A 72,089-nucleotide genomic window follows, 5' to 3' on the forward strand; every position below is an offset into this window, starting at 1 on the left:
ATCCGCTGATAAGCTTGAGACATGTTTGTACACTACACAGCCTGCTTATCTGTGGCTGCTTTCACTCAGGTCTTTGTTAGTAAGGATGTGGCCCGGCACTTTGGCTTTACCTCAGCGGCTGCTGCATTGAATGGTTTCTATGGCCGTCTGAGAAAAGGGTGAGTCGGTGGTTTAAAACCTCCACTAGATGTCATTAGCGATCCAAAAATTCTTGCCGTGTCTATTCCTAATCACTGCTTAAATATGTGTTCTTTTGAAATATTAGCTTCTTCCGTGTGTCTAGATGAGTTTGCTTGTGTGTCTAGAGCTACCCTCATTTGCGCCTGGGCGGAAAAGGGAGCGGATGCCATGGGTCCCGATGGTGTAATCATCCACTCAGATGCATTCCCGCCTGAGAAGCTTGTAGACACACTGGGAGCAGGAGATACGTTCAATGCTTCTGTGATCCATTCCCTTTCAAACGGTACGGATGTAGGTCTGATTCTGAAACACAAAGATGTGAGGGGTTGTTGTAAGTTGTGGCTATAAATTAAGGCGGTTCCTTTCTCTTTTCTGCAGGGGGCAGCCTACAGGATGCTCTCACATTTGGCTGCCAGATTGCAGGCAAAAAATGCGGCGTACACGGATATGATGGAATTTTACACTGAACATGGCGGAGAGGTGCACAGCTGGAATGTACAGACATGAAGCATGCTGATAAACCTAACTAGCGTTGTAATCCACTAGTTGTCGAGGCATGATGAGGTAGTGAAAAATGTTGCTTCACGGAGAAAAGAGTCATGTATAATCCAAGTCTAAATCGGGATGTTCGTCTGTATGTTAGAATGAATAAATTAATTGAAGAAAACAACTTACAGCTCTTCACTTTGGCTTAAACATGTGTAAAATTGCGATATCAGAAAGAAAATAAATTCAGTTTTATGATTATTTTGTACACTTACACTTATATTTGGAATAGTTTTTTTATAAATATATTTTTTTAAATAACTATTTTTTTTTAAACCCTTAAAAACTTAAACGTAAAACTTTAAAATAATATTGTTGCGTTTAATACATTAAATATTAATACTGTGACATTATTAGAATAAAAAACTTTTCTTTTTTAATACACTTTAAAGTGTAATAGATTTATTTTTGTCCCGGCAAAACTGAATTTTCAGCATTATTACTTCACTCTCATGGTCCTTCAGAAATCATTCTAATATGCAGGTTTGCTACTCTAGAAACATTTTTTTTATTATTATCAATGTTGAATACAGCGATAGACATTCTTTGCAAAGTTTGAGGTAAAAATGAATAGTGTTATTTATAAAGTATGCATTAAGTTGATCAAAAGTGACAGTGAAAACATTCACGAAAATTTCTATTTCAAATAAATGCAGTTCTTTTGAATTTTATGTTAAGTGCCCCATGCCATTTCCAATATAACCTTTCATGCATTGTGTAAAATAGCTGTATGTGAATGTAAATGATCTGAAAGTAAACAATCTGCAAAGTTGTAAATACGAAAGTGCACTGTAAACAAGTCCCTCTCTGAGACAGCTACATGTCACAGCCTAACACATTTGCATATCATTTGCAAATTTCGTTTGAGAATCACTGGAAAATGTGATGATTTTAAACACACCTTGCATGCATGTAGAACTATTATAGGAGACTCTCAAAACAATACTAGGAGCCTTAAAAATAGCACAATAGGGACACTTTAACTGTTAAACAACGAAAACTGCTTCTAACTATTTTTATTATTGGCACCAAATTAATATCTGTCAAATAATATTTCACAGTATTACGTTTGCACTGTACCTTTGATCAAATCATTGCAGCCTTGATGAACATATGAGAGACTTTTTACGAATACATTAGTCTAAACTTCTAACCTAAACCTGCATTGAAGAAAAAACATTGCGAGGATACTATCCAACGGGGCTTTAATAATACTTAGGAGTTATGAGGAGGAGTTCAGGGATATTGTTCCCTGATTGATACTGAAGTGTTGGCAAGCATCTCTGCAGCAGTAGGGAGCACAGGCCTGTGTGTTTGCACTGTATGCAGAGAAACAGAGACAGAGGAAGACCGCTGAATGTAAGTGAACAAAGATAAAAGACAAACAGGATACGTGACATTTTCCCACCCAATCCCATTTAGACACAGCTGGCCAGCACTACACGGATTCTTTTACCACACCCAATGTGCAATAATGACACCCAGTCTGACAATATCTGTCTGACATTTACTTTGGGGAAAATAATGCACATTTCTTTAAGCCTACGTATAAAAACATTTTTTTTTTGCATATAATGTAAAATGCACTCAAATTATCTCAAATTTATGGAAACACTGTATCAAATGGAAATACTGTATGAAGATTGGTTCTCACTATTCCAACTTTAAACATACATTCACCAGTGCACATTATTCCAAAGACAAATAGACTTCATAATGTTTCATCAAAATTTAAATGTAACTTACTGTACCTCAGAACCAACTTTCCTTTTCAGCCACAAACTTAATTACATAAACATGAATATGATCCGAGAAGACAAGGAAACCAATAGACAAAGAGCTATTTATTATCTAAAGATAAGTAGTAGTTGAAAGTTATGCATGACTCAGTCATTGCAGTAGTATACAATGGGCTTAAAAAAAGCTTGTCCTTTTGGATATGTTGAGAATCTTTCAAAAGGGATGGTGTCAGTCTCCACATCCTGATAAAAAAAAAAGCACCTCTAATGTGCATGCCAATGTTGTTTCCTTTCAAACCACTAAAATTTCGTGTTCAGCTCACCTCCATTTTGCACTTTGGAGATCCCTGATGTATGAAACAATGTTTCATTTTAATTACATTGACTATTTAGTTTAATTTGGAAATATGTTTTATTGCAAAAGTAAAAAGGGTTGGGACTGGCATTTCTTGCTGACTTCCTCAAAGAAAAAAAAAAGATGTTTGGCTTTCCCTAAGGACTATATTTAGAGTTCTTAAAATTGTAAAAACAATATTAAAAATACATGAAGTAACAGGGAAAAAAAAAAGAAAACTCCCACATTTCAGACAGAGGGCAGAAGGTTCACTTACCAACACTTTGTCTAGACACCAGTGACATGACAAGCAGAAGGCATTGTTCATCTTAAACTACATCCCCATATGACTATGGATGGACACCCAGAAATGTTTTTCTTTCCATTAAATCGCAAGCCAATCTCCAAACGACTTCTCTGGCTTGCGACGTGGAAAATTAAATGCATTGTGCACTCCTCTCTTTAATCACAGCGTTTCTGTGCACATGCCTCTAAAAATAATTTTTAAAAACAGAAAGGGCAGGTCTTTTCTATTTGAGAACATGCTTTCAATCACACGTTGCTTTGACAAATGAACCAGCAACTCCAGTATGAACTTTTTCCATGTTGAATAGAGAGATCGCAGACAGTGGCAAAACTTTCATCAATCACCGACAGGAATTCTGTTCAACAGGCTTACGGTTCTTGAGTACCAGAAAGCTTCTCATTGTGTTCCAGACAATGAACAGTATAGTCTGCTTAGTGTTTTAAACAATGGCAGTGCTAAATTAAATGGTATGTCTTCCAGTAATCCAATATACCTGACAAAACCCCATAAAACTAAGTTCAGCAGAGAGTAAAATGTGTAAAATTAAATATCTTTATTTGAAACACACGTGTTGCCAATGTACACATTCAAGGTAACAGGTTAAACCGTGAGAGGGAACTATAAAATCTTAGATCTGGTCTCTTTTACATGTAAATAGATGTTTTAATGCTCAAGTTGCTGCCGTAGCTTCCATTTTATGAGCTGGGGAATCTCTTTATAACTAAAAATAATAAATGAAACACAGCACATAAAAGATAGCAGCCTTAATTTTCAACATTCTTGACCAAATGAAGCCTGAAAATTTGTAGTGTTACACAGAGATCTTTTCTCTCAATGTGCTGTGAAATTGCACAAGCATGTTTTAAACAAGAAAAAGCAAAAGTCGCGTAGTTCAAAATTCTTTGGGCCACGTCGTACAGTAAACATTGAAGCGAGACCACACAGCGAGAAACGGTTGATGACGGACACCCTCTGAATCCTCAGCGTTGTTATTCTTCAAAGGCACTTTGTTGAACCACATTAAGGACAGACTCTGTTAGATAATAATCTCCATTGAGAGCTTAGGTTGGGAATATGAATATGGAGCGAAAATGCAATGGTCCTCCGTTACAGTAGAATTGATGTCTTTGTATATGATTCAACGGGATCACAAAATGCAGAATGATGTATGTACAAAAAGACCTTTTTTGTACGTAAGCTGCTGTGGAAACCGTGTGCCTGAGGAATGAAGATTTCATTGCAATCATCTCTTTTACAAAGGCAGCGTTTGCATGGAAAGCAGTGAGGTACATCACTGATTGTCAGGTTGGATAATATATCGAAAGCTTCCTGAAACCATTAACTACCAACCACATATTTAATTGGGTAAAGCGTCTTTGGCAAGGGTAGGATGTTACTCCTGGAAAACTTGGCACTTGCAATATAAAAAATAGAAAGAATCAAAATGAAGGCACATACTGTACTTTTAAAGATCATCCCTTGACTTCAAGCAAAAAAGGAGCACGGGATTTAAACATTCACAGCAAAAATATGAATTCCTTTTATCAAATCTCCCAAATTCCACACCCATCAGCCTAACCTATATAAACCTGACTGTGAGTCAAGCTCTTTGGCAGAAGAGTACTGTTCCGTGCAGTGGCATACATGGGAAGTCAAACAGACCTCATGGTCATCTTCGGTGCATGAGAGATTATTCATAACTCATGCCTGTGATTTATATAAAATGGAAATATCTCAATAAGAACATTGTCAACAACGGTCGCACAAACCTGCAGTAGTATTTGTTACAACACTTCTCCAAAATTCGGGTTAGGATTACATATCAAGGGCAACAGTTCCTCCAATTAAAACTATATTCTCTGTTCAAGGAGTTCATAGGAGGTCTAACAATATCCGTAGATTTGGAAACATTACCGAAGGAAAATCAATGCACGTGCATCGGCATCCCAGGTGGATAAGCGTCATTTAGAGTGTCTCTTTCTAGCCCTCTCGTTTGGCTGGTTTTCTGATTAGTCTCAGTGCTAATCAGACCACTACACATCCTCATATAGAAGCATACCACTGAAGATAGTTAAAGGCTCAACTGAATGGGCAAGTTTGCCCATAACCAGGTCTATGCAGACTGTGTCGCCCACTTGAAGGGGCAGGATAATGTTGAAGACTGCTAGAGAACCTGGTGTTGGTTTGGCCTCTGCCATGGGTTTGTTTTCCAACCCTTCCGGTTGGTAACCAGCTGAGTCCACCCGAGCCATGCCGTAGTTAGACCTGGATAGCACGGCTTCAATCTTCTCATTTTTGTGACCAGTCAGGATGGCGCTGAAGAAGTAGCGTCCATCTAGTGGTGCAGTAAAGATACCTGTATATAAGAGAAAACAAAGATGGATACAATTATCCATGACTCTATCTTTCCTCATTATTTTGGAAAGCAGAAATGCAAATAAGACTGTTTATAGTAAGTGCCAAGATTACCTGTTCGTGGATTATAATAGGCTCCTTCATTTACAAAGGTCTTATCAAAAATTATTGTTCCAGATGTAACCATTGGATTTGTGAGAGCTGCTGAGAAGGAAAGACGTGGTATGTTGGCATCTGCACCGGCCAAACCTGAAAAAAAAAATCACAACAGTTGATTTTTTAAACAAGCTATTTTTGGGGTTTATATTGTTGACATCACCCGTTCCTAACCCTAAATTCATCCCTATGTTCTAATATAGACATGCTTTACACAACCAGTTTTAGTTATCAGCTGCTGACCTTTGTCTCAACTACTGACCCAGTACTGCCAATAACATCTGAACACATGCCGCTACACTTAAGATAGAAAAATCTCATGCAAACAGACACTTTAAAAATAAGCTCAGTGTTTGACTAAGACATATTTGCTAAAAAAAATTAAAAGCAATTTAAATACATACCTCGCTCTCCTCTGAGACCTAAAATAGGGGAAATGCAAAGTGTGAGTCACTTTAAAACATGGGGCAAGTATTGTATTTTTTTATCCATGTAGCTCCAAAACCCACCATGAATACGTAAATAATGACAAAATATTTCTGGCTAAACATTTTACACTATTAGTTTAAGTAACATGACAAAATTAATGAATAAAAGCAAGGTGTCTCACCAGGAGGTCCTTTTGGCCCAGGTAATCCCGCAATACCTGGTGGTCCTTCATTACCTGGAGGTCCCTGTGGACCTGGCAGCCCACTCTCTCCTTGTGGACCTGGTGGTCCAGGTAAGCCTATAATCAGAATAGAAGTAAGTAAAAGAGTTTTCTTTTTTATATCCATCAAGGTTTTGCTAAGAACTATAGAAATCCTATAGAATTATGTGAATTTAAATGTAATGAGCACATCCTATGGGAAGTTAAATTGCAATTTGAAATGGAATGACAGTAAGAGAGTTTTGCTGAATTGAAATTCAAAGACATTTCCACACAAAATGGTGTACAAATTTGATATCCATTAACATGCAAGAGCTATATTAGTAATGGTTGCTGAACATTTGGAATATGTTCTTACAGGTTACAGTGTTAGTAAGTTAAAAACAAAATCTTTCACTTAAAGCACTTAAGCCAGACCTGTCAAGTCATTCTCAGTTAAGCTCTGGAACTCCTTGAGGATGTGGACCATTGAGGAATTGAGTCTCTTGATCTTGCCATGGATATCATCCAGATGTGTGTTCTGGAGGATCTCAATGAACCCGCTGTGTGAGATCACTGTGTTGTTTAGCCCACTGACACAGTTCCACAGGCTAGACACGTGTTTGTTCAGGCCTTCTTTGATCTTCTGGAGATTGTCTGAGACAGAGTCAAGCCGACCACAAACCACTTCGAGTTTAGAGAGCCTCTTATCCAGACCATCGCCAGTCCTCTTGCAGTCACCCATCTCGACCACAAAGTTGTTCCCAAAGCGGCGTACGTCTCGGTCAACATTGTCAAAACGAATCTTGCTATCCTCTATGTGCTCTGTCATTTCCTGCTGGATCTTGTCAATTTCAGAAATGATTTTGTCTTTGGTGTTTCCAAGGTCGGTGATAACACTGTCATGTTTCTGGACCACATGCTCCAGACCTTTCAGTGTGTCGTTAATGGAGCTGAATGTTAAGATAACTTCAGAGAGTTCTCCTTGAATTGACCTGAGGTCACCAGTATTACTACTGATGACACTGTGTCCATCCAGTGGTTTCTGTGGGTCATCCAGGTGACCTGTTCCTGATTCTGTTCCTGTAGGAGTATTCAGAGGGATCTTGCATTGACCACTGCATTTCTGTACTTCCTCTCTCAACTGATCCATCTCGTCCTGTAAATTGGAGCAAATGTCCACACAACCCGAGTCAATTTTACCTTTAATGTAATTCATTTCCCTCTGGCACCTGTCCATAGAATGGTTTGTGATGTTCTTGAGTTTCTTTAGGTCATCTTCCACTGTGCTACACACATTGCAGTTTTCAATTTCCATGACAATCCTGTTGAAGTGTTCCCCATTGTCTCCAGTCAGTGCTTTGATCTTGCGAACATCATGGCTGAGGTTAATGACCTTATCTTCAAGAGAATCACCAGACACAGAGAGATCCTTGAGTCGTGTGTCAAACCTCTTGATTTCATCTTCATTTGCAACGACTCGCCACTCCAAAGACTTCACCGTCTCACCAGGACTTGGACTACCACCAGCTGGACTAGACCCAGAACTTGAGCCTGAGCAACCAGAGCATTCACTTAACCTCCTGTCTATAAAGGATGTTGTATTCTCAAGCCGAGATAGGCGCTTATCAAGATCAAATACAGTTTCTTTAACAAGTCCAATATCAAGGTCCATGTCATTAATCCTATATTCCTGGTCAAGAATACGATTATTGAATTCATTGCGAAGATTTATGAGTTCCTGCTGGAAAGAGTCCCGTATGTTAGTCTCAATATAAGCACAGTTCTCCTCCGCCTTCTGGATAGTGTTGTTGAGCCGTCTCTCCAGGTCTTTTAGATTATCATTGAAAAATTCTTCTGGCATTATAGGAACTTGTCCTTGTCCACCTATTCCTCCAAAATTTCCACCACCTCCAGTTCTACTTAGTTCCCTGTTCAGACGATCCTGAAGCTTGTCATAGGCCTCTGATGTTGAACTTATCTTCCTGTCTATATCATTAAGTCGTCTACTGAGGTTTGTTACAGTGTCGCAGCAGCCTTGAGAACGGCTAATGTCTCGGCGTAAACCATCAAGAGTCTGGCGGTGACGCTGGTCCATGGCATTAATCTGCTTTTCCAGAGCCAAGATCCTCTCCCGATCTTGTTGCTGTTGCCGTCTCAAGTCTTCCACTCCAGATTGACAGGCAGAACAGGAAAGAGTCACTCGACGTTCAAGCTCTCTGAGGATTTCCTCCTTTAAGGTGTTGAACTTGCTTCCTTCTACTCCCCCAATTTCTAGATCATTGCCTCCACCCTTTCCATTCACAAGGTGGTTATTGATGCTGACTAGAGTCTTGTCGTGAGCTTGCGTACGGTTATCCAATTGATCAAGCTTGGTCTGAATGTTATGGATGGTCTCTTTCATTTCAGGCTGGGCTGCATCAGCTGGTGTTTTGCCACTATTAAAACCTGGTTTACGCATTTCCTCTTGGAATTTTTCATTCATGCCACGCAGAGTTGATTGCAGGTCAGTTAGGTCTTTGGTCAACTTCTGGATTTTGTCTTCCAGTTGTTTCATCTTGTCATTGTCACCTCTCCCTAGATCAAAGATCAAACACAATAGTAATTTTAAAAGGCTAGTTTTAATTCTGTGATTAATTACTCACCTTAATGTCATTTAAAACCTGTAAGACATTTTGTTCATCTTTGAAAGACAAATTAAGATATTTTTGATGAAATTGCAGAGCTTTCTGACCTTATATAGACATAAAACTACCATGTTTAGGACACAGAAATGTTGTAAAGACATTGTTAAAATAGTTCATATGACGCCAACCTACAACAATACACAAAGAAAACAAAAATAATGACCTTTTTTAACAATTTCTTCTCTTCTGTGTTTTTGTCAAGCATTCATGATAGTACCACGATGCACAAAGTGCACAAAAGTATTCTCATATCTTTATAAAATTATGGTTGAATCACTGATGTCACATAAACATTGATGTTTCTGGACCTTGAATATGGTAGTTCAGTTTCTTTCTATACAGGGTCAGACAACTCTCTGTGTTTTGACAGTGAATGGGTTTGGAATAACTTGATGGTGAGTAGGTACTGACACAACTGTACTCAGTAACTAATTAAAGATTTGCAATAGTTTGACAGACACAGAATTCACAGTGTTGTCAACTCTGACAATGGAAACATTGCTCCAGTTTCTATAAAGCCTCAGTTATATTTGGATATTTAACAGTGCTTTGCAGAAACTGCATATATGGAAGTATCACGAACATCAACAAGGCCAGATATTGTTAGACAACTGTGTAAGCAACTACAGCCAACAAAGACATCCAAATATAGCCTATGGGTTTTGGTATTCTCCAAAATGAAAAAATAATTAGATAACTTTTTGGTTAAAATTTTATTGAAAAGATCTGCAGCACAGTTTGATGATCATGAGAAAACAATGACTTACCATTCCCTCCGCTCTGTCCATGTCCGGTATTAGTTCCAGTTTGTCCAGGTTGTGGTCTAGGCCAAGGTCTGCTTGTTGAGATCTGAGTATCAGATCCCCCGTTTGGTCCATCATTACAATCTTCTCCACTGTATCCATGGCAACATTTCCACTCCATTTCTGTTACCATTTTGTAAGCCACCTTGTATCTGGGCCTCATATAGGTCCTGTACCTATAAAACACATGAAAACTATTTGCATGAAAGCTTGAAATTTCCTAGTTTGGACCCTGTTGCAATAAATCTTGCCAATTTCATATTTCCTAACTTGAAATGTTTAATTTGAATTGTGAAATGCATGGGAATAAGAAATAAACAAACAATACAAATTATATGCTGATATAAAGTGCAAGGTATAGAATCTAAAACAACAAAAACTATCCAATCCTAATACATGCATTACCTTATAATTCTGTGTATTATCATATATTTTATTATATAATTTATATTATCATGCTTGTAACAGTCTCTCACTTTTAACAAACTGTTCCCTTTTGGGAATAATGTTGTGTTGCAACACTCTCTAGTCAACAAAGTAGTTTCTGCTCATCACTGTCAGACAGAGAAACATGCATGGCAAGATACACTTGCAAAACAAAGATTTTGGTCTAAGAATGGAGAAAGACACATGCCATTAGTGCTGTCAAATGATTAATTGTGATTAATCGCATACAAAATAAGTTTTTGTTTGCGTAATATATGTGTGTGTTTATATACAGTATATATATATATATATATATATATATATATATATATATATATATATATATATATATATATAATATTTACATAAATATTTATAAATAAATATATTTAATATGGAAACATTTCTTTCTGAAACATACATTCATGTGTGTGTAGTTATATATAAATACGCACACACGCATACATTATATAAACAATAACTTATTTTGAATGCGATTAATCACAATTAATTGTTTGACAGCACTACATACCATATACCTTTCAAAATTAATTCTTTTGCTAGTTGTAGCACAGACATATGCTGACCAGCTGTATAAACTCCTGTTTAATGAAAGGCTGGATTATGGTAGAAACATCCTTAGATATGGAATTCAATGTATGCGATCTTTTTGTATGTTTTATCGTCCAGAAACCATGAATCAACCTGCTGATGTTTAATACTTACAGTTAAGGGTTTTGAAAAATATTTTTAAGAGGGAACTGTGGACCATCTCATCAAAGCCATTTTATTTATGTTGTAATTCTGACCAGTAGTTTTCGCTTCTTCACTCAAATATACAAATACACATAGTAAAACATCAGGGTTAGCCTTGAACCTGTACATCAGCACCATTAAAATGTGCAATAGGAAAATTTCAGCATTTTTTGGTTTTTCCCAAGAAAAAAACTCCTGGTTACAGTTCTTAAGCCACCAAATTCTTGTCTCCATGCTCTGTTTGTTCCATGACCCCCGTGAGAAGAAATAGAGGGGAAAAAGGGGTCACCATACTCTACTGGGCGAGTGTAAAAATAAGTAGTGGTATTTTAGTAGGTTTTAAGCCTAATTCCTGTGGCACGCTGGTTGTAGAGTTTGGAGTGGCGTGCCACCTCATTCCATACATAGTGGTGTGTGTGTGTGTGTGCTGAATCTAAAGGAGTTGGATTAAGCTTTTCCAGCTGGAGTTCAGTACGTTTCCAGCAACTGGAAACCACCTCAGAATTGCACACAGTTACTAATCCTGGCATCCTTAAACTACATTCTGTTTAGCTCCATTTGTTGACATTAGGTTTACTTTGTAAACACAATGTTTTTAGTATGTCTTAGATTTTAATGACTCATATTTCCAGTCAAATGTGAGGTGGTATATATTCTAGAGTCTATGAATGTTATGATGACACGATAGCTTTCAACATCTGTTTCCTGGCTAAAGTTAGCTGGTGTAGTACATAATGGTTCCACTTATTTAGAGTGCACTAAATAAAGGCCAAAAAACAGATTTGCTCTTACCTCAAATGCTCTGACTGATTTGAAGTCTGATGGGTGCATGTTTGTATCAACAAATAGATACATAATTTGGATGTGCTTAAGTGACATGGTAAAGTAATATATAGCTAGCATTAAGCTAAATAACATAGCGCATATGATATACAACTTTGGGGCCTGTTTCATGCCACAAGCAGAAACAGACTGTTTATTGTACCGCCTATGTTAGCAAGTTACATCATTCATACTGTTTGTGTATACATTACGGTTGGGTTGCACTAGTCGTTCCTAAGTTCTTAAATTGGAACATGAAGTCCACATTAGAGACTTAGTGACTACTAAGTTAGTGTTTGTAAGCTCTGTACTTTATTTGGTTGCACCATTAGTTATTGATGCTCTGACAGGCACAACAACTCTTTTTAGTCAGTAAAATTTACTGTATACTGCATGTACTGACAAATAAAACAGAGATTTAACATTTTAGAGAGAGAAAACAACAGTGCAATATGGAGAAAAGGGAAACTCTTACGCTACAACACGGGTGCATTGAATGCCCCAGGAACATGGCTGATAGTCAGGCTTCACGTAAGTCTCCACTCCATCTTCCACCACGCAGCTCACAGTCTTTGTCACCACATACGCACACCAGTTTCTGTAAAAAGAAATGAACAGATAGTTAGCATGCTTGTATGGTTGGTTAATGCAAAATTAATTTAGCATGGCAATTAATTACGGTAGATTTTATAACAAACCACCATAAACCACTTGGCCCTGTTTATAGTTTAATGTTACTGCAATTATTTTCCAGTTTATAGCTTATAATTACAATATAACATTTTCATACCAAATTAGCACTCATCTGACCTTGAATAAACCTTGTAAAATGAAATGCAAAAAATTGCACCGCTGAGACACATAACTGTGTCTAAGGAACTAATGGAGCTCTCCAAAGATAGTAGCAAATTTAGAGAGCTCCTTCTCCTTATGTGTGCTTAAACTAGCATCTCTGTTAGATTTACAGTGTTTCCGCAACAGTCCCTGTCCCCTGGTCTCATAAATTAGCAGAAATCTCGAAATAAATAGTCTCTCGATTCTCTTCGCAAGCCCTGTCTCTCACACCAACATCAACAAGCTCTGGAATCAGGCCGCTGTGATCTCTTCGCTGCATGCGCTGGGAATTCAAACATCTGCTGGGTTTCATGCTGACTACAGTGAGAGTGAGTTGGATGCTTCACTCATCTTAGGTTTCGTCCCCGTTTTGTTTCAGTCTGCTAGTAAGAGCAACAAACGACGTGATTGTCAGCTGTGTGCTGTAAAATGCAGATGCGGTTTGTCTTCTCTTCTGCAGTTCTTCGCTCATGAATTAAGCTTAAGTTACATCTCACACGGTTGCAATAAAGATTGCCATCAGTTCACATTTGAATAAACCCACAGATTCCTTCTCAGAGTCCTCCTAAACATGTGATCTCAAACGCATCATCTGAATCATGTTAAACCAGACAACCATGTGTTCAGCTGCCAAAAAGACAATGAATATCATTGATTCTCATAAGGATTAAACTCAGTATGGATTCCAGCAAATGTGGCCTCGTGCAAAACTTTGGTTCCTCGGCTTATCAGAAATTGACCATTTTAACAGACGATATTATCACCCTCCATTAATGTTTTTTTTTTTGTTTGTTTGTTTTTTCCTACTGCTTTTTCTCCAAATCAGCCATGACTGCAACAAGTAACAAGCATCAGGATTTTTTCCATCTCTTCATTTCTACTTTAAAGGCGTCTCCCACTGTGAAATCTCTTTAGTCCAAAGACCCGACAAAAAACAATTGTAAGGCAATGTTATTTAAAAAGCACATTACATACAGTGGTAATCCAAAGAAATATATATACACACACACACAAAATATAATGAGTATATTCTAAATCATTTGTAATTTATAAAACAGTAATGCTGGCATAATATTAATATTATATATAATTTAATTAATGCTGTCAAATGATTAATCATAATTATTTGCATCCAACATAAAAAAATAATATGTGTATATTAATTATGTGTACATACACACAAGCGCATATATATATTTTTAAGAAAAATATGCAAAATATGCATTACATGCATGTTTTAAATTAATAGCTGAATATATGAAAATAAATAAATAAAATGAAAAATATATGAAAATAAATAAAAGAAGAAAAACTTAAATTATTCTTCAAATAAATCAAAAATAATAATATAATAAAAATAATATAAAAATTAAAGATTTTTTGTTATACATTAAAAACGATAAATGCTAAAACTAAGTTCTGATTCACTGATAACAGCTGAGCATCTTGATATACTGTTTTCAGAGCATTACAAATTGGTCTTTATGCATATTATCGTATCATATATTATCTAACTTTTTTTGATAGTTGACTCTAAAAGGTCACTGTCGAGAAGTAACCAATAGATGACCCATTCCTTTTGCAGATGCATTATGTAATAGAAGGAAGCTAGCCAACAAATGGCTTGTCATGGAAAAACCACTTAATTCTCCCACGACTTCTTCCATGTGGACGCTCTTGACCAATACCACCTGACTCCTGCTTTGATTGCACACGGTTGATCAGCGACCTACGGTGGATTTCCTGCCTCCACAGCTGCTCGGGATGCTCTCACATATTGCCAGCACAATTTCATGTTTTGGTCTTCAATATTAAACACAGATGGTGCTAGATCAGAGTAATGACATCATGACATAATCCATGCTGGCTAAACGAAAGGATGTTTATAATGAATTACAAAAGAAAATGCAGTGTTTTGACCAACAACTACAAATCAGAATCACCTTTCAAAGAACTAAAAGAGAGTTTTGTAGCTTTTAGTCCGTTCATTCATACGTTAATTGGCTCCAAAACATTGACTAAATTAACTTTTAGTAGGAAAAGCATCATAATTACTCATGGCTCAAATTAAACTCCAATCAAAATGCTCCACAGAATGAGAAAGTCCCTAGAAAGTCCTAAAATATCACCTGTAAATGACTAGGAAGTAGTTATTGTTAATAAAATGGCATGATCTCTTCAATGTTTCCCAGGCAAAATGATCATTTCAACAGGTAATAACTTTCACAGCTATATCTAGTAAAACTCTGCTCCCATTCATAATCGTAAAGCAACAAGGTTTTGATTTCAGTGACCTGTATCTCATTTATGGAGTTAAGCGGTGGGCAATCCATTACTCAATACGTAGCCCACATAACAATACCACATGTAATGTTAGCTGTTTATGCAAGCAGCTTTCTAGGTTTAAAGATTTTGCAAAGTTGTCAGGCCGCTCCAGCCCACCAGTATTTGTTTTTCAACTGTTGATTGGAGTGAACCAGACCACAGTATTTCCAGGCCTCTACAGCCAGCCGTGAATGATCCACATTCTTAGCGGATTTGTCATGCAGAATTTTCATTTTGGGCTCGCTTTCATCGAACATTCATGCAGCTCATGACTTTACAGAGACTCTCAACATGTTTCAGCTCCAAAAAGAATGGAAAATATGAGAGAAGACAGGAAAAGCGGACAAAATAAAGTGCATCTGGCAGATTTACACATATCCCGGTGTGTGTAGCCTCTCTTTGAACCAATGAGAGCTGATTCTGATATGCAAAAAGTAATATTTATCCCTGCGTTGAGGATGTTTTCATGTTTTCCATTACATCATTTCTTTTTTCCAAAAATAAATCACTTTATAGTCATATGTGGCTGCAATAAATGGGTTTACTAAGTGTGAAATGAAAATGTAGTCATGCAGAAAGTCTGCATGGCGATGATCTACATCATCGCCTAAGATTAAAAACGTGACAAAATAATGAAATGTGCTAAAACAGAAGCACACTGAAGAATAAGAAAGTAATGTTACCCTGTGCACCTTCTTAGATCCAAAAATTCACTGCAGCAGTAAAAACACTCAAAAGTGTTGAAATATAGGACTTGGAAAACGTTTGGTAGAAGATAAAGCTAAATAATGGACCCACTCTGCAGTTTAAAGCATCTTAATAATATATATATATATATATATATATATATATATATATATATATATATATATATATATATATATATATATATATATATACATTGTATATTATGTATATTTATGTATACATAATAAATACACAGTACACATATATTACGTATATTATGTATATTATGTATTTTTTAATCTTTTCATACTTTTATCTGATATTTTTATTTGTATCTGCCAAATGCATATATTAAGTTAATACAAAAGACCTTATAAATATCACAGTCTTTAAAATTGTTCAGTGGTGTATAGATGACATCTGGAAGTCACTCTGTTTCTATCTCTACCTCTGCCACACACACACACACACACACACACTATTCTCTAATTAACTGTCAGAAAAGTGACCTAATCCAATGTAGGGTATCTAGTGTAAAGATACAGTCCCCTCTTTGTTCCTCAGCAGTCTTTTCCGCTCATTCCCTCAATAAAGGCTGTAATTGCCTTTCCCAAGACAGAAATTACATCAGATGAATGTAGCGTTATGGAGAAACATTCAGTCAGAGCCTTCCTATAATTGTTGAACGTCCCAAGAGATTCACTATATGAACATAAAAATTTGTCCAACTACACATTTGCCATGTTCAACCACGTCCGATGGAACTCATGTGCTGATGAATGTGTCTGAAATTATTGAATACATGAATATACACATGTGTAACAGGCTCCAGAATCCTGTGATATCACTTTCTGGACCTTATCCAGTAAACTTAAAACAATAGAAAAGAATGGAAGGCAGAAATGGTCAAATATCTAGGGAGCCATTTAATGAGGAAGAAACTAATTTAACTCATTAAAAATGTATTTAACTATAACAAAACCTAGCTCCAGTATTCCCATATGTTAATAATCATACGGATCTTAGTGCACACATTATGCAAACTGATGGATATTTTCTTCATGTCTTTGTCGTTGACGTTTGTTCATAAATCATATTTTCTGTTACCGCCTGTGACAAATGTAACTGATATCTACCAAGGCTGATCACATTTATGTTCATGTATTTAATACAAAATACAGTAATATCATGAAATATGTACATTATTAATGTGTTCTTTATGTATTTAAAAATGTCATTTTTTTCCTGTGATGTCTTCAGTGTCACACGATTCTTCAAAAATCAGCCTAATATGCCAATTTGCGAGTCAAGATGCATTAATTTTAATTATTAATGTTGTAACCAGTAACCATATTTTTGCGGAAACTGGGCTATATATTTTTTCAGTATTCTCTGACGAATAGAAGCTATCAATAGAACGGCATTTATTTAAAATAGAAAAACAAAAACTCGCTGACCCCAAACTAGTGTGCAATAACTTTCCAAACTCTGTATGAGTGCTGCTGTATATGATCACCTTCAGTTTTGGCCTGTTTCATGGAAACTCTTATATACTTGTGTCACCTCAGATATTCCTCAATTCAGGGTCTTAACGGTTCTTATGTGAACTGTAATACTGCAGCTGGTGCCAAGACGATGTCCCCCACCCATTTAGAAAGCATGAGGCCTCTTCTCGCACACGGTCCTCTGATTAATACTGATATGTTTACACAGAGTCACAGAACAAAACGTCAATGATTACCACATGTAAAGGCTACTAACAGAGGATGGACGGCTCTTATTCTCTTATATACAGTATGTTGTGAGAGGTGCAGTAGGTGACATCATGTAAAACTAGCTCCCTCTTGTTTTCAGAAATGACTTCAGCTTCTGATTGTCCTCACATGCTCGGAATCTCTCCACCAAACCACCTTTTGGCTTCATGGAAAAGTCACAACAACCACAGCCTCTGCTGTATTTCATGTCTTCTTCACCACCTACAGATTTTTGTGCGAGAATCAGACCTCACAGAAGCAGTTTTTAACCAAGGCTCATTGTAAAACACATGACTCTACTGTACCTAAATTTTTGCGAAATTCAAAAAACATACATATACATTTCACTGCAGCTTCCAGCTGAAATGATCACAAACAGCAAACAACAGCAACAACTTTTATTTTCACTCAAAGTCTTTTTTTTTTTTTTTTTTTTTTACCAAAATGCATGATTTGTAACCTAATACATTTTGCTGTTTGCATCACATAAACAGCACCATATGCACAGATTTTCTGACATAGTAAACTTGCCCATTAGCGCACCTGGTAAAGCACTGCACTTGAGCGACAATTTCAACAACTAATGTAATAAAACATTACAAGATTGCTGTTCACCCATTTTGGTTAAAACAACACCCTTTTACTGCCACTCTCTGGACATTGCATTTTTAAAGATACGCAAAATTTACAAAACGTAAAATCATTTTACAGAAATGTTTTACTGACAATCTACACTTTAACTGTAGCTCGGTAATATTTGTATTCGGATGTAAAAACGTTTTTGTAAAAAACGATTTATATTATAGTCTATTTTTCATGCAAAGCTATCATATGACTTCAGAAGACTTAATACAGCACACAAGCCATATAAACCACTTTTATAGCATTTGGTTTTTGTAAAATTGTTTGGAAATTTAACACTACGTACTGTCATTTACATTTGGAACAACATGAGGGTGAGCAAATGACAACGATTTTCATTTGTGGGTGAACTACTACTTTAAGAAGGCACAAAAAAGATAATTGTGGTTTTGGAGATTATACAACGTAATTATTCATCCATCAGTATCGTGCCTCTGCATACTTGAGTTTGAATGCATAATGAAACACACTATCAGCTTACACAAATAAGGAAAGAGTGAATGTGTGACAGGGAGATGACCCAAAGCGAGAGAGATCAAGAGATAATGAATCTCAGTGAAGGAAATCTTTTGATATCGAACTGCGTAAAAACACACAATGACATAAAACTCCCTCTTGTTTTACTTAATAGCCTGGCAATTTTTACTTCCTGTGCTCCAGCACAGAACACAAAGACTCAATCATCGTGCGCTTTGCTTTTTCTTCAGTTCTTCTTTCTTTGCTGTCTCTACCCACACATCTTCCCCTCTGAGTGACCCTGCATGCAGCCCGGGCAGTGCACCGCACAACGTGACCTTTGACCTCTGCAACAGGAAGTGGTCAGAGCAGCTGTGGCTGCACGGGCAGCCTGTTTTTACAGCCTTGCTTATTTGTTTCTCCCCAGGAGGGGGGACACACGCTCGTCTGACTGTCCGAGAAGGCACCGGGCCGGAACGCGTGTCCACTCCCAGTTCCACCCCAACTGTGTCCACACCAAAACACTGATACAGAGATAAAATATCAAAACTGACCCACAGGCGCAGTACAGATATTGTTAGGCACTGCATGAATTGTACCGTGTTGTTGTTGCCAGTGGTTTCCAGCTCCATTTACAAACACAACCAAAATGCAATCATGCCGTATCATGTGGAAACAGTCCTCATTAGGGCTGTTTTTGCAAACGGTGAGGCATTTTTTTCCAGCACAGCAGTTTAAGATTGCACTGCTCCCTGTACACAAACTCACTCATCTGTCAGCAAACCAGTTTGCATGCAACATTAAAAACTAAAAATGTTGCAATTATTTATAATATTCACTTGAGCTAAAGGTAGAGCCTGAGTAGTTTTTTTGCACTGAAAAGGTAAGATGTTACAATGCAATCAAATATTGCATAAGTTGGCATTCTAATAATGAGGATTTAGCATTGAGAGCTTAATAATAATAATAATAATAATAATAATAATAATAATAATAATAATAATATATTATTATTATTAGCAGTAGAAACATTATTATTAAATCTTTCTTATTTTTACTGTTAAAGCAATAGATAGAAAAAGAAAATATGTGTTTATTAAGACTGCATTTATTTAATCAAAAATACAGTCAAAACTGTAATATTTAAAAATATTATTAGATATATAATGCTTTGTAATTATATGAATGTTTATTTTAAATAGAGTTTTATTTAAATTATAAATATTTAAATTTTTTTATAAATATATTATGTTAAAAACAGTTGCTAAAACCTTTGTGGAAACTAGTATTTTTATCATTAAAAAAAAAATATTTTGTAAATAGACTATATATATTTTGTAACATCCTAACTAGTGCTGTCAAATGATCAATTGTGATGAGCCATATCCCAAATTAAAGTTTTTGTTTACATAATATACTGTGTACTGTGTATATTTATTATGCATATATAGATACACTCACATGCATAAGAATAGGAGGGTAAGGAAATTTCAAGCTTTATTTGATCTGGAGTATACAAAGAACACTGATGTCTACAAGTTCCTTTTTGCGACTCAGATCTTCCAAAATGTATTAAATATCTGAAGCTAAATGCTTTTTTCATGACCTCCTTAAAGCAGAGGTAGGGAAAATCACACACTTTGCCAGAATAAGCAACGAAACTTCAGCCTCCACAACATCCAACACCACCACTAACAGATGTCCTATTAACCCCACTCTTATCTGCACAGGACAATAAAATTTCAACAAATTTTCAACAAAATTTCTCATACTGCTTTCCAGATAAGCCACGCTGTTGTGATTACCCTTATAAGTAATGCACAAGCAAATGACAGGTCACTCTTGTACCGAAAGAGCCACATATTTGATGCTGCAAGGGCAAGCTCGTGGGAAAAATGTTTCCCTGTGGTTATACTGTAACTCGCTGCCGTTACAGGAAAGCGGTTTCTGCAGGGGTTCGACCGCAGCGGCACATCTGTGGCGTCTCAGCTTGGAACTCTACTAAAGCAAAAGGAGAAGGAACATGCCTCATGAGCAGACGCACCACAGATGTGGCTTACACAAGCCAGGAGAGAAGCCTCGTCTAAAGACATTTAGACATTCATGCCCTTTTTGGATTTAATCTGTCCTCTGGGCTCTGAATCCTTTAAAATATGTTCGCTTTTCAGGGTTAGCTAAGCTAACTTCAACACTGACACACATCACATTTAAACTCCATCCGCAGCCAACGTTTTCAAATAGCAAGACCGACCTCTCATTCGTCCTTGTCTTAATTGACTCTGCAGTCAGATGTTCTCATAAATTGTTTCCTTTCAGCATATGGATGGATTTGACATTCGTCTTCACATCATCGTCGTAAAAACAATGATCTGTAAGCTTTCTCGGAAATTACATGATATCAGATCAGTCCAATATGCTAGTGGAATCTGACTAAAATTAATGTTTTGGTTAATTGTTTAAAAAAAAAAAACACCTATACTGAGTTTTGAATTAGTCTTTTTTTTTCACTTGTTCTAATGCAGTCCCTCTGTGTGTGTTTTTTTAAATAAGTATGTTTTTGTGCAGCAAGGGCGCATTTATTTGATTAAAAATACAGTACTACTGAGAATTTTTTATCTGATAAATGTTGCAGTCTTGCAATACTATGTATCTGATATTGTTTCTGTTGTAAGCTGCAGTAATCACAATTCTTTGAAAGTGTTCTGCAACACTGGGATAACCAATGTGTTTTTTTTTTTGGTTTAACCGGACATTTTGGTCATTTATATAATATCCAGAAGTAATGTTTCCATAACTTTATCGGCACGTTAGCAACAAATTCTTAGAACATTTTTATTAGCTGGGACATAGTAAGTAGTAAATAAAAAATGAATAAAGAGAACTGAACTGGAATCATTGCTTTAAACCGAACCACTCAAAGGATATGCTACGATCCCATTCAAGCTTGTCGTCCAGAAGCAATCATTCACAACAGACATTTTGGCATGTCTAAACATCCATTAATATTCACTAACTGCTTCCCTTGTCAAACACAAACTTGTTCACAGGAAGCACTTTGCATATCATATGTGTTTTTTATTCTGAACGAGGCCAGAGTCCTGATTATCCACTACAGGAAGTTTCTCTAATGTGAAGAGGGCTTCCTGTCGGCGTGTGGTGGTATGGGGTGGTCTGGAGGAGTCTGAGACTGACAGGCAGCGCCACAGGCACATCTTGGCTTCACAACCACTGCCACATCTTCAAAAAGCCCAGGTCAAGGGCCAGGAACTTTCCATTCACACAGGGCTTCGCTTAAACCCTCTTGACATACCAGGACAAGTGGCAAAAAGAAACAGCTAAGGATGAAATAGCATCAAATACGACCTGACAGAATAAAAAAAGACAAAGAGACACTTTAGCAAGGGTCCTTGAATGAGCTTTACAGACTACAAAGAGGTATTGAATGGGTTTTAATTTTGACTAAAGAACAATCAACCCAGTTAAAGTCAGTTAGGTTACAAGAAAAGTAGCTGGGTGGCAAACATTAGATCTTAGAAATGAAGCCCAAATGTTAATTTAAACTCGTAAAAAGACTAATAAACAATCTTTCATTTACAGACCCATTTAGTCTATTATATTGCAAAAATAGATCAAACGAAAACCACTTTTCCATTAAGCAGTTAAGAGCGCTCTTCTGTCTGTATCTTATCAGGTCTTTGGGCATAGTGATACTAACAGAGCTTTGAACACTGTCCCTGGGAAACTATTTGATAACTGCAAACCTCAGCCACAGTATCATCCTCAGACTGTCCGATGTAGATTGGATGGTCAAATGTCAGCCGTACTAATCGCAATCTAATTGGCCGGCTTCTTGCTAATTCTTTGAGTGAGTGCAGGTTGTTTTTTTGTTTCCCGTGAACAATGTCCAGGTTAAAGGAATTACGTTTTGCATAAAAAACAAAACCTGTTTTTAGGACAATTAAGATTTTTTGAATTTGGACGTTTGCATGATAGTTGAATTCCGCTGAATTCCAAATTAATGCAATGCAATGTAATGTAAAAAAATTAATTAATACAATTCGACTTACAATACACTTAATTTTTCTTTATGCAATTGTCCCTTTTCCCCTATTTTTGCAGTTATTACAGTTATTACAGGATATTTTCTACACCAAGTTCCCATTAATGCATCAATAAAATAAAATAAAAACATATATATATATATATATATATATATATATATATATATATATATATATATATATATATATATATATATATATATATATATATATACACACACACACACACATTTATGCAATTCTCCTCTTTTCTTTTCCTTCTGATGATGAGATTCCCCCATGAGGTTCATAAATACAGTATAATTTTTATGTGAATGAACATACAGTTGATGTAGAAATTTATGGATGATGGCTGGTCCAATTTTGCGGAAATCTGAGGAGTTTTCTGCCAAGTTCTGCGGGCACATATTGCGTGCGGGCCTGCTATTGAGGAATTACCATTCACTGGACCTTACCCTCGGTAGAGGTAAACTGTTCCTAATAAGTCACATATAATGGAGCCAGTCCAAGACTATGCCATTTTTTATTATTCTGACACCATCCAGATTAATAGTCACCCTCTAGAGAGCTGCATGCCAGCACTGTCTATTTGTCTGTCAGCATAAACGATTTTAAGAAATATATGAAAGATGGCAAACATGAACATAGGCATCCAGTCTTCAGGGCATTCATCAAAGCTTGTCCAGCATGATTTCCTGAATAGCAGTGGACACAACATTCAGGCGTGGACTTTTGACTTCTGGTTTGGCAGAAAAGGGTTCAATTTTATAGCTGCATGTGCAAATCAACAGAGTTCATTTCTAAAATGCTGTGACACCACAGCACAACCCAAACCATTTCAATGTCTCTCCCTTTGGTTAGAAGACAGACACAAACATTATTTATTACGCATGGCATGAAGCATACATGTTAAAAAGATGGTAAAAAGCAACATTATGGATCCACTACTCGTATTTTAGATGAAAGCAACGACAATAGAAGTAAAAATGTCTTAGTGATGGATTTATTCATTATGCAGCTTTTCACTTCTCAAGATGATAATTGACGAACTAGAGTTGTGTGTATTACTTGTGAATTATTGCGACGTTTGGACTATCGTTCTGACGGCACCCATTCACTGCAGAGGATCCATGGGCGAGCCAAATTCTTTTTTGAAGAACCACCAAATCTACTCTTGGATGGCCTGAGGTTGAACACGTTTTCATTTTGAGAGAACTATTCTTTAAGTTCACAGGGCGGCGGAAAAAGTTAAAAGTTTCGCAAAACACTGTTCATTGTACATTCAGCACTGCAATGCAGCATTCTCACACCTGGAAAATACTGAGGCACAGGAGATAAAATGTGAGATTTGTTAAAGGAAAATTCATTTTCAGTATATGCTGAAAATGGGATTACGTTCAAAGCTGATTAACTTCCTCCATTCCCTCTTAGCTGGAGTGCAAAGTTCACACCTGATTTTACAAAGCTGGATTTGAGTGAGTTTAATTTCAAAATATGACAAATTTGAGCTGTGACTGTAAAATAGCCTTCTGAAATAAACAGTGCTATGAAAAAATCTTGTTATTTTGTAGCAGACAGTGACACAAAAAAATGAATCAGTGAATCAGTGAATCACACTTGAATCAGGGTCGATAAAACACTTTTTAAATGAATGAATTGATAAATGCTAAAAGCTCACCTTGAGACTGTAGTTGTAGTCAAGGCCACATCCTCTAAGAACCAGAGCAAAACTAGACCCCTAAAGGGGTAAGATACAGAACAAAACTCCAACTACAGAGTGGAGCTAATCCATAGCTTCAATCAAATTTGATGTACTAATTTATATGAACCAGAATTTCTTATGGCAATCAGTAACACCACATATTTTGCTAGATTTTAAAGATGCTGTTTCCTCTTAAAGTGCTGGATTTTGTAGATAAACACACCACAAAGAAATCATATTAGAGGATGTATTCCAACACGCAAAAACCTGGCAGCGTTCCTTACCAAATGCCTACAATTTAGAGGATAGAGGTGATTTAGGTGCTCGCATATTTGGCAGCTGCAGATCCAGTTCTCGCAAAGTTCATCTTTCAGAATCTTTTAGCATAAAATTTCTGCTAAATTTGAGGCATACATTCCTTAATAGATTTGATTAGGCTCGCGGTTTTCCTTGGAAATGAGCATTTGATGCAAGCAACGCGAGTCAAAATCTATCAGTCCATTCATTTAGAAGACCAGAGGAGAAAAAGCCACAAGATTGAAGAAGAGTCCTCCACATTCAAAAGAAAAAGAACAACTTCTTCCCTTGATTTCAATCTCACACTTTTTCACCCTCCCTCCTGCTCTTTCACTTTCCATAAAATAAATACACAAGACGCAGAATACTTTTTACATCTGTTGTAACTCAAAGTTCAAACAGGCTGCTAATCCCCAGTAACTCGACTCAGATTTCTCAAGCAGGCAGTACATACTTCACTACATACTTCATACCGCTGGCACTGAGGGTTCTCACATCATAGACATCACCCTTCGCTACCTCACGACTCTGACAGACTACATTTGAGAGCTATATAAGTCCAAACTTGTTTAGACGGACTAAATTGGATTGGCTGCATGTAAACAATTTCTATGACGAGTCTTTGTTTACTCATTGTTTCGATGGATTTCAGGACGCAATTCATGACTCCAAACACTGACCGTTAGCGTCTGGCCTGCGTGTCTGTCCACCCTTAAGAGAGCATTGCATCAGAAGCAGGGGGAAGCCCCGGTCTGCACGTCAGAGCTGGGACAACCTCTCCTGTTCACACCCCAACAATCACAGTCAAAACAACAATGTCTGAGAGAGAGAGAGAGCACTGAACTCAAGAACCAACAGATTGACAGATAAAGAGGTAAAGGAAGATGGTTTTAGTGTAATTGCTACCAAGGCGGTGACACGTATAACCGTGTTCTGAAAGGCTTTGGAAATCCCAGGGGTCCCACAAAACTACAACCTTGCATTCGGTAAGTAATAATTAGCTGTTCGGGTGGACAGCAATGCACCTCCTGTCGTTTCACTGTCGGATAAAGGGAGGCTTTTGCTTTCATGTAGTCATCTGTGCCACACATTTAAAAGCGCATTTGCTTTTTAAAGGCCCCCCAGGTTATGTTTCCCTCAATAAATGGATAACAGAAAAATGCATAACATCTGTATGGGGCATATCAAGTATTCTGTCTCTCTATTTGTCTGTCTGTCAACTGTTACTGCCTCTGTGTAATGCAGATGCGGAACAAAGTTTGATTTGTCATCTGATTAACGTTTTTATTAGTTATTTATCTATCTATCTATCTGGAACCAAAGTAATGTTATATCATAAAGTAATAATATGGTACTTTTATATATTATGGTAATAAAAATAATAATGATTAGCATATATGTATATATACACACATATATATCACGTTATATATGTATGCGCACACTATACTATGCCAAATTTATATACATTTATTAATCTATCTATCTATATTTATCTATCTATTGTGGTATCATAAGGTTATAACAAGATACTTTCTTGGTTATATATATACATACACACACACACACACACACACACACACACAGACACACACACACACACACACACACACACACACACACACATACTATGCCAAATCTATCTATCTATCTATCTATCTATCTATCTATCTATCTATCTATCTATCTATCTATCTATCTATCTATCTATCTATCTGTATGCCACTTTATCTGTCGTATTTCACAATACATACTTTCTCTCTGTCGTCTGTATTAAGAATATTATCGTGTGGACCGACTGAATGAAATGAAAGTGTTATTACCTGTGTCTGCTCGCTGCTCTTGCCCCGTTTAAAGGCTGAGTCTGAGTCTGGGTCCCTGCGTACAGGTTATACCGCTGAGGATACGACGCGCTCCATACATCTCCAGAGAAAACAAACACCAGCATCGATATCAAGAGAAGTGCTCCATCCATCACAGCGCGCGTCGTTCCGAAACGGTGTCTAACACTATATAACTGATGAATTCACGGCAACGAGCCTTTATTCCACCAACAATTGCGCTTTCGCGGTATCTAGAGGAGCTTCCTTACACTCCCAGAAGTTCGTACTATCGATCCATTACGCGCGTCCTGAGCGCTGCTTCCAAAAGTGTCGGATAAATCTCTCAAATCGACGCGTAACGGCGCTTTCCCTCCTTTTGCGCTGATAAAACAATCTAAACTCCCCCTATCCTTCTTTTGAATGGTTTGTAATATTTGTCGGTACATCCAAACAAAGCAATCCGGAGGCTTCCTGAAATCTGGAGGAGTTTTCTTGGAAAGGAGATGCAGTGAGTTTGGAGTGAGGGGAGCCAGTGCGTTCTGACGCACTCCAACGTCCCCAACCAACACTCTCTCTCTCTCTCTCTCTCTCTCTCTCTCTCTCTCTCTCTCTCTCTCTCTCATCTCCCTCCCCTCTAGAAACCCTCCCTCCAGTGCACCGATGACAGAATCACAGCCATCTATGCTTAAAACCCAACAGGACCACGTGTGTGAATACTAGGGGAGATTATGAAATCTCAGTGACATAGAATGGTGAGCAGCAGTGATTGAAACCATATGGCCTCTTGATAGTATGGCTGATGTCCCACATCTGATCTTTATTGTGGTTACTTTAGGTGAAGAGAGCAGCTTTTGTGCTTTCAGAGCCCTCTACACAGAGTTTGACTTCTTCGTGCAAGTTTTCTTGTAATATGCTTACAAGAAAGTTTTGTTATTGTTCAGTTAAATTACACATCTAAATATAAATGCACAGCGAGCGTGATATTCCTAAAGGTACACGTAAAATCTCAGAAGCAAAGTATCTAAGAGCAAATCTCTTGAAGTCTGTTTAGGTCATATTTCACCTAATATTTTTTTATATTTAATTTTGCTATGCTAATATTTTAATGATAATTAAACACTTTACGCTATAATTCACATTCACATAAAGGGATAATTTATATTATTAATTATTTATTTATCAAAGTTTATTTGCTGTAATTTATGCAACTTATCACAATAAGTCAAAATTAAAAAAGTTGTAAATGAAAGATAAAAAGTCTGTGGTGAAAAACAAAAAATATGAGGTTTTTAACAACATATTGCCTGTTTTTGCTCTATTTCGCCAACAAAAAACATTCCTAACCCATCCACAGCATTGTTTTGCGTCCTGAATGAATCAACCGTTTTAATGATTCGGTTCAATCATTATTACTCACTTATTAACAGTGACTTACTGCCACCTACTGGCGTATTAATTTTTAAAATTAAGCCTTTATAAAGTTAAATAAATATGCAGATTTAAATATGTAAAAGCCGATAGAGCACTGAAAATATTGCTTCAGAATCAATTTACACCACCAAAAATCTAGGTGATGTTATGCTAAATTCTAAACCTTGTCTGCGTGTTAATCTTTCAGTGTCAATAATTTATTTACTTGTGAAGTTAAAATAGTATTCATTTCTTTCAGAATTTTCCTGGGAATAAAGGCTGAGATGAAGGGAGCAAAACATCAAAATCCTCCAAGACCGCTTGAAATTCCTGAAAAAGCTGCAGCCCTGTTTGTATTCTCTTTACTGTTTTACTTTTTATATTTTTTTTTTATATATATGATTTGACTTGGTCTATTATACTGTTTTATATATATATATATATATATATATATATATATATATATATATATATATATATATATATATATATATATATATATATTCATATCAAGTTATTATATATGCTATATATATATATATACATATATATATATATATATATAATCATTCATATCATTTTTATGTATGCTTTACGCATACACACACACACACACACACACACACTTAAAACACAATGTACATAATTAAATGAATAATATACACAATGCAATATATTCGTGTAATTGTAATAATTTTCATGAAAATATTGTTACAGTATTCACACACACTAATAATGCAGCTCAGTTTTTATTTTTTCACCTCTTACACCCCTTTTCAGACTTATCTGTTATGTTTATGCTGATTAGAGGATTTGTGTAGAAAATTCAAAAATAGTTCTCATTTACCGTAAATGTCAGCCAACTGTGCGCTATTTTAAAAAATGTTAATGGCCTCTATTTTAAAACAGATCTCAGATGAATGTTTAAAGAATGTTTCTCACAGGTTTATCTCCGAGAGATCTATCTTTTCCACTCCTTTGAAGCCCTACAGCTGTGAAAAACTATTTGTTACACTTTCCAAAAGTGGGATGGCTTTGGGCGAAAAAAGGAGAGAGAAAATAGCGAAGCGGCCCGCTGTTCTTCAATAGAGGAATGTAAACCAAACATCTGTGGTTTAGAAGGCCGTGACAAACAGCATCAAAAATCAGGAAAGTGAACGGGCTGACGTAGAGGAGCGAACTGTTGTGCTTGTATCCGTGTGTGTGAAAGAGACAGCCGGATAGATGGAGGTAAGCGGCGGCGCAGCCAGCCGTAAGCGGATCTTTTCTCCTGTCACTCACAGATTGTGGGGACAAAATAAGGCGGAGATGCGAAGCATTTCAGTAATGCTCTCCGTTCCACCGCAACCACCTGTAACAGTGCCCTCAGTTGACCTCAGGCACCAAACAGACCCCCGACTCGCCTAATTTACCACCTCCCAGCTCAGTCGTGCATGTTCAGACAAGAACTCAACACCGGGAGCTTTATATGCAAGGTATCAGCTGTAACAGATATTCCTGGAGTCACGTCCATGGCATGTGGAGCTAGTGGATCTAGTCTCATTAGACAAATAAATAGTTCGAAATGCATTTGGGAAGTCCTGACCGTCTTTGCGCCAGCCTTACATCCGTTTCGGCCTGAATCCACAGTCAGTCTATTGTCCTCGTCTGTCAGGACGATTCGACAGGCTTCTCACCAATAAAAAAAAGGCCTGTTGTGCCTGAGGCCGGGGCTGCAGCGTGGCAGAGGAGCTTTGAAGTGTCAACGGGGACAGGCTCAGCTGATGATACAGCCGCTTAACCTCAGTCAGGGAGATCTGGTGGGCGAGAGATGAGGTGCCGTGTGGTTGTTAAAGACTAATCATTAAACAGGAACACATGCTTCTTAAAGGGCAAATTATACTTGCTGGGCTCTTTTATTTTCCCAATAAAAGTACACAGTTGCATGGCTGTTCAATTAAAAACAAATACAAAAACAAAAAAAAAACACCACCTCCAGGAGCAGTTCTGATGTTTATTAGGATGATTAAAGTATTTGTATGGAAATATAATATAATATAAATTATGAATTCTATTATTTAAATTTCTAATTGATTACGCACAAATAAGATAATATAATTGTATTCAGAATAGTGCTGTCAAACGATTAATTACAATGAATCACATACGAAATAAAAGTTTTGTTTCCTTAATATCTGTGTGATATGTATATTTAATATGTATAAATACCCACACAAACAGTATATATTTTGAAAATATTTACATGTATATGCATTCATGTTTTTATTCTTAAATTTGACATTATAAATAAATATATTTAATATGTGAACATAACATATTTTTCCTGAATGTATACCTGCATGTGTTTTTATTTCTATATACATAATAAATACACACAGTATGCACACATATAGTACGAAAACAAAACTTTGATTTTGGATACAATTAATTGCAATTAATCGATTGACAGCGCTAATTTAGAATAATGCAGAATATTTTAAACAATATACTTAAATAATAAAGAATAATATATTACTTTGTATAATTATATTAATATTCAAATGTATATAATATAATATAATATAATATAATATAATATAATATAATATACATTTATAATAAATATACATTGAAATTTATTCATTTGCATTATTATTATTAACAACACAACTGTAAATTATATATTTTCCACACCAATATGGCGTCAACACTGGCTAAAGTCTGTAGTAATCAACATTTGAAGTGGATCGAAACCTTTCACCAAAGTTGTACTGAAACCGAAAACCAAAATGCATTCTTGTCTTAGTACAACTTTGGTAAACTTTTCCGATTTCTTTAAAATGTTGACTACTGTATACCTGAGACACAAACAACCTGCCGCTTGCACCAGTCATCGTCAGCCACGCCCCCAAAAACCTCAGCCTGTAACTAACAAGAATTCCTCCGACTTCACCAAAACACTTGACCAAATCATTTCTGAGCGCTGCCAGCTGTGCTACACGACCAGGCACATGCGGAAAACCATGGCTGCCCTACACTTACAGTCCCATCAACAGCTGTGTTTACAGTGTAATTAGGGGGTCTCCCTCCCCTCCACCGTCACCCCCTGCCCCCACCATTCCCTCTGGTTCCCCAGTCTTTAACCGCTGTGGGCTGTTCATCTGGCGGCTGCCTCCGCTCTCCTCCGCAGCCAGTCACCGCACTATCCAGCATCGCTTCATACGCTAAACCCCAGATGGGGACGAGTGCCTGCTTTGCTGTAATCTCTATCGCATATGACCCTCAGTTCTGCTTTTTAAATCAGACTTTCGCAGTCTAGAAGAAAATAACTGGCTACTGTTGGAGCAATGGCCTCAGTGCACTGCAGAGATATTGAACAGCGATGCTTATTCAGGCTCACACAGCGCAAAACAAATGCTTGCAGGGTAGGTATTTATAATATTTTATATTCAGTTTCAGTGGGCCCCATCCAGTTATAACAGGCTGAAATAGAGGTCGTGGAAACCCTAAAAAAGATGTGTCACCTTCCTAGTATCAGCATTTTCTTCTCATACATTTTATTAAGAGAAAGAGATAGACTCTAATAAAACTGTTGTTGAGTTTGGCTCAGTTTTATTTATATTTTTTTGTTTTATGACTTTTATGCTCACCAAGGCCGCATTTATTTGATTAAAAATACAGCAAATTGTAATATTTTGCAATATTATTACAATTTAAATTAAGTGTTTTCTATTTGAATATATTTTTAAATGCAATTTATTTATATGATCAAAAGCTGAATTTTCAGCAGCTATTTCTCCAGTCTGTAGTCATGATCCTTCAGAAATCATATGATAATTTGGAGTTCAAATAACATTTTTATTATTGTGCTGCCTAATATTTTCACTATTCTTCAAGACTCTTTAATGAATAGAACGTTTAAAAGAACAGCATTTATTTGAATTACAAATCTTTTATTAAAAAAAGTTTTACAATCACTTTTGACTCATTTAATTTGGAGAAAAGTATTATTTGTTTTTTAAAATATTTTACTGGTCCCAAACCACAAAAAAATACAGTTTAAAAGCTAATAAAGCTGATAAATACTTAAAGTTAAGGATTTGAGAGTTTGCATTCTGTTCCTCTGTATCATAAAGACTCAAATATGATTGAAAGGCCTCAAAATTAATTTCACAGCCAGAATGCAATCAATCATTTTTATTTATCAGATTCTTCCAAATGTGTAAAATCACCATAAACTGCAGTATGTCACGAACACTGAGCTAACCCCACCCCCCCTTGTGACTCATCCATCACCCTGTAAAGTAATATTAAAATTCTTGGAAATCACTCTGCAGAATATGCAGAAGTGTGTATGGAAACTGTATCCTGTGTATGTGGGGTTGCCACACCGCAAGATCACCACAGCAACAACCCACAAGGAGAACCGTAAAATGAAAATACAAAACAGATCATTAGTGCAAAGTGATGCCAATGAGCTTTTTTCCCCCTACTTGGACAAGTGAAACCAAATGACCATACTTCCTCAGAACTTCCTAGAAAACACAGATAAGCTTACAATGCAAAACTATGAAGATTCTCCCTGCTGGGCTTCTGCTTTATCTCCGTTATGGCCACACACACAAAATACAGAATGCATATAACCAAACGTCATATTTATTTGAGATAATAATAATAATCATGCATTTATCAGGAGTGCATTTTAAGTTGCACAAAAACACGTCCGAAAACACGTTAATTAAAAAAAAACATGTTAAAAAACATTCTTAAATAGAATTTAAGTTTCGTATGGTTTGAAAATAGTAATAAAAACTTAGTTAAACCAAAAGAAGCTTCTCAAAGTGCTTTAGTAAAAACAGATTGAATAAAATTTTTATCATTTAATGAAATAGATAAAATAGCACATATAAGCACGGCAATATTGAGCTCATCAAAATATTTTTGAAAGCAAATAACATCACCATAACAGAAACCCCTATGAATGCAAACATACACAAGCAGATTTTTTTCTGTATTAATTTTGAGCAAAAATGCACAAAATAACTCTTCTTATGCACTCCTTTCAAAGCATTCCGTGAAAAATCAGATTTTTCCACAATTGTTAATGGAGTTATTGCTATTAAAGATACACACTGATATAAAACTCTTTAAAAAAATGAGTTTTTTTAATGAAAATGGAGTAATTTCTTCATTCTTTGTGAAAAAATATAAGTAAATATAAGTTTTTAAGAGTTCAAGCTCAGAAAGCCTCTCACCCGTGTGATATGTAAACATGCAAGACAAATTAAAAGAAGACCATAAAGGGAGGAATGAAGATGATGCTTTTAATTATACCATGTTCAAAGAAGAGATACCCAAATACCTTGTTGAACACTGAATCTCAAAACTGCTGGCATTAACAGGCAGAGTTTCCACCCTTCTGAGAAGGCTTTCCTCTAGATGTTGGAACACGTCTGTAGGGATTTGCTCACTTTTATGCACAAGCTAGTGTGTAATTTCTTCCATAACATCACTGAATATAAAAAACGCAACCAAGTTTACACACAGTTGTCTCTGCAGATTAAACTCTGACATTTAAAAAAAAAATCAATTGTTACCTTTACGTGCCCAAATACCTTCATGATCTGTTCACTCGCGTTTCATTTACGACCAACATTCTTTTAGATCTTTTAATTAACTCTTTGATCAGACACTTCCTTCGAAATTCCCACGACAGCAAAACGCGGGATGAAAGATCCCAAAACAGCGGCGTCAACAACTCGCACTCCATGCCGACCGGAGTTTAGAGCCACACAAAAATATGTTCCAGAGCAGCTGGGAATGTTACAGAAGGTTCGGATTGAGGCTGTGATTTTTGTGATTCGCAAACGGTTAGCCGTGCGCTCGCTTGCTTTCTCTAGCTTCTCAATCTCTCTGTAATGCGCATTTGTGAAAGTATAATGAAGGCCCACCCATGCATTGCAATTAAAGCTAACCATTGTTTTATGGCTGCGCCTCTAGGATCAGGCCACACATTTACCAGTGTGTGTCACTTCCACACAGGCTGTGCCCAGGTAAATAAAAGACCAAATGTTTGGAAACTGATTATAGAGCACAAATTACAGACAATAAGCAGCATGCTGTAGCCAAGACGTATTGTGGATCTCAGGGGAAAAAGGCTTCATTCAAGCGTTAACATTGTCTTAAATATAGATACATGAGAGGCAATTGTTAACATACGCTAAAATTATAGAGCTACAAAATTAAAGTGGATAACATAGTCCACTTTTTTGTTTCACAGTGAAATCTTTGACATTTGATTGGATACTTTGGTATCCTGGAAATTTTGAACACGGTTTAAGAGATCTCTTAAAGAGACATATCAGTGATTGAAGTCTTGTTTGTAGAAAAATCTATTTAATTCCCATTTAATCTAGTTTTTGTTGGGAAAATTTGTATATTTAAAAAAAATTACAACTTGTGTTTAATAGTCTTTTTTTAATTTTGTAATTTTTTTGAGAATTACATTTAAATAAAATAAATTAAAAAAATATTATATATATATATATATATATATATATATATATATATATATATATATATATATATATATATATATATATATATATATATATATATATATTTTTTTTTTTTTTTTTTTTTTTTTTAATTTTTTAAGACGGATGAATAAAAAACATACTTAATCAATACAATATGTATACTTCCTGGAGCAAAACTCTGTATTTGATCCAACAGCAAAATACTGCACAAATGCACAGTATACTGCATGCTAAAAAAGACACCTAAACTTCTCGTAATTGTATTTTTTGCATGCTAGATTTTATCTTCTAATATAGTTTGGTCTGTAATGAAAACATCGGCTTGCATTGCCAAGAATTTTACGACTTCCAAATACAGGCCATGCACTGTACTTTAACCTGCGATTTTCCCAAAGACTTCCTTACTCCAATTACAGGGAAGTGTCTTCACCCCGAGGGCTCTGTGATAAAATCCGTGGAGGGCCGGACACCGCGACCTCACGGTCACAGGTCACCTGTGTGTGCCAGACTTAGCATAAACAGCTTAAACTCAAATGTTCCTCGTGAACACCTACAAAACTGCTGACAATTTGTCGAAATCCTCCACTTCATTGCCGGTATATGATACACATCCACCTGAAGCCAAAAAAAAAATTACGCTCGAAAACTATTTTCAGACTTCTGAATCCCACAAATAAATCGCCAAAACACGATCACAGGAATTAGCTTCTTTTGTTCCCAGAATTTCCCTTTTTCCAGGTAACAATAATCTCGACTACAATTAATAGCCGACAATAGGCGATTATTCAGACGCCGCATTCAGAAGTGTGTTATGTTCCAGTAATTATCATGTAGGTGTAAATATCACACTCGTGATGACCAACAGATGTCTTAAATTATAACGGAATGTTTTGGTCGACCGTATGGAAAAATGGAAGCGCTTTTAAAATCGAATCCATTCTTTTTTTTTTTTTTGGAACGTCACTATTTTGCCAGCATCTGAACGGTATGCTGTATATAATGACCAATGATAAATTTCAATGCCTTTTTGTGTTCTGCAAGAGAACAAAACTAGTGATTAATTGTTTCGAAACCACATGCTAGCTGCGCGAATCGTATTTAAACTATAGCCTTTGATGTCGGTGCTGCAATCTCAATTTCCTAGGCTCCATTTTTGTGAATTCCCAGTGACGCTACCTCTACTATGTCAACCGTGTAACCGAAGAGTAATGGGACCTCAGTTGCACGTTCCAGAAACTTAAAACAAATATAGTTAATCAATCCAATGTGACAAGCTAAACCTGATGCAAAATATTACCCCGTCTTATTATTCAACATTTTTTGAAGTCCATCCCATATTAGGGTTAACCCATTGTTGTTTTAGGCTTTCTGACAGCGCATGTGAAATTCGGCAGAGCGGCTTGCTAGGCTTAAATGATTGAACTTAGACGTGCGTGTCATATTCAGTGGCGCGTTGCAAGACGTTATCAGTGGAAACTGTGCAACTAGAGAGGGCAGAGGATTTATGGAGCTGATTTATAGGTCTCTCACCTGCTCCCTGTCATAAGCCTTTAGGGATGTAGGTTAACAATGCAGATGCAGGGAATGGAAATTCATCACATTCTTCAACGAGTTACTCCCAATTGACTTTTGGAGGAAAAAAAAATAATGGGAAAGCCCTGTTAAATAAGGTCCTCATTTCCCCTTTAAATAGTAGCGTATACAATAACCGTTTTGAATGTGAAAATGTTACTCTGTAAAAAGGCAGATATTCAGAAATAATACTTCTACTTTAATAATTATGACCTAATCATTTATACAATGGTATGGCAATAGTAAAAACAGAATGGAACATTTAACCAGTGTCACGTCTTTGGACTCTTTTGTCTTGTGTTTCATGTGACCTACTTTAATTAATTGTCTTTATCGTCTTCAGCTGTGTCTTGTTAATTTAGTCAAATTACGTTGTATATTTAAGTCCCGTGTGTTTGAGTTCACGTTTGTCCGATCGTCAAGGTTTTTACGTGTGGTTTATGTTCTGTCTGTCTGCCTGCCTGCCTACATATTATTATTTTGCCCGTTTGAAGAGAATTAAATCTGTTAAAGTTTAATTATCCGCGCCGAGTGCTCCTTTACACCAAACCACACCGTGACAACCAGATAATGAAAAATCCTGGAAGAAAAGTAGTCTCATTATTTATTTAATTATTATTAAATAAAGGTGTTGTCGATCAAAACTATGTGGTATCAAGAATGCATTAAATTGATTAATATTGACGTTATTTATTATTATATTATTATTATATTTTGACTAGCGATATTAGAATGATTTCTGATCTGTGAGATCATGTGACAAGACTGGAGTAATGATGCTGAAAATTCAACTTTGTATCACATGAATAAATTACATCTGAATACATTACGATAAAAAAATTCATTGTAATATTTCACAATATTATTGGTGAGTGTAAGAGACATCGTTCAAAAACATCAAAAAATCTTTTAAACCAAACTTTTGACAAAAGTGCACTAAATAGATCAGTCATGTCATCTAATTTGTCCAAAGACTGAGTCAAGCCCTGAATATGAAGAATTGTTGTGAAACACAGAACAAGACAACCCACTTCACAGAATGATTTAACAAATTCAACTTTGAAAAACCCAAAAGCGTGTTCCTAGTTTCCACTGCAAGTACATCAAAGAAACAAAGAGAAATGAGGCAAAAAGCCTGGAAAGTCACTATGTCTTCTGATAGTCGAATGTTTCAGCTCTCTGGATGTTTATTTTCCTGTCTCTGATGGTCTGCCCAGCGGATTTAGTCAGTCAGAGAGGTTGTGAAGGATGAGGAACGTGTCTCTCTTTCTGCTTACGTGTTACATTTGAAGGTAAAAGCTTCTGTAACCGACCTCTGTGTCGTACAGCTGCGGACTTTAGCGGGAATGGGCCTGGAGAATCTCATTTTGGAAGACAGAAAGAGGATTAAATAGAAAGTCATAGGTGCTGATTTGAGTCGTATTGTCTGAGGAGGCCCACGGCCGACTACTAAGTATAGCTTCGCTGTTTCCTGTGTGTTTATACAAGCTTAGAGTCAGCTGAGAGCACCAGTTGCTTCTGTAGCATCATTACTCTCATACAGTATTATGCTCATAAGTCTTTTCATTTTTTTAACACACGAATGCTTTCACTGAAGTAACAGTACAAGCATTTATAAGTGTAAAAATGTCAAATAAATGTGTCTCTCTTTAACTGTATCATTTTTTTTTAAATACAGAAAACGTATCAAGGTTTTCACAAAAATATCAACCAGCCATGGCTAAAAAAATCAGATATGCCACCACAGATATATACACATAAAAAATAAAATAAAATAAATAAATAAAGTTTTTGCACCATTTTCACATTCAAAACTCACAGAAAACACACGCAAACGTATTTCCACCACACACACTGTAACTCCAGACAATTAGAGAAAGAAGGAGAAAAAAAACACCGCAGGAGTTGTCACACCAAACATATTTCAGTCAGCGCTTTTTTGCGCAATATGCATCAGGCGGTCAGCGAGCGGTCTTGTGGGTGGTCCGTGATTGAAGCCAAGACTGTTTATTGCCAATAATATCAAGAATTATGTAGAGATATAATTCAAGGATTCCGCGCTATTACATCAGCTGATGTCTCAACAAAGGTGATTTAACCAAATGCATTATCCGCCTCATTCAGTGCGTTTCGAACCATCCGTGAAGATCCAGCATTCATTTCCATAAACAAACAAAATTTTTAAATAATATCATGACAATGTGACCTAGATCAGGATAAATATACAAGGGCACAAGAGTCTGGCCTTTCATGACTGACAACTCATACTGTGGCAAGTTTTAATAAAGGCTTTCTTTATATGCCCATTACAGAAGACCACAGCTGGAGTTCTGGAGGCAGTGCCGTTTTATTGGACATCTCCAAACATGTTTCAACTCAGCAGCCCTGCTTTAACATGCAGTTAAGTAATAAGAAGCTGGTCTAATTCGACAGGACAATTTTCTTCAGCGCATTATATCAGCAATCTGCTGTGTGGCTTGTTTTTATGACACACTTTAAGACGGTTTCTGTGCAGTAGGTGGCCTTCATAGCTTTCTGGGTTTGCAGAGGCACAGTATGAGGAAGAATAAATGAAAACACAGATTAATAACCCCTCGAAAGCGGAACAGACAGAGCAGGACTAGTTTTACTGTCAAGCTTATCAGTCTTGGCATGGCCAGATCATATTTCACAGTAAAACCAAAATAAACAATAAATCAATAAAACATTTACAAAAATGGTCCTAAAACATCTTCACTTATTTAAGCAAAATACGACGTATTATTTTTTTCTTTTGCGTCAAATGCATCTGCACTGTAAAAAAAATGTTTAATTCTTATTTAAACATTTGAACATTCACACCACATTTTAATGACAGTTATAAGCATCTTCTATTATTATTTCTAATACATTGACAAAAATTATAATTAAAAAAATTATATATATATATATATATATATATATATATATATATAAAATTATCCTAAAATATGGTTCATTTATGCAAATTGCAGTATATTGTTTGTACTACTTCTGTAATGAATAATAAACAAAATCTAACGATAAAATAAACTTGAAAAAGAAAATATGCTTCTTTTTAAAAATGCATTTGTTATTTTTCTTTTGATTTGAGGTGATCTATAATGTGAACATAATAAATCTTCATTTTCTTAACTTCTCAACTCAAGTTATTAATATAAATATTATTATACTATAAATATTATATTATATTATAGTGTATATATATTAAACTATAATACTATAGTATAAAATTCTATTTCAGCCTTTCTACTTCTAAATCTCATGTTTAAATCGCTGTTTTATTTCTATGTAGTTACTTGTAAAATAACTACCAGTCCCTGAATAAAACCGGTCCACATCCAGTGTGCTGATTGGGCAATTGCCTTGTGTCAGCAGAATAAATCTTTAATTAAATTATTATATTTGGGTGAGAGATGACCTACAAAGTGCTCCTTCAATCCTGTGATTAATTACAGGATGTATTTCCAAGGTAATTGATATCCAGAGCAAACAAGCAAACACGGCGGCCATGGCCAGCGTCCAGCACTGAATCAGAGCACGTTTCTTGGCCTGGATCAGCGGATCTGACAAAGACGAGGAGGATCTTACCCCCGGCCCTGACATGGATACGGAAATAAACAAAACAAGCACGTTCTCTGGTTTTTCACTACCCAGAATACCCACAAACATGTAGTTCCTGTTGGTTGCCTGTAGCCCAGAGGGGGTCCATGTCCTTACTGCAAGTGTTATAACAAACTGTTGTGAAAATGAGAGTAGCAGACCCTGTCTGTGTCCTCTAGGGAACTTTCCATGTTGACCGCTCTGCTATTCAGCTCCGATCTGCTGCAACAGGAACATCACTGGTGTTATTGCAATTTCAGACGAAGCAAGAAAGCTCCAAAGCACTGTTTCTATTTGAGTCCGGTTCTGTGAACTATGCCGTCTGTCAATCCCAGTTCTATTGCAACCACCTGGTTTGCAAGCGGCCTGAGTTATGATTTTCAGGGCCATCACAAATTTTCCCTTGCCATTTGAAAGCAACAGGCAAACAAGTGCTCCCAATGGATTGCGCCTCAATTAAACTAAAATATAGCCATGAGAAGTTCCACTTGATGCTTTCTGGGAGTTTATGGTCGCTCTAACTCACTAAAACCCCCAGTTTATCGAGTCCAAGCAGTCAGTCATCGATGCCCGTTCTGCTCTTTTGGTTACTGCAAATACCATTAGTTTGGTTTTGACGCGCTATATTCATACCCGCATGGTACATGAACAAATTAATGAGGTTTTAACATGGAAAAACACAACACATGCTTAGATTTAATTTGTTGTATGACCATATTGCAGTGCGTAATGTTTCCCAGCTGTTCTGCTGGAGTCTCTCAGTGGAGCAGGGAAGGGTAATGGCCATGTTGGTTGGCCTGGTGGTTTTAACTCTGGTTTGAGTTGTGGTCCTGTGGGATACTAAACAAAGACATTGAGAAAAATGGTCTATAGTTCAAAATCTTTGTTTTGTTTGATGTTAAAGGATGACAAATGGTACATTTTACCGACTTCAATAGTATTTGAAAGAAATAACAACTTAAAAGTAGATTTTGTCATGCTTCTATAGGAATTCTGCATGTCTTCACAATACACTGTGGCCTATGTTTTCTTCATCTTTCCAGTCGTGTGGGCTATGTGAACGACCGAACAGCCGAATAAATAAAATCAATTAAAAAAAAATAAAAATTAAAAATTAATGACAAAATGCATATTTACAGCATATGAAAAAGTGAAATATAAATATATAATAAATATAATAATACAAATAATTAATGAATTAATTAATACAATGAATAATATATATACACATAACTGTACAATAAAAGAAAAATAAATGAAACTATGATTTCAACCAGCAAGCAAACAAATACATTTGCAGCACAATAATAAACAAATAAATCCAACCTGCAAAAAAACAAACAAGAAAAATCAATCAAATACATCAAATCCTTGGTCTTTAAATAGGACTTATTTTTGCTTATTTTATAATCTCGTGTAAAGTATATATAGATCCCTGGCAGAATGATAGTTCTGCACAGACCACTCCCACAATAGTTGATTGACAAGAGCATGTTACCTTAGCCGGCCCAGAGTGAGTTGTCATCAGTCCTCTATTATGTCCACTCTGGTGCAGGGGAAGATGTGTCCGATAACCGATTGAGGTATTTTACTGTTCAGCGTAATAATTAATATAGCAGTTGTCATTTACTCCCAACATCTGAGCTCCTGAAAACGCAGAGGATTGTTACTTTCAGAGAACTGTTGTTTTAGTTTTTATGGGAATGCGCCAATCCCCAATCTGACTAGATGTTCATGTTCATGAATTATAAATCGGCTTTTTCTAATAATGTGCTAAAGTTTAAAGTCTGTTTGTCACACCATGACAGAGAGGGGCGGGGTTTTGCAGAGCTCATTAGCATTTAAAGCAATATGAACTACAATGGCTATCTGAAAACAGAGCTGATTTTGACAGGGTAAAGGTGTTTTTACACTGCCACTGAGAAATTTTAATAAACGGATGTGATATACTTTTCATTAAGATGCTAAAAAAAAAATTTACCAACTTGAAAATGGGTATCTGATGACTCATTTAATGCATCAACCGATGTTAACTAATGGAACCTTATTGTAAAGTGTTACCCATTCAAGAGTCTTGTTGAAGTTTAATAAGTTTTGGAGATTGTTCAAATCGCTATTCCCGTTCCATGCTGAAAACTCTAATCTTCAGAATTGGTCTGACATCTTAAATGACCCAGCGCAAAGCATTCAGAAGTTCTGACTAGGCAGAAACAGAATAAACAACATGCTTGAAAGAGCTCACGCTTTGCCGACCGTGGAAAAGTTTACAGAAAAACACAGCAATGACCATAAATAGCACCAAGGTGCAGAGTTACCACATAAAATACAACGCAGCTGAAGCTTTTATGCAGAAATAAGGCAAAGCGTTGATGTAAATATCAAATTTATTGCTTTTTCTGAAACGTGCATGTGGATCCTGACTAAAACGGCATGATAAATACATCTATGGCTCTTGATTGATTACGCTCCACCACTGTTATAAGTCTCTCATCTGCAGATGTTGCTGACACAGCACTTGTTTATGTCAGATTGACCTCGAGAGCATGTGCGTCAAACTCCCTCGGCAGTAGCTTCGCCTCCTGACCGACTCCAAGGGTCCTCGCTGATTTGTGCCGGGGAGGAGAGAGTCGGTTTAATAGGCAAAAGAGTAAAGAAAGCAAGCGCCTTGGAAGAAAGCTTTTCTTTGTGTTTGAGAGCGCTTGGCCTCAACGATTCCCCATCCACCTCCTCCCCTCTGCCTCCTCTACAACTCAGCTCCTGACCACAGGGTCCACTGGGACACCAGCACTGTAATTCCATACAAGTCAAACATGCTCAACTTCTGTTTCCATTTTGAGGCAAAGGTAAAAGCACCCCTCCCCCATGAAAAAGGCTTTGTTTGACAAGCATCTCTCTCTGTGTATGAGAAAAGGGGGCAGCAGCCTCGGCCGTCCATATTTGTATCTTTTCAGTGGTTCATTTGTAATTCACTGCAGGGGGTGTGAGGCAAATGTTGAAACCATGTCAGCAAAGATGTTATTCATTTAAGTGTGATGGGGCTGAGTTATCGGGTGAATCTCACGAAAGCCTGTCAAGAACATGTCCAGGTCACATTTCAGCCCAGGATTCAAAGAAAAAAACAAGTTGCATAGCTTGGAAGTCGACGCGTAACATGTCCATAAGCTTTGCAACTATTTTTAGCTCTTGTGGTGTGATGAACTGTTTTTCTTGTACGCACGCATATAAAAATATGCATAGATAAAGAAAAACAAACAGACAAATATATTTAAAAAAACAACCCTAAATAAAAAACGTTAAGGAATAATTAGCTAAAATAAATATAAAATCTAAGTATAAAAAAGCTAAATATACATAAAGAATGAATATGAATCAACGAATGAAAAATGTGGTCTCTTGTGGTTTCTAAAAAAAATGAGTGTATGCAAAGACACAAAAAATATGCACCAATAATAAGACGAAAATAGGTCTGTTTCATAATCATTAGCAGTATTGTACTGTAATTTCACCAAAAATCTCATTGATCTTTTGTTGTTATCAGGATGAAGGGCAATATGCAAGTTATTCATTTATTTAATCAATTTGTGGGGAAAAATATGCTTAGTGGTGAAAAAATGGCTCAATACACAAGTTTAATTATTTATTTATTCTACGGTGAAATATGACCCAAACGTGTTGTTTTCTGGTGTCGTGAGATTTGCCTTATCACCATCTGGTCCATTAGTCTATGTGCAATGCGGAGGGGCCCATAGAGGGCCGCTGCCAAAATTCAGAAAACCTGTGTCACTCACAACAAAAACTGTCCACAGAAAATCAATCATTTGCAGTCAGCATCCGGTTAATTACAGGTCCACATACCACAGTCCTGACAGAATGGATAGAAGGAGGTCCGAAACCATTACGCTGCTCCCTAACCGTTCCAAAACCCGGCTCACTGTGTAAATAAACTTTGATTGTTTATGTGTTTACTCAACGATTAAGAGTTTGTTACTGGACTTGATGTATTACAACCCATTGTTTTGTATTTATTTTTGTAGATACGTTTCATCTCAAATACTATAATTAGTGGCGCTTGCTAGGTGTGCCATTTCTTTTTTTAGTGATCAGACTTGGCAGATGAAAAACTGGTTTGAAAAAAATAACATAGGGACCTGGACCATTTCAGAGGGCAAGTAACCAACCTTCTAGAAAACACCTTGAACACCCTAGTAACCTCCTAGCAGACACCTTAGCAAACACATGACAACCGCCCACAGCATCCTAAGATTGTAAACATAAGTGGTCCACTACAAGCAGCATTCGATCCCCGATTCATTTCAAGATCAGATAAACTCTTTACTATCTGGCACTGGATCATTACTTATTATTACAGATTCCAGACACTTCTGGCATATCTTTGCCTTGGCATATATATGGAAATGAAAATAAGTAGTAGGTAGATCACAGGCCAAAAGACACAGACTATAAGAAATGCGATGCCTGTTTGCAAAGATAAGTTTAGAGGGTTTTTTTTTTACACATCAGAACTACAAATTGCTCTCAATATAGCCAAGGAAATTGTTGAAATTGTTTCAAAAAAATATTTGTGCTATTTATTATATTGAATATTTTAAATGCATTTAAACTTGGGGTTATCAGTTTGCAATATCATTCAAAAACAAGTGTATTTAATTAACACCTATAATAGTAAAATTTCTGAAATGTAATATTTAGTAAATGCACTGCAACTATAAACAATGTTGTTTTTTCCCTGTTTTATAATTTTTTATTTGTTTATTTATTTATTTTTCATTTTTGGTGCCCTATGCTATTTTTGCTGAAATGTTATATATATACTGTATATATGCACTCCTACTTCAAATGTAAAGCTTTGTAAATGTATCCTTAACGGTTAGAAAACATTCAGATCCAAAAAAACTTGATTATGCCAAACCTATTTAAAGTAATCTGAATAAACTAAACACATATTACCAGTATTGCCTTGTTTATTCCAGTTTACCAAACATCTACCTGTGGGAGTTTATGTCTGAGTTACATTGTTGTCAGCTGGCTAATAAGTAACACGAACAAGCCAACAGAAAATTGTGCACTGGTGTTTAACAGAAACAGTGAAGAAAGCAGTATTTCCCAACTTTTTAACTTTAATCACAAGCTGATTCAACGAGTCATGACCTTTCCAAAAAATTACCCTCGAGCAAGACAGGACTGCTATACTTGATTGTAAAATAGGCATCTAAAAATGTAACAAAGTGTGAAAAAATTATGTTAATAAAAAAGTAATTCCACGTGCATGTCATCAATTTTGTTTTTATATTATGAAACTGCATAACCTTTGTCTAAAATACAGATGCTTACAATTGTCTCCAAAATGAAATAATGCAAACATTGTGTTAAAGGGGCCAAGAAGTAGTTCTGCATGTAACTGATAGCTAGGTTTAGCCTTTGTATCTATCAGCAGGTTTTCTATCCCAGTCCCTCAGTGGACCCCCGGCTGAATGTAAACAGGACAGAGGTTCTGCTGCGTAAAAACTTCCAGACACAGACTGAAAGCTCTCCCATTTGTCCAAATCATAGTGTTTAGAGATAAGGCAGTGTAAACCGGACATAACTAAATCCTAGAAAGCTGTACTTTACTGTACAGTATGCAACTAGTATAATAACTCACAAGGTGTTTTCATACCATAACTATCGATTTAACGTCTTGCAATTTCAACTTTGACTTTTTTGAAATGATTAAATTATTAAATATATTACAGCTAGGGATGGAAATCATACCACTTAACACTTCTGGTTCCATTCACAATCCTTTCAGTACTTTTAAAGCAATAACTCTGCAAAAATTTACACAACAAGCTTATTTGTGAATCATACTACGCACACAGAATTTTTTTGCTGTGTGCAACCAGTGAGGACAACAAAAAGAAGATTACAGGGGGCTCTTTAACACCTACTGTATAGACGGCTCTGTTAAAGCTAAAAAGAAAAAACATCTGTGAATAGTTAAGTCTGCTCACCTTGAGGTGAAAACTAAGTCTAAGACTAAACATTGAAGGATAAAATATACAGTTCCATCTCAAAGTTTCAAATGTGTTTGAAGAACTGTAGTGCAAATAGTAGGCCACACTTCCAACGCTTCAAGAATCTGGGTGAAAAAGCAAAAATATTGCTGGGCACTCTGTCCTAATAAGGCAAATGCTTTTTATTTTTCATTTGTCTGCACTATTTTTAGTAGCCAACGTATTTGATCACAAACATTTGCGTTACAGATACAAAATGCAGAAAGATTTACATCTATGGTTCCACGAAGAACCTTCAACATCTACAAAACCTTTCAACACTCTTAAAAATAAGTGTTTTAAAAGGTTCTTTGCAGTGATGCCATAGAAGAAGATGCCATTTTGGTTCCAAAAGAACCATTCAGTCAAAGGTTGTTTCAAGAACCATCTCTTACTTACCTTTTTATAATCTGAAGAATCTTCTTTCGTCACAAAGAACCTTTTGTAAAACAGAAAGGTTCTTTATGGAACCATTTAAACAAAAATTGTGAATAGGTTATTTACACTCCTAAAAATAAGGGTTCTGAAAAGTTGTTTTAATCAAGAATGCCAAAGAAGAACCCTTTTAGTTTTTTTCACTATAAAAAACCTTTTGTCCAACTGAAATGTTCCATGGACATTAAAGGTTCTTCTTTATGGAACCATCAATGCCAGTAAAGAAACTTTATTTTTAAGAGACTATACACTGCAAAAAACTATTTCGGAATCCTTATTTTTTAAGAGCATGAGCGTATCTGAAGTGCAATTTGCAATGTTTCTCATGTTTGGAGAGAGATTCCTAAACTGTGCTCATTAGGCAAGAAGAACTACTAAGAAGGCCTTCAGTAAACCAGCAGGGACCACACCAAACAATTTCCACGTGCGCAGGTCTGGAAACCAGACCCCCATGGCTTCCGGCCCTCAGTCGGACTCAAAGTTAATAATGCAGTCGTCCGTTTGATCCAAGTTCAAGATAAAAGCTGACAAAAAGCTTTGCTCACGGGAAGCCAATTCTCCACCTTAATTAGAAACACAGGAGAGCGGCATCAGCAACATCACTCTTCAGCCTACCAACCATGTTGGGTGATTAGCAGGTGATTGTAAACTAATTACTGGAGGTTTAAAACAAATCGTACCTCTTCCTCTGCTGTCCCTCTTCTCCGTGGAGGAAAAGGGTGGAAGAGATCTGGCGTCCAAGACTGTTTCGCATCGAGTCACGTGATCTACAGACCTGAAAAGAGGCTTTGTCGACTTCCTCCAGCATTAAAGCAGATGTTTGGCTTGGGTTTGGACCAGAGTGGCAAAGTAGTACAGTGGGAAAACTGAAGCAAGAATGCAGGGTAGAGAGTCACTGTATAATAGGCAAACACAAAAAGTTAAAGTGGTTAACAGAGATCTACCAGTTTCAAGCTTTGTTAACATACTCTCCAAGAGAGTTCTATGAGCTAAATGTTAATGTTAGCACCATCAAAACTACCTTTAAACCAAGCTATAATTTTCTTAAATGCCTGCTGCTTTCATGCTGTGAGCTATTTTCCATTTAGTCTAAAATAAGAGCTCTGGCCCTAATCTAGAACAATACCTTATCTGGTTTTATCAGCTAGTTTGGGCTTCACGCCAAAACCGGCACGCAACCCCAGAAGGCTTTGCATTGGAGGAACCTCAGGGCTACGATTAGATCCAGATGGAGTCTCTGCTGCCTTGTGAAAACAAGCTGGCCTGCGTTGGCCTTGATCTCCAACTACCATCAACAAAGAGTAGTGTCCTAACTAGACAAGTGAAGATACGTTCAAGCGATAAAGGGCCATTCCAGCAAAGCAAAATGACCATGCTTAACAACAAAATATATTAATCTAGCAGTTCCTTTTATTTAAAACAACTCCAAAGAAAGATGCATAATGAAATCGTAAAAATGGGAGAGTTTGACATGCCACTCTCAAATGAAGAGTTCTACTGTAAACTTCTACATAATTTCACACCTGGTTATTAAGTGAATCCATGCATGCTATCTACTACATACTTATGTGCAGCAAAATCCCGGGGCTCCCAAATCAGCTACAAAATATACAGGAGTACATGAAACGGTGGTGGAGTCGCCTTTCACCGCTCTAATGTAATCTCCTATTATTCTGTGCCCTGTCACAGCTAATTGACTCAGGATGTTGGCTGATGATTACCTTTAGAGGTTTTTCTTCTGTCCTAAAGAGATAAAGGCTGTACTCATGAAGAAAAGATGGCATAAGCACAGACCTTATTAGTTATGAATTAGAAAGATGTGGTTAAGTAATTGAAAAGGCACCGTTTACTTCTAAAATAAATAAAGGATATAATATACAGTCAGTTGGTTTTGAATCAGCCTGAAGGAGGTTATTTTGTGATAAAGATCACTGACTCTCACTTATTACATGGCTACTTACAAAATAAATACTTGCATATAATACTAATCTGAGTTAAAAGTTATTTTGTAAAAAGACGGTGTGGTTGGGGAGACATGAAACAACGTTTAATTTAGAGTCATCAGTCAAACATATTTGACCACAGCGATAAGTTTAACCAGTCAGCGTCCAGTATTGTACAGAGATTGTGTTATGTTGCACAAATTGAGTTGCATAACCACTTGACTCTTTAAACTCACTTCTTTCAGATGTAAGAAGTTCACAGGAAGGACTTTACAAGGAAACCTGACACCCATTTTGACAAGCATGTCCCACGAAAGAAACCATCACCCCTTAAAAAGTTTTACTGACTCAACGGATGTTTTCTTTTTCCACTGATTTTTAAAGCTATGCAGGAGCGCAACGTGACAAAAGGTCCTATAGGCAAGTAAAATAAGGCAGAAAATTAGGACAGTTTCCTACAGCTGGGGCAGGAGTCACAAATGACAAAATATATAATTACGGCTTAATTTTTGAATACAAGGCACATTTTCTTCAGAGAAAACAAACAAAGCATGTCATTTTCTTCTTATGAAAAACAAGGCTTTAAAATCAGAGAACTTCCTAAAAATATTGTTTTTTGTTCAGATTTTGGCGAATTGGCTCCTAGTCTCGAAACACATCTGCATTGGTTTTTCTTGAAGCTACAGAAAAAGTGATTCTATTTTTACTATTCCAATCAAACAGTGACTCATAAATGTATCAGTGTGTGTAAGCGGATCCACTGCCATGAGTCCCAAGCCAAAGTAGCTTGGGATGTTTTCATTATGACAATAGTAAGTGTACCAAGAATTCATTAATTCATTCTCAGAAGTTTTATAGGATGATCAATTGCGCAAACGGAACAGGATGAGTGGTGAGTGAGTCTTGCTAAATATTTCTTCTGAAAATCACAACATACACGTGATTGCAGATAGTGTCTGTCTGGCGGGAAACTACTTTTGTAGTGCACTCAGAAGACTGCCGAGAATAAACACTAACAGATGATCTCACGTTGTAAAATCTGGTGTCAGAAAGTGCACATTAACAAATACTACATGAAAATGCACACACAGACTCTTCCAATACTGCCTCGAGCCTGAGTCACAAAGAAAACACAGTCCTTAAAACTGCTCTCTGATCTCTGATGTCTGGTCTCTTACATATAACCAAACTTCTTTTCTGATTTAAATGCAACATAAAATCAAAACTTTCTTAACACATGTTCCTGGCCTTATTGTTAATGACTTATTTGTGCGGATTGCTTTATGGCAGCAACAAATACACGTTTACAGCTGTCTGTAATTACAATAGTGAATTTCACTTTTTTAACTGAACTGGGGCTCCAAAGTCGCAACAATAACTGCACACAGTTGCTTTAAATGCAAATTATATAACACACTTAAAATAGAATAGTTTTACAATGCTAATTGCAGTGCAGCGAATTATGTAACTAGTATAATTTTCAAAACTCCTGAACCGTCCTTTAGGTTTGTCGTACCCTACTCGAACACTAAACAGCCCAACTGTGATTTAATGTGAAGAGGCCGTGAGGCAGTCCTCTGAGCATGCATTAACTTCACCCTGGGTAACCACCAAAACACAGGCTCATGTTCATCAGGCCACAGCTGCTCCTTATTGACCAAAGCAGATCCAGCACTTCAGTTGGGTGTCTGCTTCACTGCGCCACTTATATATGATTTCATTTCCTCTATACTAGACTGGCTGCCTAGAACTTTGACAACAAAACTTGACAGCCTCCCAGTTAAAGCCGCAGCTGACGCTTTACACACACGCACACCGACACAGCATCAATCACCACAGCAAACCTTCACCAGAACTGCACCTGCACTCCTCGAGCTCACTCACCTACACTCGCACCTCCGGAAAACATTTTCACGTTTAAAACTGTCTACACCTCATTCATTCCACCACAGAGACAAAAACGTATAGTGACAGAACAATACGCTGTTGTTTTTTCACAGTTTAATGGAAAACAGCTATTTGTCATTTAGCAAATTTAACTTTTACATTCTGTCTGTCTATTATTATTATTACTATTACTAAACGTGTTTCATTTAAACAAAATATTATTTTAAATGTATAGAAAATAAATCTATAATTCTTTAATTATATAAAATATATGTATTTATAAAGTATGTTATAATATAATATAATAAAATAACAACATAATACTAAAATAAATATAATAACAAGCTTTTTTTAAATAAGCAAAATAAACAAGACAAAATTATTTATATATTTTTTTGCAGTATTATATTAAATTTATTTGCTAACAATAAAAACATTTCCAGAAATATAGAGTAGCCTCTATATAAAAAGTTAGATAGATAGATTAATAGATAGTAATTGTATTTTTTAAATATATAACTAAAATAATCTAAATTAATAGTAATATACTAAATTACTACCAAAGATGTTGGTATCAGACTACATGCAAATTAAATTAATTTTTTCCCCAGATCAGATCAGATCAGTTTTTGTATTTATTTATATATATATATATATATATATATATATATATATATATATATATATATATATATATATATATATATATATATATATATTAAATTAAAGTCTTTCAGGTCACAACAGATTTTTCAAGCTTTACTGGAGCTGAACAATGTGTTCCATTATCTTGGCTACTTATCTGGAATAAGGCCTATCCAAAACACTCTGTTAGAATCGGATAGGCACCACGTAAGTTATTGTAGCTAGGATGGTTAAACCGCTCCGAATGTTTGGCATCTATCACAAGGACGCCCATTGGTGTTAGAATGATTGCGACCTCATACGCTGGAGCTTCTCTCTGGTGCACGTGTAAATGTGTCTGATTCCACATATGCTGATCAGGTTTGAATTTATTCATTAAGGAACGCTTCGCCGAGCTCTGTTTGTGGAAGACCAGTAGATAAGTATGAACTCGAGAGCTGAGATAATGAACTGAGTCACATCCAACACTCCTAAAGATCAGTGTTTGCTTTGGGAAGTTTTGCCGGTTACACATTCTAATTTCTGAACTCTGTCCAGATGGCTACTATCTTTATTCCATATCCACGGTTGCTCGGAGTGTTTTTGTCTGGAAAAGTTGGCCCACGTCAGTTATTTAACCGAGGGGCAGTTACACAGCTCTGAATTTATCACCCGCAGCAAGAAAGATGTTTAGACTGGATGAATTCCCTTTCTCTTCACTGACACACAGAATTTATTTTTTCTGAACTTTTAGATAAAGATGACTCAGAGAACGTCACATTAAACCTGTAATGTACATGACATTTACGTAACTACGCAAAAATATACAGTAACACTAACGATAAATTCAACAGATTTAAATACAACCAAATCATGGAAACGGGGGAAACAAATTCAAACTAAAACTCTTTTTTTCTGGTTTAGTTTTACTTAGCTATAATAACACCATCCTACACTATGAAAAATACTTTTAAAAAACTGTGCATGTCAGAAATTCACTTTAACAATGTGTCCAGTACGGAATGGTATATTGGTGCCCGTATATTTTTCACCCTTTAACTGTATAAGTGATACAATGTTAATTCACGATGTTTACTGAACCACTAAAATCAGCTTTTAACTTTATATGTTAATAAATATCATAATAATATAGGTAGTCAAAAAGAAAACAATTTAAGTAATCAGATTTGCACTGCCCCATGACACATGGCCAATGCTGTTAGATAAAAAAATCAAATAAAATAATGCTATAAACATTACCTAAATAGCAAAAAATAATAATTATAACACAAAAACACCTTGATGTGCCTACAGATATTAAAAATGAAAAGAAAATGATTTATGTAAAATGTCTTCTGAGAATAACCTTTTACAGTTGTACACTGTACATTATACCATTTTTGTTTCCCAAGACCATATTTTTACAGTATTTACAGTAAGATTACATATTATGCAGTGTGAAACCATTCATGATTTTACATTGTGCATGTTAAAGTAATCTACGACTAACAAATACTATATGATCAGTAAATCATGGCAACACATTAATTTAAAGTGCCCAATCATGGATTCATGCTACTCCCAAAACCAAAATATAAACCTTTTATAAGGCATTTTTTACAATATTCAACTAGAAGATAAAAAAATGATAAAAGATGATATTTAAAAATTAAAAACTTTTAGAGTAGGTGATATTTCACACATTTTCACAGTGTATACATTATTGTTTCACTTTCAAGACTGAACATGATGCATAAGGTGCTGACAATGTATGCTTTTTTTAAAATTTCAATGTCTCCATGTCACCGAGCGGCAGCACTATGAAAGCTGACAGACTCCTGCCAAAAACAGTCTCATCCCCACCCCCCCCCTGCCCTTTTGTCATTCAACGACGCTCACCATCCCAGCGACGTGACATGGGCGCCTGGAACATTAACCTGAAATGCTGTCACATTCCCAGCTGTCATCAGGCCTGGCTAATAGCGCAAGCATGCCAGCGCTATAACTCAGAGATGAGGATTAGCTCCACAACATGTTTCAGCTCAACGGTGGGCCCAAGCCGCAATCAGAGGGCCGCCGTATTTATGTGCGCTTACACTGGCGTCTCTCGAGTACGGTGAAGAGTGCAAAGCCAGAACAGAGGGGGCCGCTATGTGTCGAGGGGGCCAGGCTATATTAGCAACTGTCCTGCCAAGGTATGCTTAAATTCCAGCATGAAGCAGGACTTGTGTGGTTTCTTCTTTGGCAAGAGAGCGTAATTTTTCTGGTTTCTTTCGCTGCGTTTTTTTTCGAAGGTTTATGAATGTGGATTTATAGTAGTTGGCGCTCAGGACGTTTAAGGACACAAAAGTCTGGATTAATATCTCCTGGGAAAAATCGCTTGCTCTTGATCATCCCACCTCATCTTCTTTCAAAGCATGCTGTGACGATACCGGACCCTAATATAGATGTTTGTTTTCGCGTGAAAATGAAAAAAGAAACACCTAGCCAAGATTGAGGAAGCTGAAAGTAGTACACAAGAATATTTAATTTAAAGACAGAAAATATTTCATCACTATCTTAATCAGTCAATTTTGCCTCAAGGGGGCTGTTGAATAAACATTGCATTTATGCAATGAATGTGATTTTGTTGCCAAGAAGCGCCTGGAATGTTTTTGTTACCTCAAATCAAATCTGTCGAGCAATGGTGGATGCATTTCATTTTTTCAGATAACAGAAAATAGATCTATATTTTTCATATTTTTACAGCTCTCTTCAGAAAGCAACGTTCTAAATGCAAAACAAGGACCACGTCTACAGAAAATAGACTATTATAATAAGTATATACCTAGATAGACAACTGTGAAAGCATAAAAGATTAAAAAAGTATTGGATTTCTTTTGAACAGTGCCAGTGCTAATGTTTAAAAGGCAAACACTGCTCCTATGTACTGATTCGCTACACCAGCACTGAATATTGTTTCATTTTTTACAGGGATAGTTTTTTTGTATTACAGAGAGATATATTGAGAGCCAGATATTCATGTTAACATAATGAAACTTTTACATACCAGTGTTTTTGTTGTTGTTAACAAACTAAAACCTACCTGCTCTCATGGCATAACAGTACTTGGGTGCACTTTTTAGCGAGACACGAAAAACGTACCAATAAGTACATATCACGGCAGTTTTAAAAGAAATGAACCCTATACATCTTTAGTGTTTCCATTAATAAAGTGTAATTTTCGCACAGTTACTTAGAATGATATGTGACTTCAGAACAATATTAATATGCTGGGAAAAATGGATGTTTTTGAATGTTAGCATCACACATATCCAGCTTCATATTTATGGATTTTCATAGATTGGAGGTTTGTTCAGTAGATCACGAGTACAGAGATGTACTTGAGACATGAGGAGCGCCAGTTTAAATCTAGTTTTACCATGGTTCAACAAAACCATTCAAATCTGCATAAACATAAGTTGAAATGGCACCGTTGCATCAACAAATGCCTTTTGATATCAGTTTTGCCTTTGTTAACACTATTGGATTGGATTTGATGTAGGTCATATTTCCAACATGATAGAGCATTAACGTATAGCGACATTCCCTGGATATTTACTGCATATATCACTGTGTCAATGTAATAAAAATGTGTCAGGGTTCATGTATTGAACCTGTGTTTTAACACCACACAATGGACATTTTTGCAGTTAGGCATGTAAAAGCAGTGTTGAACAAAAAGTGTACAGAGGTATGTATTTTTATGAGAAAATCATAACAAAAATGAAAAACTATTTAAATTGAATTTTAAAACTTTATTCAAAATAGTTGTAAAATAAAACTATCAGTGCAAGGATAGCATATTGCCGTTGCTTGTCTTTTATTAAATGTTTTTCAGTAACAAAGTTAGATCTGGGACTGACTATTGTACACATCTAGTGTACATATCTATTTAAGCCAGTTTAGTTTGATGTTCTCAACTGTTAAGACCTCAAATCAGTGCTAAATCAGTGAATTGCATATGACTAACATATAATCATGCATAAATGGCAAAAAATAAGGTAATAAAAAAGTGCACGTCAACAGAAACAGGTTGCACGATGTGCCCTCATCCTTAAAAACGAAAGAACAAATCTGTGCAAAGTAAGAGAAAATCTGACCTAGACTACACTAAATATGGTTACACGTCAGCAAGGATAAACATGGTTTGAGCTGACCACAATATGTTAAATTATTGCTGCTGAGAGCACTACAATTTCTGTTTAGAAAGAGTTCAGTTATGGTTCTAAACAGACATTTAAAAAAAATTAAATGTTCTTAAATGGTAATCATTTAGGATATTGTTGGGGCTTTGTCAGTGTAAACTGATACATTTGCAATTGATACAGTTCTAAAGAGATTTTTGTTTGCTTTTGCAGGTTTATGACTGGTGAGAAATGCAAATACACCAGCTGTATTATCAACGCATGAATGGACGGCAAAAAATAGAACGAATTGAAAAAATCTCTTCCCATATCGTATGCTTGTTTGTGACATCAAAGGCCAATCAATATGCACGGTTTACATTCATCTGAAACGGCCTTCTCTTTTAAAACCATGAATAAAACAACTCAAAATAAAAGAAAATATGACCTACACTACATTAAATAGAGGTTAACTTCAGCCAGGATAAACTTGGTTTGTGCCGACCACAATATGTTTTGTGAAGTGAATTATTGACTTTCGAGAGCATGATGCATGAGACATTTAGAAAACTATATTTTTTTAAAGAAAACTTCCTTTTCTTAGTCTATGCCACGTTAATGATTTTGCATGGCCTATAGAGTTTGCGGTTTTATTTGAAAAAAAGAGTTTTTGTATTCTAAACAATTCTAAAAATATAGGCTACTGCTTTGCCACTTGATTTTCAATGTTCTGAGACAAAACCTAAGGACCACTGATTTAACCGACATTGATGAAAAATTATGTAGGACTAGTTTAAAAACGAATTTACTTTCCGATTTTCACGAAGAATGACATAGAAACTGTGTAAGTAGAAAGCCTTAAATAGTATTTTCTTGTAAATCGCGCTGTCTACAATAATAATTGTATAGCGTTTTCAAAATGTTGTCACGTACCAATAATGAGATATCCTCACAGCGACATTTCAACAAAACCCCTCAAAAAAAATGTAGGTGTGAATTCTCACGTACTCTCAAACAGCAGAATTAAACCAAGAGCAGAGGCCTATAAAACGGTTCTGCTGGCAGGAGACCTCAGACTGTTTCTGTTGGCACAAACGCTCACAGTTTTACAGAAGAAAAGTTTATGCCTGCCCTGCTCAGAGAATCAGATATCAAACTTACCCAGTCTGATTTGAAAATATGAATGTCTGTAGCAAGACGGCTCACAGGCCAAGCAAAGAGGTCCGAACACCTTAAGTACAGCATATTGCATTCATAGTACTTCTCAAACTGAGCGGGTCTAGCAAATGGCCTTTTAATACTACAAAAACTCATCAAACACACCCCTGAGAACGAGAGAGTGAAAAATCATCCAAAGAGGAAATGAATGACTCATCGCTTTGATCCGTTTCATAAGTCGCTTTGGGAGGGTTAGCTCGCTTTCAGACCCTGTTTCATCCCCGTCTCTTTAAAAACGATCCCTCTGCCACAACTCATCACTAAACTTGCCCCACCGGCTGCCCATCCAAATGCAAAACCACAGTTTCTGACTTAATCCAACATAACCCCCTAGTAAAAAACCAAGGGACGGGCAGCCAGCCTGGAACAAAGTTTCACAACATTTAGTTGAGTGATTTGCCAGAAACATGGCAGCACAACTGGGTATTGTGCACTTCATCTGATGATTGCATCTTCTGCTGTCCACTTATAACAGATACAGGCATAAAGAGACAAATCCGAAACAGATACGACCCATAAAAATGACATCCACATTCACATATGTCGACAACACCTCTGTCAGCCCTCCACCATGGCTTAAAATGAGGGTTATATTGGAAATGGAACACTGCTTAATGCGTACTACAGTACAGGTTACTACTATATCAGACATTTTCTTTCATAGAACAATAGCAGAATGTAAAACAGCATGCAGTTGTTTTAAAAAGCGTCATCTTAAAAACAAATGAAGCCATTTTAATTATATTTTTGGACACGTAATCAAATAAAAACACTGGTTGGTAACATTTTTGTTGCATTTGTCACACTCGGCTGCACAGTGCACAGTGTAGAGTATTTGTACTATTACTATTTCCACAGAAATAAATGTGAAGCATGCAGTTGTTTTCTCAAAAATTAAAATAACTACTATTTAACCTTTTAACTGTTGGTAGTCTTGTCGAATAATTAGTCATAAACAAAGTCAAAAAATGGTACCAGACAACACTTTCTTTTGCATTAGCTGTAAATGAAATGGAAGGTCAAATTGGAAGCAAGCATTGAAATAATGACAAGCAGTGGCCATTCTGAACTTACTAAGCTGGTAAATCCATGGAGAATTGATGTGTACTGACCTACTGTACACTGAGCATGAAGAAATTCAAGTAAAGTTGAATACATTTGCCAAGTAGGTTTGTGCCGAGGCATTAATTCACTGAAAGAAAGAGAAATTTAAATGTGAAAAGCATGAAAGTTTATGACTTTTGGTACCCTCAACCAAGTAAAGTGTCAACATGAATTGCGAATTAATTAAAGAGCCTATAAATTCAAAATTGGAGTTTTCTATGAGTAAACGTCCGCTGATGATGAGATCATCCATATGTTAGCATGCTTCTAAATCACACAAGAATATAAAAATATGCCATTTCACTGAAAAAAATATGCTAATTAACAAATATTCCTGTTACATTAAACCAAACTAATCATAATGAATTTGTCAAGGAATCTGTAAAGGAATACATTCACTTCTAAGACCATAATGTCTTATTTTTCTAACTTTTCTAATGGATTTGTTCCAGTATAAAGCTAAAATATCCCATCCTTTCTGCCAAACATCTCTGCCAAATAGTAAAGTTCTTCTAAATTCATTTCCAAGACTTTATTTAGAATGCCCTTCAAAAGGGATCAGCTATAGTTCAGTTCTGATAAACAATGGTAAAATATTAGCAGCCAATGTGGGAATTTGGAACTGGACTCCAGAAAATAATTCACTCATAGCCTAAATGTGACTCTGGGGGTCAAGCCAGTTTTCCTTTTTTTTTAAATTGTGGTCAACTTCACTGCACTACATCCAGGAAACTCTTCAGTCCATTAGTCAGTTTTTCACACTCAAAAGGCCGTCTTCCATGTGGCATCCTCTAGTCTGTGATAGCTTGCAACTCTAAAGCCAGACTTTAATGAAGCACATTCATTGAGTGTATTAAAAATATCCCGCTACTGCTAAAATAAGGGTTTTAGTGACTAAAATGGTTTCACAGCAATGTGAAGAACCATTTTTGGTTTTACAAACAACCATTCATTCAAAAATTCTTTAAAGAACCATCTCTTTCTTTTCTTTTTATAAGAATCTTCGTTCACCAAGAAGAACCTTTTGTGAAACAGGTTCTTCAGATATTAAAGGACCTTTATCGAACCGTTTCGACAAAAATGTTCTTCTGTGGAATCATGAAGCACCTTTATTTATGAGTTTTGGCAAGAGAAGATACTGACAGTCTGATGAATGGGTTTATTTATTTTAACTTTGCTGTTAATTGTTCAGCTGATGCAACGTATTAATATGTCTTTCAAAACATGTGTTGTTCAGATGTTTAGGCATAACATAAGACCTAACTCACAACTCGATTTCGTGTTAAAGCATGGTTACTTTGGGGTGGAGATTTTTTCTGAATTGGCATAATAAGGAATCCAATAGGAAAAAAGCAAGCATTAAAAACATCCACCCAATAACCTTCAGTGATCAAAACATTATATGAATTAGCCACCAATTTGCCAAAACATATAATAATTTGTTTTCATTTGCGAAAATGCATATGTAATCTACCCTATCTAAAGTCTATAAAGTCATCGAAGTGCATTCTTCACTCAAACAGATTTTACCAGCAATTAACGCGGTCAAGGTCAATAATGTGAATGTCTGATTCAGAATCTGGCCAAGCACGAGAACTGGACCTTGGGTAATGTTGTTTTCTCGCCTCATATTTGAGACATTCCTACAAGCTCAAACTAAACCTGTCACACATGTGGGTGGCCGCCAGCCCTCACCGTGAAACAATCCAGAATAAACAGAAACTGATCTCAGGTCATCTAAGAGCTACCTTAAATCACACTACAAACATCTCAACCATTCTTCAGCTCTTACTTTTCAACCGTGTAGAGTGAAATATATAGTTAACAAGTTTAATGTTGGACTGGAAAAGGACTATCTTTATGGCAATGAAAGCCCCCAAACTGAAAATCATTTCCTTAAAGTTGAACAAAGTGGCTGAGTCATTGTTGGGCTGGGTTGGGTTGTGTGGACTTTTTTTTTACAAAGCCTTATGTTTTCACAAAATATATGGTTTACTTCATCTTTTGATTCTAGAGGAGTCGGTAATGGAATCAAAATGTTTGAATAAAACTTCCCCAGCAACTTTTGATTTATAAGGTCAGATTATAATCATCTCAAGCATACACACCCAATGTAGAAGTCCATATCACAAAAATAAAGAACATATGGGCAGTCATTTCTCTTATGCAAATAAAATCCATAATTCACCCCAACTTGTGGATAATTGACTCAACCTCAGGCCATCAAAGAATTCTGAAGAGTTTGTTTCTTTATCAGAACATATTTGGGTCACTTGCTCACCAATGGGTGCTCTGCAGTGAATGGGTGCCGTCAGACTGAAAGTCTAAACAGCTGATAAAAACATCACAATAATAACCAGCAATCATAATAACCATTTACACTTGCGAACATATTTTTGATCTGTGAATATTTCTATCCCATTTTAAATGAGACAAATCTATCACTGGAGAATTCATTATCATGAATACAGTTTGAAGTTTTAAAACATCCCAATTTCTTTATTTCAAACATGAAGATCTTTACTTTACATATGATTTTAATTGATAGACTGGAGAGGTGTGGATTGCTTGGGGGTTATTGGGATGTTTTCATTAGCTATTTGCACCCATTCACTGCAGATGACCCATTGGTGAGCAACTGAGATCATTTCCTCCAAAATCTCTGAAAAGCTCAGCTAAATTCCTCCAAATCTCTGATGAAGAAACAAACTCATCTATCATGAGTTCATGAGAGTGACCAAACTTTCCTTCAAGGAGACCAAAACACATATGTGCAGCATATAAGCTTGCTATCTAGATTTTTACACTACCAAATGAAAATGTGAGATGTGTTTGTTTGTTCACCGATACAATGTCAGGGTGTTAAGCTAACTTTAGGTTTTTTTACACAAATAACATGCAAAGTGTAGAGTTCTGTGAGAAGCGTAATTTGGATATCTGTAGAACTGACAGGAACAATGCGATGAGATGCTTTTCTAAAGTACAACAATACTTGGCAGACTGGTGGCATACGGACACACACCAGCCGTCGGCCACTCGTACATGACGTCATGGGAACCGTTGGTCACTTTGAGCTGACGGGGTGGAGATGAATGAAAAATCGTAAAAGCGTAGTACCCTTCAGGGATGTTTTCCAGGCTAAAAATAGCCACTCGAGACTTGAGTTTTAGAGCTCAGAGTAAAAGCACTACATGAGAACAGTAGCTGCTTTGTGCAGTAAAAAAACAGGGAGTTAAAAAATTGTGTTCATGCAGCTGTTCATGAAAGGTTTACATATTTAACAGGTGGTTAATAATTATAAATATTATTCTGCCCAAAAATATGACTTTTATCCATAATTCTTCACAGATTTGTTACCTTAAAGGTGAAGTGTGTATTTTTTCAAGAATTAAAATGCTTTTCAGTTTGCTGCGTAAGTAAGCCATTTTAGGTTGATTTCCATAAAAAGTGGAAATAATATGGAACTTTTACAATATTGCTATTGTATGAATGATTAAATGTTAAATTCTAACTTAAACACTTTAGAATGATGGATGACAGCTTTTGAAAAATGCTTGGAAGCAATGTTTTTTTAATATTTACTCCGGTTGTATCACAATTATTTCCTTTGAATTCAGGATGAAAAGTTAACATTTTGGGTTGAAAGTTTTTATAAATACATAGCCACATAAAAATTCATACCGACATAAATAAATTAAATAAAATATATACAGGATTCAAATATTTTCAAACAATTAATCTTGAATACTTGCGAGCATATATTTAAGAAAAATATCTTATGGTTATATATTAAATGTATTTATATATGAAATAAAATAATATGGATATATGCATGTATAAACATAAATATTTTCAAAACATATACTGTATGCGTGTGTATTTCTATATGCATAATAATGTAAACAATTTTTTTATATGGGATGTGATTAATAGCGATTAATTGTTTGACAGCACTAATATACATAGAAACATACATGTAAACAACTAATAATTAACTAATACATACACACACATATATATATATATATATATATATATATATATATATATATATATATATATATATATATATATATATATATATAAAAGAAAATAATACATATAAAAATAAATAATTATTTTTATTGTTCCAGTCCAGTTATTTACAAAAGACAAACAACAAAACAACATTATTTAAAAATGCAATTATATAAACAACAACATTAACATATGTTAAAAATATATAAAGACAAAGACAGCTAGTTAAATAAACACATACATAGATAAATATAAACACATTTGTGCTAATCCAAGTACTGTTTAATAAAGTACTGATCCAAGTATGGTTTAATATTTGATATTTGTCTTTGGTTTTTGTTAGTGAAGGCATCTAATGTGTGGTGAGTTTGAAAGTGTCTAATCCTCCCCAGTGAGGACGATGTGCGTCACTCCTGGCCGCTGTGAGCATTGCCTCTGCAGCGGGGAATGCTGAAGCTCTGCCCATTCTATTCCCTCGTCACGCCTGACAAACAAGATGCTGAGCAGCAGCAGCAAGAGCAGCAGTCACCTCACCCCCCACCACACACACACACACAGCACGTGCCGCCGCTAACACACCAAACATGAGATCACGCTTGTCAGAATGCACACACACATACACAAATGTTGGTTTTTGTGGTTTATGGGGACTCTCCATAAGTTTTTATAAATGTATGTGCTATTGCCCTACACTTAAACCCACCACTTTCAGGAAACCTTGTGCATTTTTAGATTTTCTAAACAATACAATTTAGTATGTTTTTAAGTCTTTTGAATTACGGGGACATTGGCAGTGTCCTCACAAACCACTTTCAAATTGTAATACCTCTGTCATACTCATTAAACGCATTTGTGTCACTATAATCCACAAATACCGACACACACACACACACATGCGCGGTCTCTTTCTCTATAATGTTCAAACATCACTTAGGAACCGTGGTTTGAGTGGTTTTTCTAGGAACACAAGAGCAATTAGATGTAAAATAGTTAGCAAGAGAAAAGAGAAAGTATCAGATCATTTGCAAAGCATGCAGCAGAGGGGAGAGGGACAAGCTAAACGTTGTCAGATGTTTTATCAAGCATTTGTACAAAAAAAAAAAATAATTGGTCGTTTCAAATAAACATGCACCAAATGACCCCCAGCAATACATACAAGCTTAAAATTATATTCCTGCCTCTGTGTCAGTGATATTTTAGTATATTTTGAAATAGAAATAGTTAATATATATATATTTAAATAAATAACAAATATATAATAAATAAATAATAATAAATAAATAAATATTAATAAATTATTTTTTCCTAAGTAAAAATCATGCAGACTATAGTATGGTTTCAATAGCACATTACATTTTTATTATTATTATTTTTTTTTTTACATTATGAATGATTAACTTTCATTCTCGCTGACCAGTTCAAGTGCTTAAATGTTTTAAATATCACATCCATCACTGTCAGCCTTGGAATTCTGAAGCTCAGAAGATAAATACATGGATCAGTCAATCAACCAACTCCACCATGACTTGTTGGTCTAGTAGTAAAGTTATTTAATATTAATAACCTGCCACTAACAGAATCCAGCCATGTCTTAAAAGCAAATAACACTTACAACCTTGTATATTTTGTTTTAGGAATAGTTCACACAAAAGTGAAAACTGTGTCATCATTTAGTCCTTCCAAACCAGCATGGTTTTCTTTCATCCGTGAGACACAAAAGTAGATGGATGGTTCAGCTGGATGTCCAAGTCATTTCCATATATCAAAAAAGGAAAGTGATTCACGCAGCTGAGTCATAATTCCCTGAAAATCTTCCCCCGGCTTGTGTTTCATGGAAGAAAGAAAATCATACTGGCTTTGAAAGACACGAAGGTGAGTAAACGATTTAAACTATCTTATTTTGTTTGTTGCGTTGCCAGATTTTTCCCCACTGGTTTTAAGCGTAAAAACCTTTCTTGTTTTCTTACAGCCATTTTGTGCAGAAAACATGCTGAAGTCAGTTCATTCACCATGTGTTTATTTATTCCAAGTGTTCTCAGCTGGAAGACAGCTGTTTTTTCTCACTTCAATAGGACAGAAAAAAGAGCTGTAGACTTTATGCTTGACACTCCATTGGCATCGCTAGTGAGTTTACATGTGTAATTCTGCTATAAAGATGTGGATCATTTTTAGATCTCATGCGGCATCTCATGCGTCTGTTTATCATATGAAGCAGCAAGCCATCTGGAATAAGGCCCGATGTCCCAGGTAGAGAAATCACAACATCCTTGTACAAAACCATCAACCCTAAGACAAGCAGCAAGCAGATCAAGGAAACAATTATTCGGAAGGTCTTTAAGCAGACAGCACCTCTTATTATTTTTAATAGGGCAATCATCTGGATTTTGTGACAATTACTGGCTTACTGCTAAGAGCTTGTGTAGTTTCAGCTTTGAAGGATGTGAATGCACATATATCACAGAGTTTGTGATCATTTAGTCATTTTTAAAGAAACAAATATTTTTATTCGGCAAGAATGAATTAAACCGATTAAAGTAAAGAATAATATAACCAAAGCTGTGCATGACCAAAGATTGAACTATGTAACGGAACCAACAAGGAATGATTATTTAAAACCATTACTCAAAAACGTCACAATCATGTGAGATGACCCAAGAATTTTACATATATTTTTTATTCCGCTCGCGGGTGGGAGTCTTCAGTCTGGCTGTTTTTTTTTTTTATTTTAAAAATCATTTATTAAGGTCACAAAAAATGGCTTTCCTTCAGTTCCATAAGTTTCAGTTTTCACTACATGTGCGCTAGAGGACTGACTTGACCATTAAGTTTTACAGAGGACCACTAACCTCTTCACATTCAAGAGGGGGGGCAACGTGACACGACAGATTTTACCACAGCAATTGTGGCAGGTCGTGGTTTATTAGAAACATGTTTAGACGAGTCAACCAGCAGTAAATTCACATCCCATCAACTGCTGAGCGTGTCGAGATTGCACTCCATGACATCAGCCACTTTTCCCAAGGTTATGCACTTTTCCCGCACATACACATGCGGAAGCCGATAATTTACAGTGGCGTTTGGTCAGACAGTGACTCCTCTGGCTTTGCTAAAGGAAGTGACCTTACAAATCTCTTTGTGCAGGACGACCACGAGGTCTGAGACTCACGGTAAATCATTCCAAAAAAAGCCCAGCTCCGATCGGTCGACTGAGGATATAACTATTACTGTCACTCTGTGGTTCAGACAATCCCATCTCAATCGGCCACACCATCCTCTCAGCTGTTATGACTCTATGTTGGTTTGCCTCTACCCGTGTATTTGTCATTTTCAGCTCTTTTCCTCCCCACAACATCCTTGGCTGCATTTCCCCGCACAGTTCAGATCATGAGACTGACATACACACCAGCGCTTGTGTTTAAGTAACAGCGAAAATATGCAAGTGTACTCATACACACTGGCAAACGACACTCAGCCACAGGGAAAAACCATACATTCTTCAAGATGAAGAAGCTTGTTAAAATGACCATTTTGAGTGTTTCAGCTAAATGCCATTATGTTTACCTTAACACTTTCACACACAAGCAAGACGAAACAACTTGGAAACGTTATGACCTGTCTCTAAAATGATAGCATGTTGTTTTATATTGAGAATTCTGACTTACAGTGAAGAAACTGGGTTATGAAAGGTTCATATTTTGGTTTTAGGAACCATCCAACAGGTTGAAATGCATGCAAGGTCTTTTGCTTTTCTGGGTTTGTGTGACGTTAACGTTCAAAAGCACCAGTTTTTTAAAAATCTCCCAGCATATTATTGTTGTTTTCTTCACGTAATTGTGTGAAAATAACGCTGTACATTTGTGTGCAGAGGAATAAAGAGTGTGAGAGTTTTACTGTCTCTGGCATCCATTTCTTTTGGAAACTGCACTGATATGTACTTATTGGTACGCATTTCGTGGCTTTGTTAAAAAGTACACCAAGGTATGTTAAAGTCATGAGACCAGGTAGGCAAATACACATACATTTATTGTAAGAGCACTGCAGAGAGCACTTCAATATGAAAATAAACTCAAATGTAGAATTTAGAAAAACTCAGCCAAGAGATGTACAGGACAAAGAGGAAGTATGTTCACCCTACACATAAAAACACATATATAGCCACACTTCAGTTAAAAAAGCAAGACAGGTCCTTGTCAGATGTTGGTGAGGACATATAATGAATCCACCCGGCTTTTTACAACAAAAACATTCTCCACTGACTACATACAGGAAATTTCAGATACTTTGTTTTGTTTTAGAATTGCCTTTAACATGGTAGAGTGGGCAAAGTCAATTCACTAGTGACGTCCACCCGTAGTTAAAAACCTCCAAAACGGAAATACACCTCCATTACTGGAAATATAACACTGGAAAAGAATACATCCCATGGTCTTTGTTAGAGTCATTTATACTGGTGCTAATGGACATGAAGGGTCTGTCTTACAACCTCAATAAACCCTGCTTAACTGCTGTCCACTTTAAGCTCTTTTAGTCCATGTTTATAGCCACTTTAGAGCCTCTCCAGATAGAGCAGCTGCAAACTAATAACATCAGCTGGCTGTTGTAGAACCCGGATGTGAAGTTTCTCTCTTACCACAAACTTCCCACCCCTACAAATTTACCTCTCTGTCATAGCTAAACATTTCTGACTCCAGTGCTGCATGTTGACACTGGTTAAGAATGATCAGCATCTCTATCTGGTTTAAGTTCTTGTTTTAGTAGCGCAATATGTTGTCTTAAACTGTCATATTAATGGATATATAGATATGTTTATAAGTGAAGGACATTATATTTGACTTTAATGATAGTATGTTCAAATCACTAATTTTCTGTGATGTCTTTCATTGAGCTGTTGCAATGCATTTTGGGATTTGTGGTGCATTTTGTGATATTGCATTAGACTTTGACTAAAAAACATCATACAAAGCAGCATACAAAGCTTAGCTTATATATAGTGCATTTCTGAAATAGACTTGATTTCTGTTAAACTTTCCATTTCCATTCAAAAGTTTAGTTTTTTTTTTTTCAAAGAAATAAAACATTTTTATTCAGCGAGTATGCACTGAATTGATCAATAGTGACAGTAAATATACTCATAAAGGTACAGGATATTTCTATTCTTGAACTTTCTATTCATCTTATAGCAACTTCATTGCCCACCAGCTTTAAGCAGAATATTTTTAGGAGCATATTTTATCAGCATGTTTTCTGCATCGACAATTACATCAAGAAATGGGTTTTTTTAGCACCAAATCAGTATATTAGTATGATTTCTGAAGGATCGTGTGACACTGAACTGGAGTAATGGCTGCTTGTGTAATCTACTCATTCTGTATCAAGTAATTTCAAGTCGCTCGAACCCTGCACAACATGCAAACGGGCTTTTTCTGTACACTGACAGTCTAAATTTGGCAGTTTCACTAAATATTAGCAAAAGGAGCGTTTTGACTTGGCATTTGTAAACCACTGCAGACGGAAACACTCACAACACTTCACACAAGCTTTACACGGATGTGTATATAGAGGCGGATCATCCTCCAGATGTCCAGGATATACTACATATTATGGAAGGGAAAAGAACTTTAAGTAGATTATTTACTGCTACATTGTTTGCTAATTAAACTATTTTGCCATCATATTTTTTAACTTCCACAATAAGTAGTATACTGGACATCTGGAGGATGATAAGTCTGTTATATATTTAAATATATGCACCTATTCTGTATATTCTAATGCAAAAGTGTACTGATGTACTGAAGTGTACTGAAGTTTATTTTTGAACATGAAAAATTAGAGACCAAGACCTTATAGCTGGCTACAGGCCTTCATGCTTTTATTGTAATGTCCTTGAAACATTGAATTTTGTATGCATTTTTTTTCTTTTTTTTTATATATACACCTTTTCATCCTTTTCCTATATAAAAATGCTTGTTGCGGATGCAAAAACAAACTTGCCTCAAAACACTTGCCTGGAAGTTTCAAGTATAGCCTACCTGGTAAGACCTTAATTAAATGCTTTAGGTGTGTTTGATTATTTAGATAGCAACTTATTTAATAGCAACCATCTCAAAGTGTTAATGGACGAATCTGGACGAATAATGGCGAACCAAATTATGTTTAAAAGTCTGCTTTTATTTGAACAAAATACAGTAAAAACAATTAAATAGTATTACAATCTGTCTTCTATGTAAATATATATATCTTCATTGCGAATATTATAAATGTAATATATGAAAAGCTACATTTTCAGCATAATTTCTAATATGCTGATTTTGCTGATTTCAGAATAATTTATTTGAAATAGAATCATTTACAACATCGTAAGTGTCTCTACTGTCACTTTAATCACATACTTTTAATGCATCTGTGATGAATAAAAGTAAGAAGTTGTTAAAAAGTATTGCTGACTAAAAAGTAATGTTGTTAAAAAGTATTGGTTTAGGTAAAGGGGGGGGAAGCTAATAGTGGTTTTGTAGGCAAACATCAATACCTTGAATTTTATGTGAGCAGTTAGCCAGTGCAAACTGATAAACAGAGTTGTGACATGCACTCATTTTGGATAAAGAAAACATTTCTGAAACCCAATCACTTGCAATTGTGTCCATAGGGTTTTTACGGACTGAGGTTATGATGAATGGACAAGAAGGTAAGAATCACTCGTTGACACATGTTCTATCTATCTATCTTTTTTGTTTTGTTTTGCTTTGCATATGTACGTTTTTTGCTTGTTTGTTTTTCTGACCAAAATGTAATAACTGGTTCTTCTGGTAAAACACCGGACTTTAGCGCATTTAAATTCCACCCCTGCAAGGTCGTATCGAGATCCACCTCCACTTCTGAGAGCCATATCCCACATGAAAAGATCCAAACAACACCGTACTACATTCGGTCTTTTTCAATAGAAAAGAGGCATTACTGTACTTGTCCAGTCCTTCCTGTAACAAAGATGAATTTGGTCAAAATCGTCTGCAAATTCTTACACTTGATGAGAATAAAAATGGTGATTCTTACTCTATCTCTTAAACATTTGACAGAGAATGCAGCACTATGGGGCAAAACTAGTCAGTCATCAATGTACGCTGCCTATTTTCCTAACTTGGCTATTGATGGATTGATAAACACCTGGAGCTACACTAATCAAGAGACCGACCCATGGTGGAGAGTTGATCTACTGAAAGTATACAGAGTGAACAGAGTCACCATCACTAATACACCATATTATGGCTATATGATTAATGGGGCGGTAATTCGTATCGGAAATTTCCTTGACATTTACAACAACACAAAGTAAGGATCTTTCTTCGACTGTCTGGTTAATATGACTGCAGATGAGCAGAAACGTATAACAGATGATCTTTCTGTCCGTAGATGTGCTGTAATTTCTACTCTTGCAAACGGTGCCACGGCCACTTTCTCATGCGGTGGGATGGAGGGACGTTATATGGTTGTTCATATTCCTGGAGATCAGAGGATCCTTAGTCTTAGTGAAGTTGGAGTCTATGGGTATTTGGCAGGTAATTCACTGTAGCAGAGGACTTTTCAACAGTAAATATAATATTCATGTTCATATCCTTCCAAATTAGCACTTCATTCACTAAAATACTGATTATATGCTATTGTTTAATTGAGATGTATATGTGATATTTTTAAACCATGACTTTTGATTATATCAGGTCAAACCTGAAAGAGGTACAATAAACTACTAATTAGTGGTTTTAACAGTTTTTAGCAAACTAAAGGGTTGTTGTAGCTTAATGATGGGGAAGTCATGTGACCATGGTGCAAGTAGTTTATAGGCTACAGTAAGTTTTTTACTTCTGCCGCCTGTATTTATGAGTCAGAATTAAAACCTGCAATACGAAAGCCAGTGGTGGGTGGCAGGTTGAGGGGCTTGCAGCATATGTGACCACACACTCTTAAAAGAAAATCGAGGTGATTAAAAAGTTCTTTACAGAGATTCCATAGAACAACGATTTCTAGTCCCACAAAGAACAATTCTGTCAAAGGTTCTTTGAAGAAACATCTCTTTCTTTCTTGCTTATTTATAATCTAAAGAACTTTCATTCGCAAAAAAGAATCTTTCGTGAAACAGACAGGTACTTCAGATGTTAAAGGTTCTTTATGGAACCATTTAAGGTTCTTCTAAGGCAGTTTGAAGCACCTTTATTTTTAATAGTGAACGGGGTAATTGTGAATATATCGTCAACATCATTGTGTTTATAATTCTGTTCGCTGTCTGTAGTTGATGTAGAAATCACTCACTTCACCTCAAGTCATTGTTAAATTTCACAACCACTGCAAAGTTTTGTGCATTAAGATGTCATGTTTTTTTTTTTTTTGTTTTTTACTACATGTTATTAGGAAATCTGGCAGTGGATGGAACCGCTACACAATCATCAACATATCCAGGTTGGTTTGCTGAAAATGCCATTGACAGTAATAGAGGCCTCCAGCAAAGTCTGAATTCACGATGCTCCTCAACCCTTACTGAGACTGACCCATGGTGGAGGCTGGATCTTCATAAAGTGTACAGAATTAGTGAAGTGGTCATCACTAACAGACTTTACTGCTGCGTACAACTAATAAACAGAGCGGAAATTCGCATTGGGAACTCTTTGGAGAACAACGGCAACAACAATCCCATGTGAGTCCCTCGGGTGAGACATTGAGCACAAATGTGAAGGATTGACGAAGGCGGTATTTTTATATCCTTTCTCTCCATATGTAGATGTGCTGTTATACCTGCTATTCCAGCAGGTGAGTCCTACAGATACTTTTGTAACAGGATTGATTGGGCGTTACGTGAATCTGTTCATTCCTGGAGCCATGAAGACAGTGGCTCTGTGTGAGGTGGAGGTTTATGGAGAAGGTGTTAAAATGTCCCATATTTTTTTTGCCAACAAAACGGTGAGGAGTGCTAATACGTTTTGATGAAACCAACCTCTGCTAATTCATTATGCATCTTGTTTAGGTCCCTTTTTAAAAAGATCATTTGTAAAGATGCAATTCAACACCAGAGTTGATTTAACTGAACCTTCAGTGGGAGAAAATGTTCTGAAACAGGTGAGAGAAAGAAAGCTGTCGTGGGGAAAATGCCAGCAGGTCTGAAGTTGACTGAAATTCAGTATAACCCTTTAATGACTAATGCTTGTTGTGATGGCTTTTTGTTGTGTTTGGAGATTTACATGAAACCTTAATTCTCACAGAAAATTTCAGTGGCTTGTATAAATATATATCAGGTTGTATATATATCAGATTGTTCCAAATCATTTCTAAAAAGGCGATATTGTTCCAAAGCTGCTTCATAAGGAATACAATCACATTGGGTTTACAGTGATGTATGATAAAATTTTGACATGAAGATTTGAGTGCATTTTTACATGCCAGTGTAAATATGTTATTTTCAGTTGGGATCTGCTCTTGCTGACAGAGGATTCACAAACATGACTCTGTGTTGGTCTCAAACCCCAAAACGGGTGATCCAGAAGGAGAATGCTGATGAAAGTTAGTCACAACTGTAAAATAACTCTGCATGAATATGGTTTTGAATTTGTTATGAGATGTAATAGGCATGTATTTTATTTACAGGTAATTGTGGCATTGGAAAATAACACAATGGAACACAATGGACTGTCTTTATTTCACTAAATGAATTTTTGTTAAAAACAATAATTCTGATTCTAAATGCATTTCCTAAAATTTCTTTAGAATTGTGCTAACAATGAAAAGATTATATAGCTTTTTAAAATTATATTCATTTTAGTGTTTAATCAAATCTAAGAATTATAATGCATCTTGTGTATAACTGTGTTTTGTAAACGAATGGAAATTTTAAAATTGTAGATATAATAGAGATAGTACAATACAGAGCTTGCATTTGAAAAAGTATTCTTCTCCACTGAAATCTAAGTGACAATGCACATCTCTTACAAACACATAATACTCCAGATACCTTTTTTATCATCTTAAACAGCAACACCAGTTTAAGAAATTATTTTTTCCTTTTGACTAAAATTACCAAAAAAGAGCAATACAACCACAAATGTAATTGAGAAAACTAGCTTTTTAGTGAGATCCAGCCTTTTTTATGTTGCTGAGCTCACTACTGTGTTCTTTTTTTCTCAGAATGTACCAAACGGTTGATTTGGTTACTGCTTATCAACCTGCTATCTCTGAGTCAACAGTCCAATAACTTGAGGGGGGAGCAACAAATTAAAGAAGTGTAATTCCTGAAAAGAATAGTTCACCCCAAAAATGAAAATCCTGTCATCATTTACTCATCCTCAAGTAGTTCCAAAACTGTATACATTTATTTCAGGCTGTTTTGGGACACCATAGTACTTTTCTTTCTACCATGGATGTCAGTTATTTAATTATTTAATGGTGCAGTTTTAACAGTGACAGATACAATCTTCATCTAACAACAGCAAAAAACGTAACGCATTTCAGTGCTATAAAACCTTTGACTGCCCTGTTAGTCCTTATCCTTGTGGAAATATGCTCTGGGAAAATCTGAAACCACACAAAGGAATGAAGTTCAGCCAAAAGTGGGAAACGCTTTTTTTTTTCTCTCCACACTGGGACCCCGCCATTGTTAATCCCCTTTTCTGGTGATGAAATTGAAACCCTACTGCCTCCATTCGTCCTCTTCTCAACCATTCCAACGCTCTTACTCAGAGTGCCCATTTCTTTTCTTTACACGAAGGAGTTAAAACTGTGAGTTATTCCCTGGATGTGAACTCCTTGACCCCTGTACTCTCTCTCTCTCTCCTTCTGTATCCATGTGCTTCATCTCCTCTGGATAAATAGGCAACTCTCACCGGGGACCACTGTGAGCGATGGTTTCACTCTTTACACAGTCAAACTAAAGGAAAACATTTCTTTTTATTTCCCTCCAAGGAAATCATTGCTACTATGAGCCCCTATTGAACTGAAGGCATGCGTATACATATTACCTTTACCCGAGACTACTTGTGTCAAGCTAGTTAGATGGTGATAGTTATACCCTCCATAATTAATACCCAGTAATATAAAACATTCTGACTTTATTCAAGTTTCCATGGATTTTTTATCTGTATTAAATATACAGTAATTGTCAAAAAAACTATATATATATATAAAAATATATATATATATATATATATATATATATATATATATATATA

At 36.1% G+C, this 72,089-nt stretch overlaps 2 protein-coding genes across 5 annotated transcripts in view; one reads left to right on the forward strand and one right to left on the reverse strand.

Moving 5' to 3' along the window:
- The window catches only part of khk (ketohexokinase), a 4,623-nt gene extending 3,773 nt beyond the window's left edge, over positions 1-850 (forward strand). For all 4 annotated transcript variants that reach the window (XM_043263783.1, XM_043263785.1, XM_043263782.1 and 1 more), the window contains 3 exons: positions 70-158; positions 306-463; positions 559-850. In XM_043263783.1, the coding sequence (XP_043119718.1) occupies positions 70-158; positions 306-463; positions 559-647 (336 nt within the window). In that variant the 3' untranslated portion in view covers positions 648-850. The remainder of the gene's footprint in view (positions 1-69; positions 159-305; positions 464-558) is intronic.
- A 2,794-nt stretch (positions 851-3,644) lies between these two features.
- emilin1b (elastin microfibril interfacer 1b) lies at positions 3,645-26,881 on the reverse strand. The gene is made up of 8 exons (XM_043263089.1): positions 26,321-26,881; positions 12,215-12,337; positions 9,700-9,911; positions 6,684-8,822; positions 6,228-6,344; positions 6,022-6,039; positions 5,576-5,710; positions 3,645-5,462 (listed from the first exon to the last, which is right to left on the reverse strand). The coding sequence occupies exons 1-8, from the start codon at positions 26,470-26,472 to the stop codon at positions 5,140-5,142; spliced, it is 3,219 nt and encodes a 1,072-aa protein (XP_043119024.1). The 5' UTR covers positions 26,473-26,881; the 3' UTR covers positions 3,645-5,139.
- Between the last annotated feature and the right edge of the window lie 45,208 nt (positions 26,882-72,089).

This window comes from Puntigrus tetrazona, chromosome 17 (genome assembly GCF_018831695.1).
Source record: "Puntigrus tetrazona isolate hp1 chromosome 17, ASM1883169v1, whole genome shotgun sequence".
In the NCBI taxonomy this organism is placed as follows: domain Eukaryota; kingdom Metazoa; phylum Chordata; class Actinopteri; order Cypriniformes; family Cyprinidae; genus Puntigrus; species Puntigrus tetrazona.

Excerpts from the sequence above, each read along its gene's own strand:
- emilin1b (XM_043263089.1), bottom strand. The coding sequence starts at position 26,472 with ATGGATGGAGCACTTCTCTTGATATCGATGCTGGTGTTTGTTTTCTCT. Across the intron at positions 9,912-12,214 it reads CAATGCACCCGTGTTGTAGC|GTACAGGACCTATATGAGGC; the intron begins GTAAGAGTTTCC and ends TGTGTTTTATAG. Across the intron at positions 6,345-6,683 it reads AACTGAGAATGACTTGACAG|GCTTACCTGGACCACCAGGT; the intron begins GTCTGGCTTAAG and ends TTCTGATTATAG.